Source organism: Pelophylax lessonae (assembly GCF_965119305.1).
Source record: "Pelophylax lessonae genome assembly, chromosome: 2".
Lineage (NCBI taxonomy): Eukaryota > Metazoa > Chordata > Amphibia > Anura > Ranidae > Pelophylax > Pelophylax lessonae.
Genome location: NC_138769.1, coordinates 557,338,299 through 557,410,387, shown reverse-complemented (window position 1 = coordinate 557,410,387; position 72,089 = coordinate 557,338,299).

Below are 72,089 nucleotides of genomic sequence, written 5' to 3'. Positions count from 1 at the left end.
ACCACTTTCAATGTAGAATAACCAGCGTGACCCCTTTAATGCAGAATGGCCAGCGTGACCCCTTTAATGCAGAATGACCAGCATAACCCCTTTAATGCAGAATAACCAGCGTGACGCCTTTAATGCAGAATGACCAGCGTGACCCCTTAATGCAGAATGACCAGCGTGCCGTGCCCCCCACCCGAGACCGGTGCACTTACCTGCAGCGGCTTCTCCTCAGTCCCCCGGCGTCTCCTCGAGTCCTTCTGCCTCCTCCTCGGCCAATGGCATGGTTTTGCCTTTTGGCCAATCAGGAAGACCCGCTTCCTGATTGGCCAGGAGGAGGATCTGTGTGACAATAGCGAATTTTCATTCGCTATTGTCATACAATGGGTGGACTCGGGGTGCACTGCTCTGCACCCCGGGTCCACCCTTCTGATCAGGAGCCGAAGACGGGAGCGGAGCTGGGAAGAGGAGGGGGCGGGCAGCAGAGATGGACGGGAGACATTATCTGACTGGACACCGGCGGCCAGATTTTCCGGGACTTCAGCACAGCTCCACGGGACCCCGAAACCCCCTTCAAATTGCGGGACAGTCCCGCGAATTCCGGGATGGTTGGGAGCTATGGGTGTAGGTCATTTACATACCTTAAGAAGCCTGACTGAAATACTCCCAGGGTGTTGCTAAGTAAGGGCCTAGTCATCGCTGCTCACTTCCACCATCACTGGAGTGAGCTCTCAAATGCTGAGCTCAGAGCTACAGCATCAGGGGACAGAAAGACTATGCGAGTGGGTTTTTAATCAGAGAAATAGCTCATTCCTGTGATGGTGGAGGTGAGCAGTAATTACTAGGCCTCATTTAGCAACGTCCTGGGGGTAATCCAGTCAGGCTTCATAAAGTATGTAAATGGCCTACACCTATAGCAAGGGTATAATTCATCTTTAGTCAGAGCTGCACAGTTTGTTTTAATCTGCAGACATCCCTTACCTGCATAGGCACTTTCTTTTTTTTTTTCTGTAAAGGTAAACTATCCTTTTAAGACTGGTACACGCTAATAATTTTTTTTTCATTCAACCCAGCAGTCTAAATAAAAAAAAAAACTGACAGCTCAGGTCAGAGTCGCTGTACTAACTATTCAATGCTAGAACAGCAATCTCCCCTGCTAAAATTATAAATATAAAAGGCGCCAACCCAAAATCCAATATACCACACTTAAAGCGGAGCTCCATCCAAATAGGGAAGCTCTGCTTGTTTGCTTCCTCCTCCCCCCCTTCTGCTGCCACATTTGGCACTTTTCGGGGGGTAATGGATACCTGTGAAAACCAGGTACCCACTCCCACTTCTGGGTAAGATCGGTGCAATTATTGTGCGGCGATCTACAAAATTCCTGGCTCCCCCCTGCTGCCTTCTGGGAGACAGGTCCCAGAAGATAGCGGGGCCATTCAGAAAGCACAGCGTGACTCGTGCATGCGCAGTAGGAAACAGACTGTGAAGGACAGATCGGCTTGGGGTGCTGACAGTGCAGGATCCCTAGACAGGTAAGTGTCCTTATAATAAAAGTCAGTAGCTACAGTATTTGTAGCTGCTGACTTTTTTACATTTTTTTTTCCCCCAGGCTGGAACTCCTCTTTAATAACTCCAGGCTGTTGCCCCTTTAAATGCAAAGAAAGCACTATACAAATAGATATATTAGAACAGTGTTTCTCAAACTTTTTTCAGTCGAGGCACCCTTTAAAATTTTGGACAGTCTCAAGGCACCCCATTCTAAAATGTAAAAAACTGTTCTAATTGCTTTACACAATGCAGCAACATCCACACATAGAACACCCAACAATATAGGTGATTTATTCTTCCAAAGCAAATACACTTTTCACACTGGCACTGACTACTATTCCAATGTTTCTCTTCTCCCTCATTTTCTCTCCATCAAGTCAGAAAATGTCACCCTAGTGCTGAGAGAGAGGGGCACAGGAGGGTCAAACAAGGATGCTGCGGAGGCAACAAACATCCTCCCTATTAACGGATGATGTCATTGGTTGTTAGAATGCCAGTGTCTAGGAAGTCGTAATAGTGCATAATGAAAACCCTTGGCTTTGTGTAACTAAAGGGCAGGCTTTATCCACCCGTTGGCTTGTATACAATTTTTGATCAATTGTAAGGTATTTTGCCAAGGCAATCCTGAAAAAAACTCAAGGCACCCCAGTGTGCCTTGGCACTCTGGTTGAAAAAAGGCTGGATTAGAAAGATAGACTCTGCCTTATACACCAAAAATGCATGAATGAATTAATTAAATAAAGTAATTATGAAAAACATAACATACATAGATATAAACAGTCTATATATGTGAAGATGTATTGCCAAACACCGTCCTTCTAAGAAACTGTACAATGTGCCCAAATCTTCAATCAAAGGGTCTCCACCAGGTGCTAAAAAAATACGCGCTCACTCAAACCAAGGCCAACAAGGTGACCATCTGGTGGGTTACAACTGAATCCACCTCTTGGGGGGTTAAAGTCAGATCTTCTCCTAAAACGCTCTTATTCTATTATAATAGGGACAGGCGATAATTGAGAAAGGGATTGGCATCGGTGTTTAAAGTTAAATACACGTTTTTGGTGCTAAAAACCTGTTGCCAAATATTCTGCACTGGCTTGCAAGTGCCAAAAACAAATGTACCCCTGATGGAACCATCATCGGGCTGCAGTTTCTCACTGATCTTTGGGCTAAAAAATGAATTTGGAGCATTCATAGATCATGACTATATCTGAATAGATGAGCCCCAGCTGCAGGTGAAATGTAATTTAGTGGGTGCCATGTTACTACACAGAAATGATTTATGTCACAATAGATTTATGCTTAATCTGGGGGTGACACAAGACCATTAAATTTTGACCTCAGATGTATGGCAGCACAAATTTTTAGCACTTCTGCCTAGCAGCACTAGGGTTGTCAGTTTGAATCTCAACAACAGCACTACCTGCCTGGAGTTTGCATGTTCTCCCTGTGCCTGTGTGGGTGTATCCTGGTTTCCTCCAAAAGGCCCCTTTCACATGGGATTTCCGATCAGATCCGTCTGCCAGCTTTTTCAGGCGGACCTGATCGAATGCTCCATGTACCTCTATGGAGCAGCGGATGTCAGCGGTGTGACATGTCTGCTGACACCCACTGCTCTCCGATCCGATCCTGTCTGTGAAATCCAGATGGAAACCCTATTTTGCATCCGTCTGGAGGATCGGATCGGATGAAAACGGACAGGTCCATTTTTATCCGATCTCCCATAGAGGGGAGAAGGGATCTGACAGCTTCGTCTCTGCAAAATAAGCAGAGATGGAGTTGTCATCCGCCTGCTCAGCGGGGATTGGTGGATCAAGCCACGCTGAGCAAAACGGATTCAGCCGGGCAGAAAGCCCGTGTGAAAGGATCCATACTCAAAAGACATGCTGGTAGGATAACTGGCTCTTGTCTAAAATGGCCCTGGTATGAGTGCGAACATGAAATAAGGACCTTAGATTGTAAGCTCCTTGTGGGCAGGTACTGATGTGAATGTATACTATAGGTAAAAGCGCTCTGTAAATTGATGTCGCTATAAAAGAACCTGTAATAAATAAATAAAATATGCAAAAAGTTTTCTTTCTGTATTTAGAGACTAAGCAGATGAAAAGATAGGCTGGCTACATACAGTAAAACAAGCAGATCTATTCATTAAATAGAGCTATGTAAGGCCGGCCATAGGCGGTTCAAATCTCGACCGGTTCAGCAGGAACCGGCTGAGATTAGAACCATATATGGGCAGGCTGAATGTACCCAAATTGATCAACTTGGGTACAACCAGCCTACCAGATTTTACATGCGATTATCTCTAGCAGCTTTTATAGCCCCTAGCAATAATCACTGTGTTCTCCCAGCTGGGACAGCTTTGTAGGATTCTTTACCTTTAAAAAAAAAAAACAGCAAATAAATTAGGAAATACTCGTTGTGCTGGCTTTTTTTTTTTGCATGCCTTTTTTTATCCTCCAGGTTCCTTTAGCATTGCCTTCTCCTTTGTTAGCACCAAGACAAATGGTACACGCAGTAACGAGCCTCATCCTCGATAATCTTTTCTTCCTTATCTCTTCTCATGCAGTATAGTCTACAATCACTATACCTTAATAATAATCCATGTAATGTACATAATAAATATGAAGACATTATAGACAACTCCTAAAATGTTCACCTTTTATGTCTTTAGTTCAGTTAGTATTATGGACATTCAGACATATGCATAAGTGTTGCATAGAAACATTTGTAAGGCAATGATTGATGGCCAAGCCCGCCACCCCCTACACTTACCTCCTGCATTTATTAAATCAGATGCCGTATATGAAAATGCTGTTGGATTTCAGCAAGATGTTTCCATCCATTGAAGGTCCACTGCATAGTGCAAATCATTGACCAGACATATTTTGTTGCTCTTATCCAAATGTGTCAGTTTACCCGATAATATCCCTGTATCTTTTTTTTTTTTTAACAAAAAGAGTTTTTTATTCAATAATAAAGATCAAGCAGAGCACATAAATGATCCTATAGCTTAATTAAAGCTATGTGCGTGCAAGTATTTTGTAATTTGCATGAAGTAGGGACTAGACAAAAAGGAATTATTTCCATGAAGTTGGCTAGCTTTAATATGTTTTGCAATATTTGTAAATCCTGCTTTATCAATCTAGAAGACAGTCAAAGTAAAGGCGATACATGAAAACAGATATGTTTATATTCATTTTCCTCCAATTTGATGTAATAGTTTGTCACACGAGCCCCGCTGAACCATGACATGCCGCAGACCAAGAACCGTCATCCTGCACGCGAACTCCCCATTATTACATTTTCTATAGAGCAGTACGTAATAGAAAAATATAAGCTTCTCCAGGTCTTAGAACTCCCCAAATATACCACCAGCATCGTAGTAACACAAGACATAGCACATCATCAGCTGCAGAAATAAACCAAAGCAAAGCACTTTCTTTGCTGTGCACAAAACCTCTGCTAGGAGATTATATGACTAAACACTTATATGTAAAACATACTAGAGGCTATCATGGTCTACTATGACTTGCAATAAAGTTTATTATCTGAGCAGTAGTGGATGCACCATACCCGAACGTATAGTAGGCCAATACCCAAATAGTTTAATTTCTGGTAAACCTTCTCTCCAGATGTACATCTGCAGGCAGCACAGACAGCAAGGGATGATGGAATTTTGAGTTAAAGGAGGCAATAAAAATGCTCTTGCAATTTGGACTTCAATAGGTTATTTGTGTTGAATACTTTAGCCATAATGCATTAAATACTGTGTTCTCATTGGAGATATTGTGTGACATCATTTCTGAGAAAAGACACATATTACCAGAGCAGACTGACAGCTAGGTCAGAAAAAAAGAGGGAGGGAGGGGAAAAGATGACAGCTATATTGCAGCCAACATAAATGCATTACATCCTCCTTGGGGAACATCCAAGCCAGACCACGGTAATTACCAGCTAATGGAGAGCTACAGACAGCTGCTGCCCACTGTACATGGAGCACACCCCTTTCCTTTTAGAAACTTTAATTTATTACACCCTCCCATTAATCTCTGCACCAATCACAGGGTATTCATTTTATTTTATACATCATAGAAAAGCTAACCTGCCAGCAACATGCAATCAGTATACAAAGACAAGGAAGACTCACTGCTCCAGTTGAATCAAGAAGCCTGATGATGTACAGGGGCACGCCTCGGCTCGCCTCCGCAGACAATCAATATAGAAGAAATGGCTGCACTCCAGGTATCATCAAAATTCTGTTTTTTTAACCGAACATCCCAATGTGGCAAACAACAGGTAGACGCGTTTCACACACTAGCAAGTGTGCTTAATCATTACTTAATGATTAAGCACACTTGCTAGTGTGTGAAACGCATCTACCTGTTGTTTGCGCAATTGGGATGTTCGGTTAATAAACCAGAATTTGAATAATACCTAAGTGCAGCCATTTCTTCTATATTAACATGCGATCAGTGCCTACCCCAACAATAAGCTAAAGTATGATGTACTGCAAACTAAATGTTAAAGATTATCAATGTACATAAATACTGCTTCAACACAAAACCATACATTTTTTAGTATTTGGTTCTGCTATAATGATTGCCTTTATCTTCCGGGTCCCGCTCAGATTCTGTGCTAGTGGCTTTCTCTTTGCATACGGACCACAGGGGATCATTCTCTCCTGATGCTGCCTCTATTCTCAGAACACCTTGTATTTTTTTCACTAAATACAAGGCATTCTCTGATTGCACAAGGTGGAGAGAGGGGGCTGTGACATCACAATCTCCACCTTGTCCAATCACAAATAGCCTTGTATTCTTCAACAAAAATACAGGGCATTCTTCGAATGGAGGCAGTGCCAAATGAGCGAACCCCCTGTGATTAGTGTTCAGAGGAGAAGCTGCTCACAGAGGACCCAGAAGATGGTGATAATCCCTGTAGTAGCACTGACTACTACGATTGTCAGCTTCCCCAGCACAACCTCAGGTATGAGATATGCATACTTACATTGGTCCAAGATTATACATTTTTTTTTCTCATTTATATAGCACTGACTGCTGCAATTCTTTACAGAGAGAATTAATTCACATCAGTGCCTTCTCCCGATAGTTTATAATGTGACACAGTTATGGCTCGTTTCCACTGAGCTTTCTGGTACGGTTCGGTACGGTATGCTATTTATGCCGTTTCCATTGTGAATGGTACCCTAATTCCGAACCGTACCGTACCACTTTTTGGTACCCTTTCGTTGGGGTACCAAGCACATTAGTACCGTACCAACAGGGTGGAGCTACACTCTGCAGAACTTTGATTGGTTGACAGAGAATCGTCTATCACAGCTTTCCTGCTACACCACGCCTATCATGAAAGGGTACTATTGGCAGTGGAAACGCAATGTGTACCGTTCCGAACCGTACCGTACTGAACCGAACTGTACCGTACTACTCAGTGGAAACGAGGCATTAGAAACATTGGGGCCGGTTTTGAGCCTAATGCACAACACTATTTTTTTTGCTGGGTTGAATGAAAAAAAAACTGACAGCTCCGGCCAGAACAATTCGATATTAGTACAGCAATCTCCCCTGCTGTTCTATTGTGTTCTGACAGGGGGGACAGACCCCCCCTGCCCGAACACTCCAGTCAGCGCTCTTAGCCATTGGCTGTGAGTGCTGATCAGGAGGCGGTCAAATGCTGGTTTTACAGCATGCTCGTCTGAGAGAACGGCCGGCTTCTGTAGACTGGCTGCCATACACACGGGCCTAATGTCGGGCGACATTGCCAGGTTCAATAAGAACTGGCCGATTTCGAATGACATTCGGCCTGTGTGTACTAGGTTTCAGAGTAAACCAACTAACCAGATTAACCAATGCGACAAAATAAAAAACGTGTTTTCTAATCGGGAGGTGATGTATGTGTAACATGCTATCATAATAAGTGTTAACTTGAGCATGAAGCAACATAAAGCTCAACCTTCAGGTAAGTCAAAGCACCATTAGCAAGCTAATGAGGTTTTCAAGCAGGATATGACAATCTTACCCAGTCTGGGTGTGCAAGAAGCAGAATATCTAGGATGCAATAGAAGAACTATATAGTTCATTGTCTTCCACTCTTAAGCCTCGTACACACGATTAGATTATCGGACAAATTTTCTTTAGTTTTTGTTGCATGCTAGTCTCATATGGAAAGTGAAGAGGTTACTTTCATATGAAAATTCTCGTACGACAGAATTCATCTTCCAAAGTGATGTCATGTGTTGAATTATTTTGTATGTATTCTTTAGTTTTCGAGCATGCCTAGTCTTGCTCTTAAGATTTTTTTTCGGACAAAAACTGTACTAATTAAACGAAAATCAGACATTGTGTTCACGTACGATAACGATAATAATAATAAATTATAGCCTGCAAATCCAGTTTTTGTCATCCAAAAATTAGTAATCGGCTGTCGAAAGCACTATACTAACGATCCGAAAATCAGCAGAAATTATACTTCCGATTTTCTTATCGTGTGTACAGGTCTTAAATTTTGAGCTAATTAGGTTGGATGTCGTCTGCTGCTGTTGCTAAAAAAAAGACCAAAATCACATGACAGATGTCCTAGTGGCTGAGAATGCAACAAGGCAGCTCCAATGGGGGCCTGGAGAACCTATTTGTGATTGTGTTGCAGAGACTTCATGTACCTCAGTGGAGTCTAGGCAATAGAGTGAATAAAAGGGACACTCCAACTGTGTGAGCTCTGTTCCTATTCTGAGATGTATAAAAGGGTTTGTGTCTAGATACGATTAGTCAGGAAGCTGGGAATCTAAGTTGTTGAGAGTTATGGTAAAAAGATTGTGTGCAAGGAGGAAGAGGCATTGGGGTTGATTTACTAAGCCTGGAGAGTGCAAAATCAGACTTACTTCTGCATAGAATCAGCTTCCAGGTCCTATTGTCAAAGCTTAATTGAACAAGCTAAGGTTAGAAGCTGATTGGCTACCATGCACAGCTGCACCAATTTAGTAAATCTACTCCATCATGTTGCTGTTCACTTACCTCTGTAAGGGAAGATACTTCAGTTAACCTGCTGGAAAGTGGACAATAATACTGAAATAAAATGACAATGGAGGGGATTTACTAAAACTGGTGCACACGGAATCTGGTGCAGCTCTGCATAGTAATTAATTAGCTTCAAGGTTTTAGCCCTGGTTCACATTGATGTTACTTTGAAATTGTGCTACTTGAATTAGCACGATTTCAAAGTTCATTCAGAGATGTTTATTGAAGTCACACCCAAAATTGAAAAAAGTAGTGCAGGAACTATTTTTGCAAATTGGTGCGGTACCACAAAGTCGACGTTGCATCAATTGGAATGGTGCCATTGCCGGCAATAGGCTGCGACTTGTCATGTGATTTGACCTGTGAACGAGGGCTCATTGTCAAAGCCTAATTGAAGAAGCTGAAGTTAGAAACTGATTTGGTAACTATACACAGTTGTACCAGATTGTGTGTGCACCAGTTTTAGCAAATCTCCCCCACTGTCACCTGCATCCATCACAAGGTATACTTACCAATCCACATTCCCTTCCACTACCCACCGCAGGTGTTCGCTCTGGGTACGCCCTGGTATATTATGGTGTCGGAGCTTACCCAGGTGACTTACAGGTGAATGACATCACTGCCAACCCCTCACATGACAGTGCACCGGCCTGGCAATTGGCCATTCCAGCTCAAGCACTATTACATGGGCAATATTCTGCCTGTACTTAGATACCTGCTCCATTAGATGAACAGAACAGGAGACAGTGCCTCTTTAAACAAACATTGTTGTTGGGATACACGTATCCTAATGACAGTTTTTCTTGAAAATACTTGTATTATACCTACGAATACCACCTCCATTGACTGGAACCTTCACTTTCTTTCAAAGAGCATAGCTAATGCCCAGTACACACTGAGTTTTTTTTTTTTTTTTTCGTTCAAGCCATTTAACCAAAACAAAAAACAAAAAAACTGAGGAGCTTAGTAGGAGCCGCTATACTAACAATCTGATGTTAGTGCAGCGATCTCGGTGCTGAGCTATTGTGTTCTGACAGGTGGATGCCTCCCCTGCCAGAACACACTGGGTTAGCATTCACAGCTATTGGTTCCAAGCGCTGCTCAGATGGCACGCTGGAAAACTAGCATCTGACTGGCGTCTGAGCAGCGCTTGGAACCAATGGCTGTCAACGCTGACCCAGTGTGTTCTGGCAGGGGGGTTGCTGCTCACATGGCATGCTGGAAAACTAGCATCCAATTGGCAATTCAACAGTTTCTGTCGGACAGGCTGGTTTACACACCAGCCGAATGTCAGCCGATTTCTGTTGAACCGGCCGATATTCGGTCCGAGAGTACCAGGCTTAAAACGTTTGTTACCCCAACACTTCATATTCCTGATATGTGCCTGCTGTACCATGTACTTATATGAGAAAGTATTCTGTTCTCTTTGTATCACTTCCTTTGTGTGAAATCCTTGGTGTTCCTGCCAGTCCCTCTGCTTTCCTATTAAAAACTGACCACACTAAGCAGGAAAGCACATCGTGGTCAATTCTCTAGCTGTGCTGGAAACCTAGTGTACTCTCCTCCAATGATCAGACTTGTCCTGACACACCCTTGCTGCACAGTCACTCACTGGGAAGCTCAGTGTGCTGTTGCTTCTCCTCCCCTCAGCTCTTTCATGCGTTTGTCTTTCCATGTGCTCCTTGCTGTGAAGGCCAATTATAGATGGGGGCAGGGGTCATCTCTTTCCTATGCAGCTGAGAACAGAGGGAATGGGATCACTTATATGTAACACCCTCCTAGGTAGGTGCTAGAGAGAGAGTATGGTTTTGGATCTTTTCTGCTTACTAGAGAGATTGCAAGGTAAATCTATATTGTTCTCTGCCTACCAGGAAGGATGATCTGCTAGTGAGGTCTGCTCATAGTGCTCAGGTGCAGTTTAGTTTGTCTGAAGTGTTTCACACTGGTCCAATAGGGAGGCTTATTAGACAGTCTGAGGAAACCTGAGGAATGAGTCTACTGGCATGTACACAGCCCTGGTGATTGCCAGATGAATGTGCCTCGGTGCATCCTGGGATACTGTATAAATGCCAAGGGCACATGTTCTCGGGGTCTTTCAGCTGGAGAGCGGGGTCCCGGAGGGAGGGGGCGGCTGCCTCCCACCTCTGTAGAAGTTGCCATGCGACCTCAGGTGATTGACCTGAGGGCCTGAGAGCTAGAGAGGAGCTGAACCCAGAGGTCCTGCAGAGCTGACTGAAAGGGGAGACACTGGAGAATCTGCTTCTGCATTCAGGTAGTACAGATCTGTGTCATGGGGCCTGTGCTGAAAGGGCCATCCCTTCAGCTAGAAGAGTCAAGGGATAGGTGTCAGTCAAGGGGATGCTACAGAGTATCCTGAAGATAATCTAGTGCATCAAGTCTATTGTTGGAGAGAGAGAGAGAGCAAGAAGACCTAACCCCTTCCACACAAGTGCCAGTATGGTTAAAGCAGTGTGTCCTTCCACAAGTAACCTGGTGAGGCCAAGTGAGAGTTGTCCTTATCTATTGTAAAAATGGTTCAAGTTGGAGTATCCCACTATTCCATTCTCCCATCCAAGTTCCACAATAAATACCAAAAACCAAAACCCCTGGACTGTTTATTGAGTAACGAGCCACTGGGAGTAAGGATGGATGACTGAACTGTCCCTAAGTGACTGTTTGCAGGTAATCAGAGGCCCGAGAAATCATCACACAGCAAGCCCTACGGGGACAGTGCTACACATATATAAAAGGGAAAAAATGTATTTTTTTTTTATTTTCTTTATATCTATACACAAAAGTTTTGCCTATCATTTTTATTTTAAACTGAATGGGTTGTTTTACAAGGTGATTTTTTACAATCACTTTAGGAATCTTAGGATAGATAGACAGACAGACAGACAGACAGACAGACAGACAGACAGACAGACAGACAGACAGACAGACAGACAGACAGATAGATAGATAGATAGATAGATAGATAGATAGATAGATAGATAGATAGATAGATAGATTTCTATACTGTGAATTGTGTAAATATTCTTTCCTTTGTTGTCATTATTGATCTCTATAATGCATCTGTGCCAGAATGTTCTTCCCTTTTTTTTTTTTTTTCAAAAGAGGGGCTAAAAAAAGGGCCAGACTGAGGTTTACATATAACATGAAAATGCTTTCTTAGAATTAATCCTATATGCGTTTATCAATGGCAGCTTGACAATCACTTAACTAATTTACATGTCCCTTCCTTCAATAATACCTCCAGGGAGTTCAGCAAATGCACAGAGCACATCTGTTACTCTGCTCCATGTACAGGATGTCATCGATCAGCAGATTGAAGCAGAATAAAATGGAAGTAGAGTGCTGCAGCTGTGGTTACAGGGTTCTTATGAAAGGGGTCACACTGTCATAAGTGCAAAGGTAAATTTTCACTGAGAATGCTATCTATTTATAAATGTTTTAGCTCTGTATTAATCCAGACATAATCTAAATGAAAACTTCCAATCCCAAAATTATTTGAATGGTGGTCGTGGCAGCACTGTTTTATTTGTAGCTGTAGTTGTGAAAATTTAGTAAATTGATTTCTATTATGTCATTTTTATTGTTACATGTCGTCTTTAAATGCTTGTTGTAGCTTTAATTTAATGTTGGTCTAAAGGCTAGACATTTTTTTACCTTAATACATTTCCTGCATTAAAGTGAAAAATATCCCAGTATTTGTATCCCCCCCCCCCTCATGTCCCCCACACCTAACCGTACACTTACCCGAGTCCTATCTTGATCCAACACTGTCTGCAGTAGCTCTCTCTAATTTCTCTGCTCAAAGTGCCAGCAGCGGGAGCCACTGGCTCCTGCTGCTGTCAATTAAATCCTGTAAGCAGAGCGTGGAAAGGTGGGGCCAAGCTGCACTGTGTGTGCCTATAAACACACACAGCCCGGCTCTGGGGCAAAAGTTGACAAAATACTAATCACCATTTAAATTGGGTTAAAGGATGACTAGTCACAAGGTGTGAATGTAAATGTATTCAGTCACATGTCTGAAAAAAAGTGATGAAAGATTTAGATAACAATATGCTAAATGTTGTCTTACTATGTTGTTGGTAAGAAAGTAATATACTCGCTAATGGAATTGCCAAAGTTATTTTTCAGAAAGCCACATACCAGGCTTCAGGTTATTGGGTTGGTAATGGCAGATACTGAAAAAGTGAGGACTTATCTAGACCTTCATGATAATGTCACTTCTTCAAGACCGGAAGCTTTTTTTGAATGATCTAAATCAAGCATGGCCATCCATAAAGCGATCTTGTCCTGGGAGGGTCGTTTTCTTACAGGACTTTGGAGGACCACTGGCAGTGCAAAGGTTAGTATTTGCCTTCTTCTTTTACAAGTATAGCTTTTTATGGATTGTTTTACCTAATGACAGGGTCCATTTAACCTCCTTAGCGGTAATCCCGAGCGTGACTCGGGGTTGGTTTTTCATATCAGGAGCGGTAACCCCGAGTCACGCTCGGGGTGGATTGCAGAGAGCGCAGCGGTGTTCTCTTACCTTATCCTGGCGATCCAGCGGTGATCTCTCATTGCTGTGACCGCCAGCCGAGAGTCCCGCCGCTCCTCCGTCGGTCTCCGTCGCTCTGATCACTTCCTAGTTCCGTTCCCTGCAGCAGCAATGCTGCATGGGAGCGGAACTAGGGAGGGAAATTAAAAAAAAAAAATAAAAAAAAATGTTGCACAAAACACATTTTATATTATATATATATATATATATGCATATATATATATATATATATATATGTATGCATATATATATATATATATATATATATGTATATATATATATATATATATATATATATGCACACACACATATATCTATATATAATATATAATGCATGAATTATAATCTAATCAATAATATAATTTTATTATATATATTATATATTAAATAATAAAATAATATTATTGATTCGATTATAATTCACGTGTTTGTGTTTCAAATTTATCACATCTGGGATGTCTACTAGACTCTTGTTTTGGTCAGGTTTAAGTCAGTAATTACTAAGAATTGTAGGCCTATAATACATAACGCCAAATTTCCATGAAAAGAATTGTACCGCTTTTGGTATGTAATTCCTGACATAATCATACCGCCAGGGAGGTTAAAAAGGGTTGGTTTTAAAGTACATGTAAACCCAATAACAAAAATCTAAATTTTCTTTAATTCGCTGAGGATTCAGCTGCAAAGCGTTTCTGTCTGAATTTTTCAAAAAATAATCCTGTGTTAGAATGCAACAGATAGAGGCTAGCCCGTAAATTGTTGCAATCTAGATAAATGCAAGCTATACATTTGCATCTATTAATTGAATATAGAAGTTTTGAACTAAGTCAACGTTTAAAGGAGATGTACAGCCAAATTCGTGACAAGTCGGGATCCGCCAGGTCCCTGGACTGACACCCGATTCAGCCTCTCAGCAAGCCACTGAGAGCCTGAGCTGGCCGCTCCTTCACAGCTCCAATGAATGATAAGGGGGCAGAGTGGAGAGCTGTGACTGACAGTCAGCAGCTCTCTGCTCGGGGAGCTGTCACAACCGAGCAAACGGCGGTATTCGATCACTCGGTTTTCAGTGCAAAGGCACTGGGGGACAGATGCAGCATCCACCTAGGTAAGTATAAATTTAAAAAAAAAAAAAAAAAAGAAACCCAAACTTCTCTTTTAAGGCAGCAAAACTATTTCCAGAAAGCTGGTCCTCTAAGTACTGGTAATTCAGCAAGCCTGTGCTTTATCTGGAAGCATTAAATATTTAGGAGCTATTATTGCCTTTGCTGAGAAGAGAGATATCTTTGGTTAATATATTCGTTGCTAAGCAGTGCAACAGAAAAATGTGAGATTATAAAGGTATAGAAACCATGATGGAGAAATAAGTTATTAGAGTATATAGTCATAACAAAGAAATGGTTAACATTTACAGCTCAAGCCCTCCTTAAGGGACTATCCACTATTCAAAAATAGTTGCTAAGCAGTGCAACAGAAAAATGTGAGATTATAAAGGTATAGAAACCATGATGGAGAAATAAGTTATTAGAGTATATAGTCATAACAAAGAAATGGTTAACATTTACAGCTCAAGCCCTCCTTAAGGGACTATCCACTATTCAAAAAAGAAAAATTTAAAACTCACTTAAAGTGTTTGTTACCCCAACATTTCATATTCCTGATTGGTGCTTGCCGTACGTACTATGTACTTGTATGAAAAAGTATCCTTGTCTCTAAAGCAGGAATCTCCAAACTACGGCCCTCAAGCTGTTGTGGAACTAAACGCCCCATGAGGCTTGGTAAAACTCTGACATTCCTAGACATGACTAAGCATGATGGGAATTGTAGTTCCTGAACAACTGGAGGGCCATAGTTCGGAGACCCTTGCTCTAAAGGATAGGAGGGTTCAGTTTCACTTTAAGCTGGCCATACACTAGTAGAATCTTGTTTGAAAGTGTTATTTTAAAGAACATTCATTTGACTTTCTAATCTTTAGTTGGATCAAAGCAACATTTAATTTTTAACCACGGTAATGAAAAAATTTCAATGAGCAGGATAGACATTTTTTTTTTTGAGTGAACAATATTCTCACAGTTAATGTGGTTTTCGGTCAGGAAAGTCCATTCACTCCAAAAATTGAATGTTAAAAGCAAATGATTTTTGAAGTACTTTCAAATAAGGTTTATCAGGTCATTGAGGGTACTGATGAGAAATTTCAAACGAGTATTCAAAAAAAATAACGGTCTTCAAAAATCTACTAGTTTACCAAAACAATCCCCATTAAAAACGACCCACCTCTTTTGGTGACAATTCACCAAGACAAATGGATTCATCTTAGCAGGGACACAGACAGGAAATAAAACTGACTGGGGTTCTAATCTCTCATCACTCCATACAAAACTGGAAAAAAAATTGGCTTTAATGGGCACAAATAGAAAATTGGTTTTAACTTCGAAGGAACAGTTTGGAAAATTCTGCTCTCATGGCCGATTTTTCATTTTTCGAAAATAAGTTTGAACAATTTTTTCGGCTAGTGTATGGCCAGCTTTTCTTTGGGTTACTCTGAATATCTTAATTTTTGTACTCATTTTAGACTCTCGACTTGCTATACAGTCAAAAAGTGTATTTACTTTATCCTTAGGAAACACTAAAACGGGCATCTGCCACTCTCACAGGCATCACCTGAGCCCAAGCAAAGCTCTCCTACAGAAAGAATTTACATTGTTAGTCTGTAGCTGAAATCCCAGAAACATGATAGGGGATATTCTATCTCCTCTGCTGTACACATTCATCTAGAGAACGCCTAAGCCAACATCTGCTTCCTTAGGTATCCCTGCCCACCACTACTCTCCTGGGATAGTTTGATGAAAGCCTGAAATTGGCCGCATACTCTTTACTATCATCAATCCCAGAAAAAAGATCTCACTTTCTTTCTAGAATCTCTGTTTTCCTAAAGAATCCCTCTCTGAATTACTCTGTACATCATTGTTTCTCTTTGCCCATTGTTATATTATTACGCATACATAGCAGACATGTTTGCATGTTGCTGCATTACATGAAAAGGTTTATGATGCCTCCACATGGGGCCTTGTTTATCAAGTGGTCAGTATTAGGAACTGTAGGTATATTTTCATGAAGCAAAAATTTAAAAAAAGCCTCCAAATGATAAAAAGCCAGTGAAAGGTCTGGAAGAGTTTATTGAACAAACAGTTACTGGTATAAGGTGAAAGTAAAATACGATACCAAGCCGGCATGGTCAGATGGAGCTGGGTCAATAGCTGCTAAGTCCGGTGGATGGGATGGAAATGGCTCTGTGGCATGCTGTGATACCACTGAGTAAAATCACAGGCGTTCGGGACCTGGGCAGGACCTGCTGGCGCCACTATGTGATGTCACCGCGACCAGAAACTCAAAAGCGGAAGTGGCAATAACCGGATGCAGGAACGCAAGGGGGAGCAATGCCGTGAGGACGCGTTTCGCGTGCATGTGCTCTGTCAAATCACGGAATAAGCGGCAATGATGTTATTAAAAGGCCATGAATAAGGTGGGCGGGGAGTGGACAGAGTAAATTAGCATCCCAAGCTTGACATTAACCCATCACCATCACATTAACATATGTCTTGCAAAACTTCATATACATTAAGAGAATAACACCGTATGCGTGCGTGTGTGTGTGTGTGTGTGCGTGTGCGTGTGTGTGTATATATATAGGTGTATATCTAGACGCCCAAAATACAGATGTCAATATTATCGTTGAAATAATACTAAATATAATGAAACTAAAAATAAAAATGAAATAAAAAAAAGAAATAAGAATAAAAATAAAAATAAAATGAAAATGAGAATACAAATATAAATACAAATCAATGAGAAATAAAAAAAATACAAATTAAAAAAATAAATATAAAAATAAGAATATATTTGGAATAAATGGAAATTTAAAAATTTAAACATAAGTAACAATTCAGAAATATAAAGATAAATATAAAAGATAATATAAAGATATGGGAAAGGGGAGAAGGTGGGGGGAGATTCTGTTTTGACACCTTTTCAGACAAAAATCATGATTACATGCCAAGGCACTATACCTCAAAAAGTAAAGTAGGAAAAAGGGGAGGAGATTTCAACCCCTTTCTCTGGCTTTGGGGAGAAAGAGGGATGGAAACACTAAGAGGGATTTAAGAGGTGCCGGGCATAAATACACATGTAGACAGTAGTTAAAAAACAATACAATTTATTAATATGTCATGATTAAAAGTCATTAACATATATAAGTGCAATAATAATACATGGTGTGCCTTGCTGGGCAAAAAAGTAGTAGTTGGAATGCATGTGGGTAATTCCGGATCTAGGCGTTTCGCCCAGAACTAGGGGCTTCCTCAGGATCCAAGATATGAATTAACCCCTAAAGATGTAAAAATGTAATCATGAGAAACATCATACAGATAAATATATGAATTCCAGTATCAATCTACACAGATCATAATAACATTCAATAATATAAAGATAAATAATGTAAGCACATATACAAGTGTGTACACATACATGTGTGCCAATTCGTAATGCATGGACGTGCCACCATCAGTGACAATAAAGGTAATATCTTTCACATTAAACAATTTATTACATGTTCAACAGAATATGTTATTTACTTTCTGAAGTGCTCATGCAACCTACTATATGGATTTAACATCTGAGGAAAGCAAGTTCGGTGAAGGGATAAGAAGATCACTCCCCGCTTGATTTCTCTGGCTTCATCTCACACGCTTTTAGCTGTCCTGATAAGACAGCATATGGGTCTGGTGAGCGTTCACTTTTTACTTTGTTGGAGAAACGCTAGCTAGTGTCGTTATTGAATTTACATTGACACAGAATATTGTCATCCACTTGGATTTATGAGTTGACTAGACGTATGTTTTATTGATGGGCTTGATTTTTAGACACTTTTCATAATATTGTTTAGCGCTGCAACCTTTTATTTATTCATTTCACTGGTGTTTGTATGTTCACACTGTTTTGCAAGCTGCTATTTCTTAGGCTCCATGCACACAGGGCGTCATAAAAACGTGCTCCAAAGCTGTTTACTTGACGCCGGGAAACAGCAGCTGTAAAAACGTGCTTTCAGTAGCTTTTTCAATTAGCGTTATTGCACGTTTGGCCACAGTAGCTGTTAGCAGCGTTTTTTCTGCCTCCATTCAAAATCAATGGTTCCCTATGGGAGCCTATTGATTTGAATGGAAGTCGCACCGCAGGTCGGAGCAGGGTGATCCGACTTGCGGCGCGACTTGCGCTGTGAGAATCTTGAGGGGGAACTCCACGCCAAAATGGGGAAAAAAACGGCGCGGGGTTCCCCCCCCAGGTTTCAAACCAGGCCCTTCGGGTCTGGTATGGAATTTGAGGGTAGCCCCACGCCGAAAAAACGGCGTGGGGTCCCCCCCAAAATCCATACCAGACCCTTATCCAAGCATGCAGCCCGGCATACCAGGAAAGGGGAGGGGACGAGCGAGCGGCCCCACCCCCCTGGATCATACCAGGCCACACGCCCTCAACATGGGGGGGTGTGGGTGCTTTGGGGCAGGGGGGGCTCTGCACCCCCCCACCTCAAAGCACCTTGCCCCCATGTTGATGAGGACAAGGGCCTCATCCCCACAACCCTGGCCGGTGGTTGTGGGGGTCTGCGGGCACGGGGCTCATCGGAATCTGGAAGCCCCCTTTAACAAGGGGGCCCCCCAGATCCCGGACCCCCTCCCTATGTGAATGGGTATGGGGTACACTGTACCCCTACTCATTCACCACATAAAAGGCAGTGTATGGAAATAACGACAGGAGACGTTTTGGAAAGTTTATTAAAAATCTTCATCCGGCTCTTCTTGTCTTCTCCTCTCCGGGGGTCTTCTGCTGTCCGCTCCTCTCCGGGGTCTTCTGCTCTTTTGCTGTCCGCCCTTCTGCTGTCCTCTCTTCTTGTCTGCTTCTCTCCGGGGGTCTTCTGCTGTCCGCTCCTCTCCAGGGTCTTCTGCTCTTTTGCTGTCCGCCCTTCTGCTGTCCTCTCTTCTTGTCTTCTCCTCTCCGGGGGTCTTCTGCTGTCCGCTCCTCTCCAGGGTCTTCTGCTCTTTTGCTGTCCGCCCTTCTGCTGTCCTCTCTTCTTGTCTTCTCCTCTCCGGTCTTCTGCTCTTTTGCTGTCGGCTCTTCTTCTTCCTCCGGTCCTCCTCCGACGACGTCTCCGGCGATTATGCCGGTCTCTGGTCTCTGCAGCTTATTATATAGCCATTAGGGGCATGGCCGCCAGATGACGTCATCGGGAGACCCCGCCCCCTTGTGTCACATGTGACGTCGCTATGATCTTAGCATTGTTAATTGAGATCTCATGTGCAGCAGAACCCCTCAGATTCCTCACACAGAACCAGTCTATTTTCTGTCCTTTTTTTGCTTTTACTGTTGATAAATATTTAAGAAAAAGTGTGCTCAAAGCAAAAATTTTTGGTAACTAAGCAATAGGGGCTACGCAATTACACAGATAGTGCTCTACCCTTGGAAATAAAACTGGTGAGCATATTTATCCAAATTGTGACTTTTTCGGAATTTTTGGCTTTGGGCCATGTCTCTTTTACAGGACTGCAATGCAGAGTCATTATTCCGGTAAAGATGAAGATGACTTGCAGGAGTCTCCAGAAGGCTTCTGGGTAGGTGTTCAGTTTGCTGAATCATCCTAAACTTTAATATCTGTCTGCATTGGCAACACTAAGACTGTCTGTGAAGAGCAGGCCTGGATGAGACTGCATTAGCCAGAGCCTAGAAACAAAATGAATGTTATATCTCAACCTAAATGTCACACACAGATTACGAGTGACAAGTATTTGAAAGCAGTCATATGAAATTAAATAATTTCCATAACTATACAGTACGCCTCTTTAAACCTCTATAAATATACAAATTAAGGTGACACTAAACTCTCGTTAAAAAATATATATATTTTTAATAATATAACCCTAAAGCAGGCCATAGATTATGCAATTTTCTTTCCTTCCAAGCAAATTGCTTAATTTCCCCATCAACACATTCAGTGTTAATGGGGGAATTCCTCCCGCAGTGTTATTGTGTTCTGACGGCAGGGAGCATTCTCTGCCAGCAGAACACAATGGTCACTGCTGGTGGCTATACCAACTGGCAGTGATCATATGGAAAAGCCTGACAGGCTGATTGATCGACTTCAGTACAACCAGCCTGCCCATAGATGGATCAAATCTCGGCTGGTCTCTGCTGAACTGACGAAGATTCGATTAATCTATGGCTGGCTTATCTCAAAAAATTATTTTCTATTGTTCTCAGCATTCTCCAAATTCCTTTTTTTTTTTTTTTTTTTTTTTTTTTTGCTGTGATCTGATTTTTTGTTAGACAGTGGCTACGTTCAGTCCCCATAGTATGTAGGAATGTAGCCACATTTTCTTGCTTATTCCCGAGATTGACTACGGATTATGGACTGTGTACTATGTAACTTGCATAGAGTAGTGCATATGACCAAAACTAATGTGTAGTGCTTGTTCCAAACAAATGAAAGTGAGAAGAAAGAGGAAAAGTTAAGGAGATCACAGAGGATGTAACAAGAAAGTAGAATAAAAATAACTGATTTGATAAAAAATATTACAGGGACAATAAGTAGTGGATATGTATGAAATATTTATGTAGAATAAGGATACCATTTAGTGTCTCTTTAAAGATAATATGAGATGAATGTAAGTAAATAATAGACAAACTGTTGAAGAATTGTTTAATAGTAAAAATGAAAGAGAGTGGACTCTGCAAAATTAATAAAGATAATGGAGTTGGTGTGATTAGGTGTGGAAGAAAAGTTGCCACTAGGTTTTGGTTACAGCAATAATGGGGTTGGCATGTTAGGGAGGATTGGGGATGTTAAATCTAGAGCAGTGGCTAGGAGATTGAAGCATAGAAGCCCTGGCTCATATCTTGCACCAAGGCCCAAATGTACCAAGCTGAGCCACTGACCATATTAAGAGTATATACTTTTTTATAGTTTTGTGCTGTTCATTAAAGCAGGGTTTAACCCAAAAGTGGAAGCTACGCTTATCTGCCTTCTCCCCCCCCCCCTTCGGTGCCACATTTGGCACCTTTCACAGGGGAGCGGGTACCTGTTTTTGACAGGTAACCACCCCTACTTTCGGGAGACCTCGCCACGGTGAGATCATTTAGAAGTTTGGCTCTCCTCCTCCTTCCACCATGGAAGAAGGCTCTCCTCCTCCTTCCTCCATGGCCGGGCCATTCAGAATGTGCAGCATGTTTCGCGTATGGGCAGTAGGGAACAGGCTGTGAAGCCACAAGTTTTCCCTTACAGGCAATGGTGGCGGCAGCACCCAAGAGCCAATGGAAACATCAGGTGGGGTGCCAACATCGCTGGATTCCAGGACAGGTACGTGTCCTAAAATTAAAAGTCAGCAGCTACAGTATGTGTAGCTGCGGGCCTAATTTTTTCATGGGGGGGGGGGGGGGGCTGGACCTCCTCTTTAAAGTTGAGTGAGTGTAAATATTGAAAAGAGGGCATGCGGAAAGCAGCATCAACAGCTGCAAAAAAGAGGTCACGTTTGTATAATATGGTGGCCCTCTGTGAACTCTGCTGCTTAGAAGTTAATTGGTAAAAAGGTCCTTTGGACACATTTTACTAGATTGTCAATACTACAGGATGAATACAATATTCACCTGGAAGAGCAAATAACTGTGCCTGCTGCAAAACAAAACTAGTGGAAGTTAACCATATTCACTCATCTCTAACAACTAAGCCAGTGACCTCACTTTTCTCCACTGTGATTAAGCAATACAACTTGGTCATCAGCCTGGGACAGGATTGTTGTAAAATTGTACATATAACATACAAACAATTAGATTGATATACAGTGTCTCACAAACATGAGTACACCCCTCACATTTTTGTTAATATTTTAGTATACGTGTTCATGTGACAACACTGAAGAAATGACACTTTGCTACAATGTAAAGTAGTGAGTGTACAGCTTGTATAACAGTGGAAATTTGCTGAGCCCCTTCAAAATAACTCAACACCCAGCCATTAATGTCTAAACCGCTGGCAACAAAAGTGAGTACACCCCTAAGTGAAAATGTCCAGATTGGGCCCAATTAGCCATTTTTCCTCCCCGGTGTCATGTGACTTGTTAGTACTACAAGGTCTCAGGTGTGAATGGGGAGCTGGTGTGGTAAATTTGGTGTTATCACTCTCACTCTATCATACTGGTCACTGGAAGTTCAACATGGCACCTCATGGCAAAGAACTCTGAGGATCTGAGAAAAAGAATTGTTGCTTTACATAAAGATGGCCTAGGCTATAAGAAGATTGCCAAGACCCTGAAACTGAGCTGCAGCACGGTGGCCAAGACCACACAGCGGTTTACCAGGACAGGTTCCACTCAGAACAGGCTTTGCCGTGGTCGACCAAAGAAGTTGAGTGCACATGCTCAGCGTCATATCCAGAGGTTGTCTTTGGGAAATAGATGTAGGAGGGCTGCCAGCATTGCTGAAGAGGTTGAAAAGGTGGGGGGTCAGCCTGTCAGTGCTCAGACCATAGGCCGCACACTGCATCAAATTGGTCTGCATAGCTGTCATCCCAGAAGGAAGCCTCTTCCAAAGAAGATGCGCAAGAAAGCCAGCAAACAGTTTGCTAAAGACAAGCAGACTAAGGACATGGATTACTGGAACCATGTCCTGTGGTCTGATGAGATCAAGATTAACTTATTTGGTTCAGATGGTGTCAAGCATGTGTGCCGGCAACCAGGTGAGGAGTACAAAGACAAGTGTGTCATCGCTACAGTCAAGCATGGTGGTGGGAGTTTCATGGTCTGGGGCTTCATGAGTGATTCAGGTACTGGGGAGCTACAGTTCATTGAGGGAACCATGAATGCCAACATGTATTGTGACATACTGAAGCAGAGCATGATCCTCTTCCTTCGGAGACTTGGCTGCAGGGCAGTATTCCAACATGAAAATGACTCAAAACACACCTCCAAGATGACCACTGCCTTTCTAAAGAAGTGGAGGGTAAAGGTGTTGGACTGGCCAAGAATGTTTCCAGACCTAAAACCTATTGGGCATCTGTCGGGCATCCTCAAACAAAAGGTGGAGGAGTGCAAGGTCTCTAACATCCCCCAGCTCTGTGATGTCATCATGGAGGAGTAGAAGAGGACTCCAATGGACTCCAATGGCAACCTATGAAGCTCTGGTGAACTCCATGCCCAAGAGGGTTAAGGCAGTGCTGGAAAATAATGGTGGCCACACAAAATATTGACACTTCAAGCCCAGTTTGGACATTTTCACTTAGGGGTGTACTCACTTTTGTTGCCAGCAGTTAGGCATTAAAGGCTGTGTGTTGAGTTATTTTGAGGGGACAGCAAATTTACACTGTTATACAAGCTGTACACTCACTGCTTTACATTGTAGCAAAGTGTCATTTCTTCAGAGTTGTCACATGAAAAGATATAACAAAATATTTACAAAAAATGTGAGGGGGTACTCACTTTTGTGAGATACTTTATACCACTCTGCTCTCTCGTCCTGTCAGGATGTTCAGGAAGGTAGGATGACAATATTGTTCAAAGTGGTAGAGCTTGACTGGCTCAAAATGCTACCTGTCATTTTCCGACCCTAAGTTCTACATACTCTTGGTAAGTAAACAAAAGCACACATAAAGCAAAACTTCACCTGAAAAGGTAAGTTCCACTTTTTTTTTTTAAATCCCCCCCCCCCCCCAACATTTCTTTTTAGGGAGCTATTTCTGACAGGTGCCTGTTCCCACTATCTCTTGGACCTCCTAGGTGATCCAGGCAGAAGTTTGGCCCCGCCCTCTGCCCACAAACTCTTGGGACATGTCACATATACCAGGAAGGTTGCTGGTCTATTAACACATTCAACTAGCACATGCGCAGTGAAGTAGTGATCAAACGATATAGTTTTTTCATTGCCGATACCGATATTTTGGTCATCGCGTATCGGTATTGGCCGATATGGGCCTATATTTTCGTACATTTAAAAATATATTTTTTTTTACTTGGCAGGTACACTTGTGGAGGGATCTGGGTGTCTAAAAGACCTCAAACCCCTCCTCTGCACTTAAAAGCATTCAAAACCCCAAGTTTGGCTGTTTTGAATGCTGTAATTTTTTTATTTGGCGCCAGATTTTTGCAATGCGGCTTTGATCGGGTTTTCGGCAGATGTGTAGGCTGGTTGCCCGGGTCTCCCGGTGGGACGTGACCCGGGCGAGCCGTGGAAGGCGGCGGGAGGGGGGGGGGGCGTCCCCTCCCGCTCCTTGAAATGACAGCCGAGCGGCTTCTCAGCCACATCTGTTGTCATTACAAGACAGCCCACTGTCGGCTATGGACGACGGTAACAGGGTGATGCCTCTAGCTGCAGGCATCACTCCGGTACAAGCACTTTCCTGAAATATCGGTAATATCAGCCACTTTGGTGGCTTATTCTGATATATCGGGGAAAGTGCATATCGGCCCTCAATATACTGTATATCGGCTTTGCCGATAATCGGTCGATCCCTACAGTGAAGCCTCAAGAAGTCACCGCCGGCTTCCCACATCCAAGTTGGACTGGTAAATATGGGTTTATTAAAAGTCAGCAGCTACAGCATTTATAGCTGCTATGACTTTTATTTCTTATTTTTTTGACTGAAGATACTCTTTAACCTCTTTGCCGAAAAGCCGCCGTACTTATACTGCGGCAAGTCGGCTCTGTCGTACAATGACGTACCTGTACGTCGCTTCATGAGATAGCTAGTGGGGGCATGTGCTCCGCCGAAGGTGTACACACATGCCGATTGGCCACAGGGGCAGCGGTGTCCCCCGGGCACCCACGATCGCTCCCCGTGGAGACAGAACGGCGGTCTGCTGATGTAACCCGGCAGACCGCTGTTCTGTCAGTGAGGAACACAGGGATCCTGTGTTCCTCCTATTTAGGAACACGGGTCTCTGTGTTCATCCAGCAAGTCCATCCCCCACACAGTTAGGAAGCACCCCCTAGGGACACATTTAACCCTTTGATCGCCCCTGCTGTTAACCCCTTCCCTGCCAGTGTCATTAGTACAGTAACAGTGCATATTTTTAGCACTGATTACTATAGTAATGTCACTGGTCCCCCCAAAAGTGTCAAAAATGTTAGTTAGGTGTTCGATCTGTCCACCGCAATGTTGCAGTCGCAGTCCCACTAAAAATCGCTGTCCCACTAGTAAAAAATATAAAAATGAAATAAATCTTTCCCCTTGTTTGTAGATGCGATACCTTTTGCGCAAGCCAATCAATATACACTTATTGGGTTTTTTGTTACAAAAATTATGTAGCAGAATACATATTGGCCTAAAATGATGAAAATATTATTTTTTTTAATTTTTTTTATTGGGAATGTTTTTAGCAGAAAGTAAAAAATATTGTTTATTTTTTTTTTTTTCAGAATTGTCGCTCTTTTTTTGTTTATAGCGAAAAAAAAAAAAAAAAACTGCACAGGTGATCAAATACCTCTAAAAAAAAAGCTCTTCTTGTAGGAAAAAAAGGACATTCATTTTATTTGGATACAGCGTCGCACGACCACGCAATTTTCAGTTAAAGTAACGTAGTGCCATATCACAAAAAATGGCCTGGTCTTTAGGGGGTAAAACCTTCCGGTCCAGAAGTGGTTAATGATCATCATCATTATTATTCATATTATTATAAAAGATTTATATAACACTAACAGTTTGCACAGTGCTTTATAAAATGGAGGGAGCTAGTACAGTTATAATACTATTCAATACAGGAGGAGTTGGAGGGCCCTGCTTTTTAGAGCTTACAATGTAAAATGAATACATATCAGGATTGAATGGAGTTTTATGTATGCCTGGAATTAGGTTTTAAATGCAATCTTGGTTATATTTCTGAACAAATAAAGTTTGCTTATCTGTACAAACCGGTTCTTCCATCCCATCCGTCTTGCCTGTTTTTTTTAACTAGGCCATTTCATGGCACTGGCAGGAGGGTGGTCAGATTGTCTTGGGAACTGTTTAACTCACTGGCTATGCCTCTGTGTGAATGACATGTAGTAGGAAGGTGGGGGCATGTTAGAATCAGGATGCAGCATTATTATGCAAATTGAATGTTCTTATATAATTCAGCCTTGAAATAAAAAAAAAAAGAAGCCGTGTAAAAGTTGTGTTTGAAGTTGTTCTTTATATGCAGAGTAGTAAGAGCTTTCTTTTACAAATTAACTTCTTTCAGAGAACACTGTGACTGTAGATTAGTAAACAAAATTCCTCTTGAAATGACAAATGTCTTCCTCAATGTGAACAGAGCATGAAGCGGATTATGAATGCTTCTTTACTGTATTAAAGGAAGGGTTTGCATTTTAAACCGTAACATTTTATAGGTTACACCAAACTATAGTAAGAATACAAGTAAACAAAATGCAAGCAACAATATCAGAAAAGCAAGAGATCAGTCTAAATGCATGGCATTGATAACATCCAAAGTTCCTTTCTACTGGTCATTTTAAGGTACCAGATGACCACTAGGGCAGGATATGGTGGTGGTACCGGTAAGCAGCAAATATTAACTGTAGACTTTTCAATTTGTAAAGATATATATCTTGCTTGTCCCTGTTGTGTGCATTTATATTATGACAGCCTCTTGTGCCTCAAGGGTCTCATTCCAGACTTGAGCAGCATTAAAATAGTGTTACTGTTGGCTAGAGATGTATAGTAACTAAGTAGAACTACTTCACTACTGTACTTAAGTCCCGAAAGGCGGTATCTGTACTTTCCTAGAGTAGAATTTTTTTCTCCTACTTCCACTTTTACTTCACTACATTTTTTCGATGATTTCAATACTTCTACTCTGATATTTTTTTATTTTTTTTTTGTGCTGCATAGTTACTCGTTATAATTATAAAAATTACCACTGCCAGAACAGTAGATGGCAGGTTTCATGAAGCTCAAAACATGTGTATTATCAGCGCATATGAAAATAAATGCTACTGTATGTATAAATAAAAGCTGCATTTGAAATAGTAAAAAACAATATGATGTTCAAACTTTTGACTTCTTTCTTTAATAACTACATAACACAGTACTTGTACTTTTACTTTCAGTACTTGAGTAGCAAAATTTAAAAAAAACTACTTGCAATACTTAAGTACAAAAAATGTTGAATACTTTAGTACTTCTACTCAAGTCACTTTTTGATTGAGCACTTCCACCTCTACTCAAGTATGGGTTTCGATTACTTTATACAACTCTGCTGTTGGAGGCCTTGCTGGCTTTGAGTTTTTATTGCTTTGACCTTAAAGCAGTCCTACCCACCATATTATCCTTGACACCATTTATGTTCAAGGCCAGCATAACTTCAGAGACCTTGAAAGATTTATAAGGCTATATAGCTACCCAAAGCATATCATTATATTAGTTCTAGTGCTAAGGTTAGTTAGAGGATACAGTCTTTAATAGGTTTAACCTCGACATTGGGGCAAGTAATGAGAATTGAACTAATATATGTTATGTCTATGTGTTTGACTATACAATTGGATGCGCTTGTGTGTTTAACCACTTTACCACCGGAGGATTTTGCTGTCTTCCGTCCAGGCCACTTTTTGCGATTCGGCGATGTGCGAATTTAACTGACAATTGCGCGGTCGTGCGACGCCGTACCCAAACTAAATTTACGTCCTTTTTTTCCCACAAACAGAGCTTTCTTTTGGTGGTATTTGATCACCTATGCGATTTTTACTTTTTGCGCTATAAACAAAAAAAGAGCGTTTATTTTGAAAAAATAACAATATTTTTCACATTTTTTTATATGAAATTCCCCCCCCAAAAAAAATGTAAAAATCAAATTTTTTTAAAATTTTTGGCCAATTTGTTTTCTGCTACCTATGTTTGGTAAAAAAAATCACAATAAGCGTATTTTGATTGGTTTGCGCAAAAGTTATTGCGTTTACTAACTACGGGAAAGATTTCTGTCATTTTTGGTGTTTTTTTTTTTAACGTGTAATGGCGGCGATCTGCGATTTTTTTTGCGGGACTGTGACATTGCGGCGGACAGATCGGACCCTTGACTGACATTTTTGACACTTTTGGGGGTACCAGTGACATTACTGCAGTAATCAGTGCTATATATATGCACTGTTACTGTAAAAATGACACTGGCAGTGAAGAGGTTAATTTTATTGGAGAGGGAGGGGTTAATGTATGCCTGGTGCTTACTGACGTGTGGGGGGGAGGTGACTTTGTGAGACAGGGACAGATCGGATGTCCAGCTATGCTGAACACTCCGATCTGTCACTCCCTGTCACTATGGAGATCCCCGACGATCGGGTAAGAGCAGCGGCGATCGCCGCTGCTCCTCCCCTGGCCCGACTCCCGCTGCGAATGAAAACAGCGGGAGCGCGCCTCCGGCTGCGCGCGAGCGCCGCCTACAGGGGGAGGAGTCCAGCGACGTAGGTCTACGTCGCTGGACGGGATCGTGGCAAAGTGCCGCAGTAGCCTCCATGTGAGCGGAGGTAAAGTGGTTAAATGTGAGATCTATCACTATTATCTGTATTACTGTTGTCTTTATTTCTATATGGAGCAGTTTCATGGGAAATTATGGCATTATATAAAATATTTTACTAGTATTTCAAATAATAATAAAAAAACTACTAATCTAGAAGCTTACTTTTTGAGAGATTAATTTTGCAAAACATGTTTTCATTATGCCTGCATGAAACTGTTAGACTGGAATTCTTGCATATGTCCATCATTGTAGAATATGAGTCTAGTGATCCTACTTTTTACCTATCCACTGCTTCTCCACTGCCCAATTGCACCAGAGCCCAGTAAAATACTCAGTGCTTTTTGCCTTCTCCAATAAAGTGCTTAAACTGTCATATGGGAGCGAGTAACTTATGGAACCTGCTACCACACTTTACCGTTACTTTTGTACTTGTGACCCAGAACAGTTGGTAACAACAGTTCTGGGTCACAACAGTAGTTTTAGATAGAGTAGGAAATGGTTAAAGCTGAACTCCAGCCTTAGATTCAGTCTTATACAGTTCTACAGGCTCCTCTTCCTATACTGAAATTGAAGTCAAATCCATTGAGTCCACCTAATTTTCTGGCTGGAAGACATCCAGCATTTTTGAGCCATTTCTTCCACTGTCCCTGGCCCAACTCTTTCATTTATTGAATGTCCATCTTTCAATCATTGAGACTCAGCATGACATGTGGGCATTACCTAAGGGCAGTCTGCATGCCTTTGATGGCCTCCTATAGAAAATGCTATTTGGATATGCTTCTTTATTTCTAAATCACTGTCCAGGACCAAGAAGGCAGCAAAAGTAAGTCGGGGAAAAATCAAAATTCCTTTTCCCTTTTACCTGTTCCAGGTCATTGTCTCAATAAGTATGGAGGACAAAGCATGAGAATGGAAAGGTCATTAATGGCTATATACTTCTTTTATGACAGGTTTTCTTTAACACTTTTCGTCCCATCTGGATTATAGTTTTAAGAATATGTGGGCATCTGCCTCCTACATTTTCCTTCTTGTGATATCAAGAGCCAAGTTTACACTGATTAGCCATACAATTATGATCACCCACTATAATATGACCACCCATCTAATATTGAGTAGGTGCCCCTTTTGCATCCAAAACAGCCCTGGCCTGTTCAGGCATGGACTCCAATAGACATGTGAAGGTATGTTGTGGTATCTGGCACCAGGACATCAGTAGCAGAACCTTTAAGACCTGTAAGTTGTGAGGTGGGGCCTCTATGGATCAGACTTGTTTTTCAGTCCATCCCACAGATGGCTGATTGGATTGAGAGCTGAAGATTTGGGAAGCCATCTCAACATTTTGAAGACACCTGCTGTTGTCCAGTTCTGATGCTTTCAGTACCCATTGTAGTCATTTTTGGCTGTGGACATGGGTCAGCATGGGCACCCTGAACGGTCTGTGGCTACGCAGCCCCATGTGCAAAAAAATGCGATGTACTGTGTGCTCTGACACCTTCCTATCATAACCAGCTTTTTCAGCAATTTGAGCTACAGTAGTGCTTGTATTGAATCGGACAACACAGGCCAGCCTTCAATCTTCACATACGCCGATGAGCCTTAGCCACCCATGACCCTGCCGCTGGTTCCACCATTTTCATTCTTTGGGCCACTTTTGGTAGGTCCTGACCACTGCAGACCGGGAACATCTCACAAGAGCTGCAGTTGAAAGGTTGTTCTTACCCAGTTGTCTAGCCATTATGATTTGACCCTTGTCAAAGTCACTCAATGCTTACGCTGGCCCATTTTTTCTGCTTTCAACACATCAACTGCAGGGCAATCTTGTTTACTTGCTGCGTAATATATCCCACCCAATTTCAAATGCCATTGTGATGAGATAATCAATGTTGTTCACTTTACTTGTCAGTGGTTATAAATTATGGCTGATCCGTGTAAGGTAACACTAAAAACATTTTTAGCTCTAGTAAGTCTAACAATTTTATATTTAACAAAATGACAATTAAAAAGGCAAATAACAAATCAAGGGTGACTAAAGAGATAAATTAAGTAAATGAAGCGTGTGGAAAACATGGATTACCATTAAAAAGTGATAGTAAGAAATATGGATACCGAGGGTGCCAAAGAAAAGAGACCGATGAGAGAGGGGATTGTGCTGGTTGCTGGGTAACTTTGTCACCTCTGAGCATTTAGTTACAGCATTGAGGCATTATGTAAATACGCACTTTGTGAAGATTTATTAGCAGTGATGCTGAGGAAAGAACAAGACAACAAAGACTGTGTGCTGGTTCAGGAAGGACGGAGCAGAAGAGTGGAGCCAGGAGTTCACGCCTGACCTTCGTAAACAGTGATGGGAACGCTCCATGGATGTGCCCAGAGACACTGAAAATCCTTTATTCTCCGAGAACTTGTCTCCCCACTGAACAAAATGCTCTGTGATGAGCGGGCTGTTTTGTGTGCACTCAGTGGCCTCAGTGAATTAATAAAATAGTGTGAAAAGCCTGTGAACTGAAGGGGTCTAAGGTGATTCGGTTGCTTTGTCGCATAAGAAGAGAGGTAAATAAGAATTTATTTCTTACTCAGTGACAATGATTTGTGTTGGCCAGCCAATGCTAGGAGTCTATTTTCTCAAATGCCTTTCTTGAGCTTTTAAAAAAGTCTGACTTGAAGTTGGTATCAGTAGAGATTTTGTTTTGTAGTCAAATTGAAGTCAAATTGAAGTCCAGTCACTGAACTGTTTTGTGTACTTTGGATAAGTTAAAAGACTCTATTAGGCACTACTTGTAGCATAAGAAATAAAGCTTTATGTATAATGGGCACATGTTGATTTCAGGGGGTCCCCGCACACTACCGCTGTACTGTATCTGCTTTCTGCATCTTGTTAACAAATATTACTGTCAATATACACTATATATTTAAAGCAGAACTGAACTCAAAAAGTGAAGATTTGCTATGTTATAGGGAACATATAAAATGTTAATTAATTTGACTTGGGCACATATATCTATAGTGTTAACTATGTAACTATTTCCTAGGTATACATAATAAAAATGGATACTAACATTTATAGGAACGTTGATCCAGGGAATATCTGATTGCCTCTCGGGGGATCAGGAAGGAATTTTTTTCCCTGCTGGAGCAAATTGGTCCATACTTTGCTGGGGCTTTTTCGCCTTCCTCTGGATCAACTGCAGGTATAGGATTGTGTATATGGGATTGTATGGTTGCGTTTTCTTTACTGTTTTTTGTTTTTTTTATTGGTTGATGGACTTGTGTCTTTTTTCAACCTGACTATGTAACTTATCTCTCTTCAAAGCCGTAATGTCAGGGAAACGGCCATGCTGCAACTGGCAACTCCGCCAGTACTTCCAATGGCCGCAATGGACTCAGGCCATAGACTCATTGTCAGTGAAATCGCTGTGCTGCAACTGGCAACTTTGCCAGTACTTCCCATGGCCGCAATGGACTCAGTCCATAGACTAATTCACTGGCCTATAAAAGGACTCTGCTCAGCCCATCAGATTGCTGGATTGTCTTCAGCTCTTCCTGTTTCCTGAGCATTGCTACTTCCTGGATTCCAGTTTGACCCGGCTTGTTCCTGACCTGTCTGCTCTCTCTCCTGGCTTTGACCCTCGGCTTCGTCTGACCATCCCTGCTCCAGTTGGCTCTCCCGTTATCGGATCTCGGCTTGGCTCACGGACTTGCTTCCTGTCTACCTGCCCTCCAGTACCTGATCTTGGCTTTCCCACAGACTTGTCTGCTCCTGGCCTTCCTCCTATACCTTTGGCTTGCACCTGTTGCAGCTTCCTGCCGAGCCCTGTGTTTGACCCCCGGCCGGTCTTACACCTACTGCCTGGTTGTTCCTGGTTCCTCCTTGGACCGTCCGGTGTATTCCTGCCCAGCACTCTGCTAGAGACCGCCTGTCTACCATCAGGACCCTGCCGGCAACCAGTGCTTCTGTGGGCGCTACACCCTCTGTCTCAACCCCAGGGGTGTGCCGCACTCAGCCACAAGGGGAGCCCTCTCTGCACCTCGGCCTCGGATCAGGTACGTGACACATAAGTTCTGTGCCTTTCTGCTGCTCTATTCCTCTGTTATCAGCATGATAACTTCTGACAAGTTCTCCAACCCAGGAGATAAAAGCAACTGGAAATTTGTGCCGAGGTGGGTGCATAGAGATAGATTAGTGGAGAGCTGGTCTATTCACAGCACAGCTCTGTGTGTTTCTTCCTTCCTCTGACTATGTGGAGGGGCTGTGTGTGCCTTCCCTCCAATCAGCTGTCACACATTGTATGCCAAGACTCCACACCCAGTACTGAAACAGGAAGAAAACAATACTTAGAGTATGTAAAGCCAATATTTCATATTCTTGATATGTGCCTGCTGCACCATGTACTGTACTTATATGAAAAAGCATCCGGTTCTCTTTGTATTGCTTCTTTCGTGTGAAATCCTTCATTACTTCTGCTTTCCTAATAAAAACTGACCACACTAGGTATTAGGGTACATCCATCCCAGCATGGTCAGTTCTCTAGCTGTGCTGAGAGAACAGCCTACTCTCCTCCAATTATCAGACTTGTGCCGACAACCCCCCCCACTATTTCCTAGGAGGGTCAGTGTACTGCAGTTAATCCTTCTCAGCTCCTTGCGCAACTGAGAACAGAGATTATATGATGATTTATAAAAAAGGGAAACCTGTTTATAATGTTTTCTATCTATCTATCTATCTATCTATCTATCTATCTATCTATCTATCTATCTATCTATCTATCTATCTATCTATCTATCTATCTATCTATCTATCTATCTATCTATCTATCTATCTATCTATCTATCTATCTATCTATCTATCTATCTATCTATCTATCTATCTATCTATCTATCTATATGGGTTGTTTTATAAGGATAGGATTCACATATACTTTTAGCAGTACCCTGAAACATTGTACTTTTTCTTATGAATTCCTTCGCAGAAATATCAGTGCTATTCCTGGCATGCGAGGGTGCATAGGCACTCCTGTCCAAAGTCTCAGTGGCATTTCTGCAATAGGAATCTAAAGGCTCTTACACACTACAGTATAAGAAAATCGGGCAAACATTTTCACCTGAGGAATGATCAAACGATTTTCTGATAGTGTGTATACACAACATTTCAACGGCCGATTCCGACCTTCCAAACAAAAATTTCTGAAGGAACAAACTCCAAAATATTTTTTTGTGTATGGGAACAGAACGAACAATTTTCCTTCAATATGTACTGTTTTCGTACGATTTTAGTATGAGCAAAATCAGAAACAAAAGACTGCACATGATCAGGAACAATAAACAAAAAAAAAAGCATTTGTCGTATGAGAATTTCCATACATTATTTCCTTCCTTGGTTCAAACAACGAGGAAAATCAGACGATCGTTTGCCAGATTTTCTTATAGTGTGTACCCCACTTAAGGATCTGCTGTCTCTTACTTCTAGTTGTAGGAAAATGTATAGAGATTTGGTGATGTTTCTACTGCGCTGCTTACAGTTTTCTTTGCTGGAGTAGGTAAAGCCCTAAAAAAGATGGCACCTCCAGACAGAGACACAGTGCAGACCAAGGCATGGTTGACAGTAATGGGGAAACGATCATATGCTGGGAGGCTACATGCAATACGTATGAGTGGTCCCTTTGTAAGCTATTTCCAAATAAAGACAAATGGAAGACAGAGTTCAGTAACACTTACTTATAATAATATTTGCCCTAGGGAAATCAAATTCACATGTAAGTATATCTTAAAAATGACTGGAAAACAACAGAGTATAATTCAAGCAATAATAAACGCAAAAGCAAACATTTATTATGTTGCAACCTATCAATTCTTAGATGTGATGACTTCATTTGTTTTCTTTTTTTAGGCTTTTATCTAGCGATTCAGCCAGTAAGTCTGTCATTTTTCAAATGAAACAAGCTCTCCAGCAGATGTATCAGTTACAGGAATGGGACAAACCATTTAACACTGGCAGGGGTGTTTACAATGATCAGCTTTTATTTATGTAAAACCTTTTATCCCAAAAGGAACAAAACTGGCTGCTGCAATGGCTTATAAAGAGTGGGCTGGAGTTTGGCTTCAATATGTTAGTGTATCTAAATCTGCTAGTACATCTAACACTCCCTACCCCCCCAGACTGACAGTGTGGGGCACTTCAATACAGGGGGTGTGTTGCTGATCAGTTCACTAGGTGAAAACAGAGTTAAAAAAAAAAACAAATGCAGCTACCGCATCTAAGGATTAGTAAGGTGCAATATATTACATTTTTGATTTTGGGTTTTGCTTTCACTTTAAACATGCCTTTTCCTACAAACAAAAGAGGTGCCGCTATTATATTGAAGTCGCATTATGGGGAACTCTCCAGTGTGATATATGATGTTTGATGATTGCCTAATTGTAATTAGTTCTAAGTGAAATTCAAGACAAATCCCAAGTCTTAAATAAAATAGTCTGACTTGAATCAATTAGCAGTGCTTTCCGAGAGATAAAAAAGATGTAATGTAGTTTTGATCTATTCAGTTATATTTTCAAGTTGGATATAGACTGTCTTGCTATATGATGGATTGACAGACCAATCTTTCATTAATTAAGCCTCGTACACACGCACAGATTTTTGGCCGACCAATCGGCCGTCTTTTGTCCAGTGTTGTTTGTTGGTTGAAATGTGCTCTAGACTTGCACTGGACTTTTGTTGGCCAACAAAAACCAACTTCAGAAGTGATGTCATGTGATGGTTGACTTTCCGTGTGTTTTTTCTTCTCTGAGCATGCCCAGTTTTGCTCATCTGATTTTTGTCTGACGAAATCTGTACTGACTGAGGAACAATCGGCCGTTCTGTTGTTGGCCAACAAAAATTTTATAGCATGCACACCAGATTTTTTTTGGCCGAAAAGTCGCAGTTGGTTGTCGGAAGCATCATACTAACAAGCCGACAATCGGCTGATCGGACGTTGGCCGACAATTTACGGCCAACAATCTGTGCGTGTGTACGGGGCTTTAGAATAAAAAATGTTGACCTGCACTTGAAACAACTGCCAAGCCACCAGACAAATATAAGTTATAATCCATATTAGATTAGGGTTTTAGATATGTTTCATGACATTTATACAAATGTCTACTTGAACTGACCTGTTACACTGCAAATACATTTACCCAAAATAAAGCATTGCATTAAAAACATTATTATTGTGAACACATGTTGCATATCCATGCATTGTTTGTTTTTATTGATGTCCCTGTACCCACTGGGGAGATTTCTCCCCACTTCCTGTTCTGTCCCTCATCAAATAGATGGAAAGTGGTATAAATTCTCACCATCAGTGATACAAACCGCATCAAAACTTGACTTGATATTCAAACCTTCTTCACCATATAGAAAAAACATTTTCTCTGGAGTTGCACCTAGACCCAGCCCTTTAGCAACCACTGATTACCCACTTCTTTAGCGTATGCTAAATTGCAATTGCAGATAAAACACATTAACCACTTGCCGACCGCCGCACGACTATCTACGTGGGCGGTCAGCCCCTCACAGGCAAAGTGACGTAGGTCTACGTCGCTCGCCTGTGAGGGTTTAGGGAGCGAGCGCGCGCCGCCGGAGGCGCGCTCCCACTCCCGCGTGGTCACGGACCCCCCCGCGCGCGTGACCGGCGGACCCGATCGCCGCCGGCCACTCTGCGATCGGCGGGGGAGAGGGAGATAGTCAGGCAGCTTGTGTAAACAAGCTGCCTGTCATTCTCCTCTCTGTATGAGAGCTGATCACATGGATCTACTATGTAGATCCATTGATCACTCTGCATACAGTTGAAGCCACAGCCAATCACAGTTAGAATCACGCCCCTAGGGACACACACAGCCCCTCCCTCTCAAATAAAGTTAACCCCTTCACTACCAGTGCATTTTTACAGTAACAGTGCATATGTATAGCACTGATTACTGTAGAAATGTCACTGGTAACCCCAAAAGTGTCAAAAATGTCAGTCAAGGGTCCGATCTGTCCGCCGCAATGTCGCAGTACCGCAAAAAAAATCGCAGATCGCCGCCATTACGCGTTAAAAAAAAAAACAACAAAAATGACAAAAATCTTTCCCTTTGTTAGTAAACGCAATAACTTTAGCGCAAACCAATCAAAATACGCTTTTTGCGATTTTTTTTACCAAACATAGGTAGCATAAAACAAATTGGCCGAAAATATTAAAAAATTTTGATTTTTACATTTTTTTTTGGGGGAATTTCATATAAAAAAAAGGGAAAAATATTGCTATTTTTGCAAAATTTACGCTCTTTTTTTGTTTATAGCGCGTGATCAAAAAATCGCACAGGTGATCAAATACCACCAAAAGAAAGCTCTGTTTGTGGGAAAAAAAGGACGCCAAATTCGTTTCGGTACAGCGTCGCACGACCGCGCAATTGTCCGTTAAAGTCACGCAGTGCCGAATCGCAAAATGCCCTCTGGTCGTTTAGCAGCCAAATCCTCCGGGGCTTAAGTGGTTAAAAATGATGCTATGTAAATATTTTTGTGTTTTGGCTTCCTATTTTTTTTAAAAGCAGAGGTAACATTTCATATTGTTATTTTGGACCAGTTCCAGTTGCACTGACTTTGTAAGGCAGGGGCAATGCGAAAGATTATTGAGGCTTGGGAATGGAAAATTAGATTTGGAGATGATCATGGTTATTGGACAGAGAAGTAGCTGATTGTCGTCAGGGATCAAGACGAGAAAGGAGGGCCCCCGGGTCATGAGACATTTAGCTTCAGTTCACACTAGATGCCGTTCAGATTCATTGTGGTTTCCGCGCTGCATCAAAATCACAACCAGTTCATGTGAATTGATTGTGGAGTGTATGTTAACACTCCAAGATAGGTTTGCAAAATGCAGTGCTATTTGTAGAATCAGATCGCACGGGTGGGTGTTCATAAACAATTCTGCTGTGGACAAAAAAAGGGTCCTGCATGAGTTTGGTGCGAATGCAGTGCAATTTGAGCCATACAAATCTATGGCCCAAATCATGTAAAGAGGTCAGGCTGGAACATAGTGCAGACAGTTTAGGCATGATTGGGCTTTAGTGATTGCAGTGCAGATAGAACTTCCATCATTCTCTACCATAGCGCAAATTGTGGATGGAACCTGCAAGGGAACAGAATGTGTGTGCGGGGTACCTGTTATAATACCAATACATAAAGGGTTGCATCTGAGACTTGACACATGCACTATTCTGCTACATTTACTTTTGGTTGCAAAATCATCCAGCACTAAAACAAAAGTTGTAGTCTTTCTTACATAGGAAGGTTTGACACTCTCATTAGCTAATCTTTCAGATCCAAGGACTGCTAGTCACTAAGCACTCACAAAAAACAGTGCTTGTAAAGAGAGACACGCAAGGAGCATGTGTCCAGGTCTGCCTGGCCCACAGACAGGCACTGTGACCAGGTTTACACCTTGCGGAAAACTTCTGTCTGCGCTAAAGCAGACTAAAGCCCCGTACACACGATCAGATTATCGAACGATCTGGCGTCCGTTTTTTGTGGCATGCTAGTCTGATGTGGAAAGTGAAGAGGTTATTTTTATACGAATTTTCCCGTACGACAGAATTCTACTTCAGAAGTGATGTCATGTGCTGGATTGTTTTGTATGTGTTCTTTCATCTCTGAGAATGCCTAGTCTTGCTCTTAAGATTTCTTTCCATCTAAATCTGTACTAATGAGACGAAAATCGGATGTTGTTTTGACGGACGACAAAAATTTTATAGCCTGCACATCAGGATTTTGTCACCCGAAAAGTCAGAGTCGGCTGTCAAAAGCACTATACCAGGGGTGGCGAACACGCGGCTCTCGAGCCGCATGCGGCTCCCGGCCAAACTGAATGCGGCTCTTTGGTTATCATTATTATTTGGTATACTGTGGCTCTAGTAGTCTTTGCCAAGTTTGGATGCTGCGGGACCTCTGAGGAGAGATCTCCAAGTGCGTAGTCCCGCCCCCAGGCTGCGACATCACGTCTCCCATCTCCCAACACTGCACGGGCCAGAGAGCGTGGGGACCCGTGTGTCTCCCTCCCGCCTCAGCTGCCTGTCACGTGTCTAAGTGACTGACATTTATGTGTGTGGGGGTCTCTGATGGGGGACATTTATGTGTGTGGGGGTCTCTGATAAGGACATTATTGTGCAGGGGTCTCTGATGGGGGACATTTATGTGTGTGGGGGTCTCTGATGGGGGACATTTATGTGTGTGGGGGTCTCTGATGGGGGACATTTATGTGTGTGGGGGTCTCTGATAAGGACATTATTGTGCAGGGGTCTCTGATGGGGGACATTTATGTGTGTGGGGGTCTCTGATGGGGGACATTTATGTGTGTGGGGGTCTCTGATGGGGGACATTTATGTGTGTGGGGGTCTCTGATAAGGACATTATTGTGCAGGGGTCTCTGATGGGGGACATTTATGTGTGTGTGGGGGTCTCTGATGGGGGACATTTATGTGTGTGGGGGTCTCTGATGGGGGACATTTATGTGTGTGGGGGTCTCTGATAAGGACATTATTGTGCAGGGGTCTCTGATGGGGGACATTTATGTGTGTGGGGGTCTCTGATGGGGGACATTTATGTGTGTGGGGGTCTCTGATGGGGGACATTTATGTGTGTGGGGGTCTCTGATAAGGACATTATTGTGCAGGGGTCTCTGATGGGGGACATTTATGTGTGTGGGGGTCTCTGATGGGGGACATTTATGTGTGTGGGGGTCTCTGATAAGGACATAATTGTGCAGGGGTCTCTGATGGGGGACATTTATGTGTGTGGGGGTCTCTGATGGGGGACATTTATTTGTGTGGGGGTCTCTGATGGGGGACATTTATGTGTGTGGGGGTCTCTGATAAGGACATTATTGTGCAGGGGTCTCTGATGGGGGACATTTATGTGTGTGGGGGTCTCTGATGGGGGACATTTATGTGTGTGGGGGTCTCTGATGGGGGACATTTATGTGTGTGGGGGTCTCTGATAAGGACATTATTGTGCAGGGGTCTCTGATGGGGGACATTTATGTGTGTGGGGGTCTCTGATGGGGGACATTTATGTGTGTGGGGGTCTCTCGTGGGGGACATTTATGTGTGTGGGGGTCTCTGATAAGGACATTATTGTGCAGGGGTCTCTGATGGGGGACATTTATGTGTGTGGGGGTCTCTGATGGGGGACATTTATGTGTGTGGGGGTCTCTGATGGGGGACATTTATGTGTGTGGGGGTCTCTGATAAGGACATTATTGTGCAGGGGTCTCTGATGGGGACATTTATGTGTGTGGGGGTCTCTGATGGGGGACATTTATGTGTGTGGGGGTCTCTGATAGGGACATTATTGTGCAGGGGTCTCTGATGGGGGACATTTATGTGTGTGGGGGTCTCTGATGGGGGACATTTATGTGTGTTTGTCTGTTTTGGCAGGTCACTGCGTGGTGTGGCTCTCTGACTCTCACAGTTTAAAATTTTGGCTCCTTTTGTCGAACTTGTTCGCCACCCCTGCACTATACTAACAATCCGAAAATCGGCAGATCGGTCATCGGACGAATTTTCCCATCAGATTTTCTTATCGTGTGTACGGACCTTAAGGTTCTAAGCAGACCAAAAAGCCAAGGGGCCGAATATTTGCTTTGTGTCTGTGTGATGCTGAGAACCCATGTGGGGCTAAACCTTGTGTAGAGGTACATCTGTTGAGCCCTAAAATGTACTTTTTTGAATGGACCGTTTCTGGAAAGCTCTCCATTTATAGCTAAATCTCAATACATACTGTTCATTTTTTTGACACAAATAAACATTTATTACATGACAAAGGATTCTCAGAGCACTATATGTTAGGCAAAGATACAGCACAGCAAAGGTAGCTCACAGCTACATCAGTCTCTTACCAAAACCTGAGACTGAACCCTTTGATATAGAATGGTGAGTTATTGCTTTGACTCCTCCAGTTCTGTGTACACTTCACCTTAAACTATTTACCTCTTTAAACAACAGGCATGATTCAACAGCAGTAGAAAGAGCAGGCAATAAAAGCAGCCTAGAGCTTAGTCTGGCCTGGATGAAGCACAAAAAAAATGTATGTTATATTTTCATTAACCACTTACCGACCGCCCCACGTGTATATATACTGCAGGTAGATGGCTCCTACAGGATTCATGTACCTCTACATGATTGCCTCTACCAGGTATGAGGTCAGCTCCTGCTGTGATTGGACACAGTAGGAGCCAATCAATGGGTCCAGCCAACCCGATGTCTGCCGGAACCTGCCGATTGTTCCCAACAGAGGCAGAACAATGGTCTGCCTATGTAACCAAGGCAGATCGCCATTCCGTGACAAGGGAAGACAGAGATCCTGTGTTTCTGCTAAACAGAAACTGCATTGGTGTCACTGATCCCCAAAAAAAGTCACTTAGCGTTCCGATTTTTCCGCTGCAATGTCACAGTCCCGCTATAAGTTGCTGATCGCCGCCATTACTAGTAAAAATAAAAAAAAAATAAAAAATTCCATAAAAATATCCTATAGTTTGAAGACACTATAACTTTTGTGCAAACCAATCAATGTAAACTTATTGGAATATTTTTACCAAAACCATGTAGCAGAATACATATTGGCCTAAAATGATGAAGACATTTTTTAATTTTTTGGGTATGTTTTATAGCAGAATGTAAAAAAATATTGTTTTTTTTTTTTCCAAATTGTCAGTTTTGTTTGTTTTATAGCGCAAAAAATAAAAACCACCAAAAGAAAGCTCTATCTATTTGTGGGGAAAAAAATATATCAATTTTATTTGGGTACAACGTTGCACGACCGTGCAATTGTCAGTTAAAATAATGCAGTGCCGTATCGCAAAAAATGGCCTGGTCGTGAAGGTGGATAAACCTTCCGGAGCTGAAGTGGTTAAATTTTTTTTTAGGATTTTTACTTTTTTTGTCTTGTTTATACAAATACAAAATATGTACAAATCCACTATAACACCCCTTTATGTGCCGGTTCACACTAGGGCGACCTGTGAGGCGACCTGGTCGCCTCACAGGTCGCCTCCCATAGGGAAGCTGCGGACCCGTTCTAATAGGAGCGACACAAAAAAGGGTCCGGAGCTTCTTTGGGGCGACCCGGAGGCGACCGCCATAGACTTCAATGTTATGAAGTCCGTGGTGGCCGCTCCGAGGTCGCGGCGCGCTGCAGTGTGAACCGGCGCTAATACTAAATCGAATGTCAAATTAGACTGATTGGGAACAAACTTGCTTTTTGTTAATTGCAGATTTTTTACACAGCTGCAGCCACTTTTTTTTTTAAACTAATTGTGTCTTGACTGCACTTTATAAATAAATATGAAGGATGCCAATATTTTAAAGAATGGATAAGAAAGCGTTGCTTGTTTTGCCATCACAATATGTAAATTCACAATAATAATTTTTATATATACAGTATGTATATTATTAGAGAATTGCATGCTATGAAAAGCTCAGCCTGAATTCTGCTGTTTGTACAATGCATGGTGGCGAATTCTCTGGCAGAGAGACGTTCTGCAGATCTGACCCTCAAGGGGAGAGTCTGGCGCCAGAAAACTGCGCATTACATTCTGCCAATCCATCAAGCTGCTGGTAATCAATGGAGGTCATTACAAACAAAATAATACAGAACGCTACCGTTCCATCTGAATGCCATTCTGTAATTTCGAGCTCTGGTTTATTTATTAAAAAAAAAAAAATGTCAACCTTTTCAAATTACTTATACATCTAACAACACTGCGTTATCACTGTAAATAATAGTTAATACTAATGATGTAAATTAAAATGTTACATTCTTGATTAAACTAATACCGTATTGCAAGGAAATCCTAAAACCAAACTCCAGGCACAGAATAAAAACGACCATATATTTTACAAATTTATAGAATAAAAAATGAAAAAAGTGCAAAAGTTATCTGTAAGGCCCCTTTCACACAGGCGATTCAATCCGATCCACCTGTAAGTTTTTTAGGCGGATCTGATCGGATGCTCCATACATCCCTATGGGGCAGCGGATGTCAGCGGAGACATGTCCGCTGACACCCGCTGCTATCCGATCCGATCCTGTCCGTGAAATCCGGACGATGGAAACCCTATTTTCCATCCGTCCAGCAGATCGGATCAGATGGGATCGGATGAGAACGACAGGCGGTCCGTTCTCATCCGATTCCCCCATAGAGGACAGCGAGGATCTGACAGCGAGGAGCTGTCATCCGCCTGCTCAGCGGGGATTAGCGGATCGATCCCCCGCTGAGCAGAACGGACTCCGTCGACAGAACGGACCTGTGTGAAAGGGGCCTTACTATGACAGGAAGAACTAACAGAATGATAGGAGTACTGACACTGTGACTAATAGATTTCTTTCTGCAGGTTTTCAGACCTGCATCTGAAACATTGTCATATTTCATGCACTAAAAATGGTGTGGGAGGTAGATCTGATGTTTATTTTTCACTGTCTGGCATTGTTAAATTGCTGCACTGTAATCATCTTTCTCACTCGCCTAATGTATTTTGGTTCTGTACGCTTCAACACGGCTATGTTTGAACGTATGTATATTACTTGTACTCTTTCTTACCTTTAATAAAAACGAATTAAAAAAAAAAAAAAAATGGTATTGGAGGAGATAGGGGTGCTTGAAGATGAAACAATGGATACCGCTACTAAGCTTTTTTTTTTTTTTTTTTTTTGAGGCTCTTGTTTTTTTATGGAAGAAAATGAATATCAATAAACTGGATACGTACTGATAATCTGGATCTGATGGCATGGATAAAAATGGTTAATTCTGATATCACACTCTATGAGATGACATATGAGGCTAGAGGGTGCCCAAAAAATGTAGAAAAATATGGTACAGGTGAGTAGATTCTTCTGAAACTGTGACTGCTAACCCATAGAAAATAGTGGGGATGGACAATAAGGTGTTGGTTGTATGGAAACAGATGGTTGGTGGGGTGCTCTACATGTTTCATAAAAGTATCTATCTATAAGACAGTGTTTTGAGTCTATGAGGTGCTGTGGATTTGAAGGTGGTGATGGAGGGAGGAATTCACTCCGGTAAGGTTGCTTTTTTTTGTTCATCTTACCCTGATATGTTTTTTGGGGTTGGATGGAGGTTTGGGTGCTTTTTGTTCTGTTTTTTCTCTCTTTTTTTTATATAAAGAATCATACTAAAATGTTATAAGTGAATCAGATGATTTGGTTACTCCATATGAGGTGGCAGTGTGGATAATGCTAGCTTTTTAGGAAGGTCAACTTTGGTGAAATTCACATACGGTGTAAAATGACTCATTGCGCAGTAATACACTGTGTTGTTTTTCAGTTTTTTTTTCTGTTGGAAGTATATTTGTCTTGTATTTTAACCACTTACCTACCAGGCCTATTTTTGACACCCATGTTTACAAGCTAAAATCATTTTTTTTTGCTAGAAATCTACTTAGAACCCCCAAACATTATATATTTTTTTAGCAGAGACCCTAGAGAATAAAATGAAGATTATTGCAACATTTTTTATCACACCGTATTTGCGCAGCGGTCTTCCAAACGCAATTTTTCTGGAAAAAAAACACTTTTTTAAATTAAAAAATAAGAAACCAGTAAAGTTAGCCCAATTTTTTCCATAATGTGAAAGATAATGTTACACTGAATAAATAGATACCCAACATGTCATGCTTCAAAATTGCGCACGCTCACGGAATGGCGACAAACTTTGGTATTTAAAAATCCCCATAGGCGACAGTTTAGAAGTTTCTACAGATTGCCATCTCAGAGTTACAGAAGAGGTCTAGGGCTCAAATTATTGCTCTTGCTCTAACTATCACGGCGATACCTCACATGTATGGTTTGAACACTGTTTACATATGTGGGCGGGGTTTCCGTATGCGTTCGCTTCTGCGCGCGAGCTAACGTGGACAGGGCGCTTTAATTTTTTTTTTTCTATTTATTTTATTTATTATTTTTTATTTTTACACAGTTTAAAAAAAAAAAATGATCATTTTTATTTCTATTACAAGGAATGTAAACATTCCTTGTAATAGAAATAGGCACGACAGGGCCTATTTTTTGTGAGATCTGGGGTCAAAAATTCCTCAGATCTCACAAGTACACTAAAAGATGAAGAAAAAAAAATAAATAAATAAATAAATAAATAAAATGGAAAAAAAAAAGGGACCTTTAAACTGGTTGCTAGGCAACGACGTTTGCCATCGCTCCAGTCCTCCCAGACCATAGAGTCGAGTGAGGGCAAGCTTGCCCTCACTCGACATCCTGTCTGTGAGGATCTGGGACCGGATTGTTTTCCCCGCTGCCGGCGGGTCCGGTAAGCAGGGAAAAGGACCAGGACGCAGCAGGAGGGGGGAGCACGTCTTCCGCCATCCCGGAAGGGTGATCCCGTGGCGAATCCGCCGCTGGGACCACCCTTATCGGAAAGCCAACCGCCCACCGTTTAAAAAAATACCAGGGTTATGGCAGCTATCTGCTGCCATAACACCGGTATTTAGGTTTAAACAGCAGACGTATATAGTGGTTGGGCGGTTGGCAAGTGGTTTTTAAAATATGCCATTTTTCCAAATGTCCTATTGTATGACTATTTGCATGTGGCAATAAAAAAACCATTAGAAGAAAAAAAAGAAGATGTGGGAGGAGTTAGAATAGCTCTTCGTGTCACATACAGGTTGGCATGTTTCAGCTGAATCTGCAAAAACCCAGATAGCAAGCAATAGCTATTGCTAGACTTGCCAGGCTTCACAAGTTGCACAATTGCAGCAAGTCTGCATTACATAACTCCAGATACATTTTATTTGCAAAAATTCTGCAAGTCTGCTCTGTTCTGGTTTAGTTATGTTGTGCAATAGTCATCCCACCACAGGGGTCACTGTGGCTGAATTTCCATCCTATAGACTTGCAGAGCTCTTGCTGAAGAATGTAGACTAAAGTGCTCTTGCACTTGCTACGCAAATTTACTACAATTTAGAAAAGTGTCAACTAGAACTTGTGCTTCAAGTGTTCTCCAAGCAGGGCCGCCATCAGGGGGGTACAGCCAGTACTCCTGTATGGGGCCCGGGCACATAGGGGGGCCCGGGCAGCAGGAGGATTGGTGGGGAGAGGGATCAGTGACAGAGCGATGCACTGTCTGCCTCTTTCTCCACCGGCTGAAAGCCGGTTTCTCTTCCTCTCGCTAGCTTTCAGCTGTTTGTCCCCGCCCACACTCGGAGCTTAGACATGGGGACGGCAGTCTGGAGAAGTGTTGGAGTCGTGGAGAGGTAAGACCTGGGAGGAGGTGCGTTGTGTGCTGCTCTGTGGGCTCTCCCCTCCTGTCTGAACAACACTCATCCATGCAGCATAAGAGACAGGATCGCTCTTACATTGCATCGCACTGTACACACACACAGTTTGATTACCACCCAGTACCTCCTCCATGGGCTGCTCATCTTCCGACAGCAGGACATGTGGGTAGGGGGTGGTAATCAAACTGTGTGTGTGAGTGTACAGTCCGATTCAATGTAAGAGCGATCCTGTCTCTTATGCTGTGTGTTGTTCAGGCAGGAGGGGAAAGCACAACACAGTGCACACCCTCCTGGCTTAGTAGTGGTTTCTCTCTGTCGGTTTGGGGGGCTTACAGAAATAATAATGGGAAAATAATTTATGCTTGGGATGTTTGAGGGATTGGCAGCTCTCTTTGCTAGAAAGTGTAATGGTGATTTGGGTGGGGGGGGGGGGTTTGGTAGAAGGAGGAATGGGGGGGGGGGTTTGGGGAATTTGAGCCAGAAGGGGGGATTGGGGGGAAAGTTTGTGCTAGGAGTGGGGCTGGGGGATTTGTGCTAGGAGGGGGGAATTTGTGCTGGGGGGATGGGCTTGTGAATTTGTGGAGGGATTTGGGGGGTTTTGCTGGGAGGGGTGATTGGGAGGGATTTGTGCTAGGAAGAGAGATTGGGGGGGGGGTGATAATGTCATTTTGATATTTTCACTGGAAGTGGGGGGGGGGGGGGCTGTCAGGTAGGCTGTATGGGGCCCTGGGATTTCTAGCGGCAGCCCTGTCTCCAAGTGTACAACTTGCCAGTGAAAAAGTGCAGCAAGTTAACAGACTTACAATTAAACACTGCCACAAATTGTGGCAAGTTATCCTTGCTATCTGGGAATAAAAGGAAAAACAATAGATTTTTCATGAAGGTTTACCCCCCTTCATGACCAAGCCCTTTTTTGCGATATGGCACTGCCTTATTTTAACTGACAATTGCGCGGTCGTGCGACGCTGTACCCAAATAAAATTGGTGTCCTTTTTCCCACAAATAGAGCTTTCCTTTGGTGGTATTTGATCACCTCTGTGGTTTTTATATTTTGCGCTATAAACACAAAAAGAGAGACAATTTTGAAATAAAAAATAAAACTGCTATAAAAAAATATCCAATAAAAAAATGTAATATCTATTCTGCTACATATTTTGGTAAAAAAAATCCCAATAAGTGTATATTGATTGGTTTATGCAAAAGTTATAGTATCTACAAATGATGGAATTTTTATTTATTTATTCTTTTGACTAGTGATGGCGGCGATTGGCTATTTATAGAGGGACTGCGATATTGCGGTGGACAAATCGTACACGAAGTGACACTTTTTTTCGGGACCATTGGCACCAAATACCAAATAGTCAGTGCTAAAAAAAATATGCGCTGTCACTGTACTAATAACACTGGCAGAGAAGTGGTAAATGTCTGCCTAGGGAGTGTTTACTAACTGTAGGGGAGGTGCTTGTACTCTCACTCCTTATTGCCTGAGACAGCAGCAGGTACCATTGGCTCCTGCTGCTGTCAATCAAAGTCAGTGACCCAATGAGGAGAGAGAGAGGGGATGGGGCCGAGCCACAGCTTTGTGTCTGAATAGACACACATAACAGCGGCTCGGGAGCAAGCCTGCTCAGGTGCACCCATAGCAAGCTGCTTGCTGTGGGGGGCACTCAGCAGGAGGGAGGGGCCAGGAGCACCGACGAGGGACCCAATAAGAGGAGAATTTGGGCTGCTCTGTGCAAACCCACTGCACAGAGCAGGTAAGTATAACATGTTTATTATTTTTAAACAAATAAACCCAAGAATTTAACATAACTTTAAAAAAGATTGCTAGAGATCACTGTCATTACAGCCTCTTTACAGGTCAACGCTCCCTATCGCCTCCTTAAAAAATGTATTTTCTTCTCAGGAAGATCCATTACAAAAGTGTTTTGCTAAAAAGTATGAATGAAATAAATCAAGTAAACTAACTAGAAGAAACTGGATTATAACATATTTTCCTTCACTGTCCCTGTGTAAGCACCTTGACAAGGAAAGCCCTGCTTCACAAGGAAAGCTGCTGGTGCCCAAGGGCTGCACACTAAGTACAAAGGGGGTGCAGTTTGGGCAACAAGGCAGGGCTGGAGTTAGACTCATTTTCAGCCCTGGAGTTTCATGCCTTAGACTGGCCCACTTTAGTTCAAGACTGACTGTATTAAAATAATGTAATTAAAACCTCAGAATATAAGTTTGCAATGGCTGCGGACATGGTACAGGAGAATGCAGGGCTGCGGGCATTGTACAGGAGAATGCAGGGCTGCGGGCATTGTACAGGAGAATGCAGGGCTGTGGGCATGGTACAGGAGAATGCAGGGCTGCGGGCATGGTACAGGAGAATGCAGGGCTGCAGACATGGTACAGGAGAATGCAGGGCTGCAGACATGGTACAGGAGAATGCAGGGCTGCGGCCATGGTACAGGAGAATGCAGGGCTGTGGACATGGTACAGGAGAATGCAGGGCTGTGGACATGGTACAGGAGAATGCAGGGCTGCGGGCATTGTACAGGAGAAAGCAGGGCTGCGGGCATTGTACAGGAGAATGCAGTGCTGCGGGCATGGTACAGGAGAATGCAGTGCTGCAGACATGGTACAGGAGAATGCGGGGTTGCGGACATGGTACAGGAGAATGCGGTGCTGCGGACATGGTACAGGAGAATGCAGTGCTGCGGACATGGTACAGGAGAATGCGGGGCTGCGGGCATTCTACAGGAAAATGCAGGGCTGCAGGCATGGTACGGGAGAATGCAGTGCTGCGGACATTCTACAGGAGAATGCGGGGCTGCGGGCATTCTACAGGAAAATGCAGGGCTGCAGGCATGGTACAGGAGAATGCAGGGCTGCGGGCACGGTACAGGAGAATGCGGGCTGCAGGCATACTACAGAAGATACAGTGCTGCGGGCATGGTACAGGTGTACTGTGCCCGCAGCACTGCATCTCTTGTAGTATATGCCTGCAGTCCGGCATAATGGCAGGTAGTGCGGCTGTGGATGAGTCTCAACTGTTCCTGAGGCGCCATAGATTTAAAAATCGCGGCGCCCGGCGCAAACACAACATTGCGCATGCGCTGCCGCCGCGCGGTAAAGCTTGTATACGTTCGGCTATTCCCGGGATTAGCCGAACGTGTACAGCCTTTCCCGAGCGCCGGCGGCGGCACATGCGCGGTGACATGTTGGCGCTGGGCGGTGCCATTTTTAAATCTAAGGCAACCCAGTGGAACGGCCCTCGCACCGACTGGCCCACCGGGAGAAGTCCCAGTTCTCCCGATTAGCCAATCCGGGCCTGCACCAAGGGCATATGCTATAACATTATAACTAGTAAAAATGGCCATTCCATTGAAGAGCTGAGCTTCATTGTGCTGCTAATGGGATATTTACCCTCTTCCTGTTTCTCAGAAGAAAAAACTAATTAATTTCTCAAAGGAGTGCACTTCTCTCTTCTTGTGGTTCTGTTATAGTGATGTAAGGTCAGTTATGTCTATTCCCATGCAGATAAGGGCAGAGGCAGTTTTAATTTCACAGTGCTTCCTGTACTCATATGGCTACTATAACTAGAAATCAGTTGACCCCACTGGGGAGAAAATGGAGCTCACTAAAGAACGAAGTTCCCAATATATTATATAGACTCGTTCATTTGCAATCCTCCTATAATAACATGCATCATAACATGCATTACAGTAACGTGTGATAAGGCACTGTAGTTTGCATTCCGCTTAATTTTTTTTTTTAGAAAGGTAACTTTTATTTTTTTTACGAGTATAGAACAAATGTACAGCATGTACATATGATAAACAAAGAACATTGAACACTTGTCCACCTAATTCAGGAGTGCAATATAGTAAAGTGTAAGTCAAACACATACTGTATTTCATCCAGGCCCGGACATTTAAGACCGAGCAGCCCAAACCTGGGGCAGTCTGACAACTTATGGGGCCCCCTGCATCCCCGCCCAAACTCAAGCTGCACCCACACAAAGCCCCGTCTACATATTTCAGCTAAGCTGTATATAGGGGTAGCATTTAAATATTAACTGCAGCGTAACCTGCTGGAAGTTCCTGACTTCTTTCTGTAAAAGCTGTTGGGCACTTCCAGGTTCAAAGATAGCCACTGCGCGGCAGCCATATTTATGGTGCAATCAGGGGAGTTTTATGAAAACAGTGGGCATGTGTGCACGATTTTAAGTTTGGCCCTAAAGTGTGGCATGTGCAGCACGCCACAGCAAATATTGGGTGTTGTTTTTGGGGACTGTAGGTAGCACCTGCTGGTTACATAGTACAGTAAAGATGCCCACTGATTGGGGGGTTGCCTTGTGTGGCCATTCAGCTCCAACTATGCTCCTTCCTGACAGGGTTGCTAACCCCCCACAGCTTTAATTTTTACACTGGGAAAACATGACAAATCTATTGGTGGAATTCATTGTTTACTAAAATATAACAGAAACTCCTATTAGAAACTAAGAGGGGAAGAGGGTGTGGAGGGATAGAGGCAGAAAGGTAAGGGGGGGTGGGTGGAAACAGTAAACAGTGATCCCCCCACATGTTTGTAAACAGTGAACACATATTTATAAACAATGACTGGCCCCCGCCCCATGTTTGTAAACAGTGAGCACATGTTTGTAAACAGTGACTCCACCCCTCCCCACATGTTTGTAAACAGTAAGCACATGTTTGTAAACAGGGGGAGCTCTGGTGGGCACATCTGATGTAAGGGGGAGCTCTGGTGGGCACACCTGATGTAAGGGGGAGCTCTGGTGGGCACCCCTGATGTAAGGGGGAGCTCTGCTGGGCACACCTGATGTAAGGGGGAGCTCTGGTGGGCACAACTGATATAACAGGGAGGTCTGGTGGGAACACCTGATGTAAGGGGGAGCTTTGGTGTGCACATCTGTTGTAAGGGGGAGCTTTGGTGTGCACATCTGTTGTAAGGGGGAGCTTTGGTGGGCACATCTGATGTAAGAAGGAGCTCTGGTGGGCACATCTGATGTAAGGGGGAGCTTTGGTGGGCACATCTGATGTAAGGGGGAGCTCTGGTGGACACATCTGATGTAAGAGACAGCTCTGTGGAGCACATTGGATGTAAGAAGGAGCTTTGGTGGGCACATCTGATGTAAGAGGGAGCTCTGGTGGACACATCTGATGTAAGAGGGAGCTCTGTTGGACGCATCTTATCGCCTTATCAATAATTTGCATTTTTATTCTCATGGGTGATTGTGTAGGCAGGGCCCCAGTGTACTGCATTGCCCGGGGGCCTATAATGCTCTTAAGATGGCACTGCATCAGAGATCCTGGGCACATTTGATATAAGGGGGAGCTTTTGTGGGCACAGCTGATGTAAGAGGGAGCTCTGGTGGGCACAGCTAATGTAAAAGGGAGCTCTGGTGGACATACCTAATGTAGGAGGAGGCACTGGTGGGCATACCTAATGTAAGCGGAAGCACTGGCAGGGGCGGACTGGGCCGGGGGGAAGGGAGGCATTTTCCCCCTGGGCTGCTCTGATGTTTTGTAAAAAAGGCCGCTGTGTCGCCAGCTCAGAACTGCGCATGCGCAGTTCCGGAGTTGGCAGAGTGCGGCTGTACATGAAGGAACTTCATCCAGTACTGCGAGGCAGCCAGCCAGCGATGTGTTCTGTCACAGGGCTGACAGTCTGTGTTACAGAACGAGCTACCCAGCCCCTGCCTCCTCCACATGAACGACTGCTAGAGGCTGGATCTGCTCTCCCTTTGCCTGCCCACATTCCGGGCAGCCCGTGTGCTGTCTGTGAAGAGAATGTGCGGGCGGGAGAGTTCAAACTGAGCAGTCGGCTTGACAGACAGAGCCTGAAATGAATCCAGTGAATGCCCAAGTAAGTGACCTCTCCTCCTTCCTTCTCTCTCTCCCAAATCCCCCCCCCCCACCCCCTTCACTGCAGAGAAAGATTTTTTTTTTTTCTAGCAGCCTGTGCAGTACCTTGCCCTGTGTGCTGAGTGGGCTCACACTGGTATGCTGCGGGTTGGCTGCAGTGCTGGCAGTCTTCTTGCAAGTTGCCCCTAGTCCCATAGACCTCTATTAGGTTGCACATTTTTACTGCATGCTCTGAAAGTGCACAAAAAATCCTGCATGTTGCATGTTTGGTGCACTTTCAGAAAATGCAGCAAAAACGCACAACCTAAAAGAAGTCTAAAGGACTGCAGCTAAGGAAAAGTGCCAGTACACCTGCACTGTAGCCAAAGCGCAGCACACCGTGTGAGCCCAAAGGCTTGTATGCACTTACAGCAGGCACTGTCACTCCACTGAAAAGTGATCCATGCTCAGGTCACTTTTCAGAGGCATTTGTCAGGCAGTGAGGAGGTGATATCACATTTCCTCCCTGCGTGTATTAACTTCCTAAATGCCAGTTCCTCCAATGGCACTTCTAAAAGGGGGGGCTCCACCTAGGTGTAGAAATTTACTATGAACTTAACCTTATTTACATTCCATCCACCTCATTGTATTACCTAAAGAGAGAAATGGAAATAAGGTGAAGTTCAAAGTGAAATTCTTCACCTAAGTGGAGCATCCCTTTTAGAAGATTTGAGGATATTATTAAACCCAGAGACTAGTGGACTTAGGCCACAATAGACAGATTGAAATTTCTGCTGAACCGGCAGAATTTTCATCTATGTGCAGACTGGTTGTACAGAATCCAATCTATCAATTGACTTCAGTACAACCAGCGTGTCTTTTTTTTTTTGTTGATCACTGCTGGCTGTTATAGCTGCCGGCAGTGTTCACTGTATTCTGATGGCTGGGAAACTTTCACCGCAGAGCACACAGTTCTTATGGAAGTTTGGTAAATCAAATGCCAGGCTTCCCGAGCATTACACCTGTGCGGCTGTGACCAAGTCTGGGCACAAGCCAGCACAGGCTCCTAGAAATACAGGGGACCAGAGAGCTGGGATATGGTGTTACTTACATCATATCCCTGCCACTCCAGCACCAGGCCCACAATGCCCTTAATCTGGTCCTGGGGGCCAGTGCACCAGCATGTGCCTGCATGTGCTTTTCTCACTACCCGCAATTGGCACAGGAGGAGCCTGCAGCCTGGGGAATTTGGTGGTCATGCCCAGGGAGACAGCAGGACTTGCGTTTTTAGCCTGCTGCACTTACTGTGACTCTCGGCTACTCTGCTTGCTTGGCTTGCCCAGTGGTGCGGTGCTCACTCATCAGAGAAGGTCCAGACTCCACAAGTAGCACTTAGTGTAGCAGCAGTGACAGTCAAGACTTTAGTCTTCATCTTCCTGCAGTCTCTTTGGTCTGTGTACTGGGTGTGGGGAAGGGATTCTAGGACAATATCCCCCCTGGACAACATCCCCCCTGGACAATATCCTCCCTGGACAATATCCCCTAGACAATATCCCCCCCTCTAACCCTCTAGCCCTAACCCTATGTCCGGGGGGGTGTTTTCTGGGGGGATATTGTCCCAGGGGATATTGCCCGGGGGATGTTGTCCCGGGGGGATGTTGTCCCGGGGGGATTATGTCCAGGGGGATGTTTTCCGGGGGGATATTGTCCCAGGGGATATTGTCCGGGGGGATATTGTCCTGATACCGGGGAAGGGGCAGGCTCTCTGTCTCATTCTCTCTGGAACGAGACTGCTCCACATGATTGCCCAAACAGAGAGTATCCCCCGCAGAGAGTGACCGCTTCACGCTGGCCCCACAGAGAGTGACCGCTTCACGCTGCCCCCACAGAGAGTGACCGCTTCAAGCTGCCCCCAGAGAGAGTGACGACTTCACACTGCCCCCACAGAGAGTGACCGCTTCATGCTGCCCCCACAGAGAGTGACCTCTTCACGCTGCCCCCACAGAGAGTGATGGCTTCCACACTGCCCGCACAGAGAGTGACCGCTTTCACGCTGCCCGCACAGAGAGTGACCACTTCCACGCTGCCTGCACAGAGAATGACCGCTGCCCGCACAGAGAGGGAGAGACCGCTCCACATTGCCTGCATAATGTTGAGAGATCTCTCTCTCTGTGCAGGCAATGTGGAGCAGTCTCTCTCTCTCTCTCTGCTGGCAATGTGGAGCAGTCTCTCTCTCTCTCTCTCTCTCTCTCTGCGGGCAATGTGGAGCAGTATCCCCCTCTCTCTCTCTCTGTGCGGGCAATGTGGAGCAGTCACCCTCTCTCCTTCTGTGAGGGCAATGTGGAGCAGTCACCCTCTCCCTTTCTGTGTGGGCAATGTGGAGCAGTCACCCTCTCTCTCTCTGTGCGGGCAACGTGGTGCAGATGGATGGTGAGCTGATTCGGTGGTTCAGTGGGCCACTTTACTGGACTTGCCCCCCAGGCCTAAGGCTGCCAGCCCTCCCCTGAGCACTGGTGGGCACACCTGATGTAGGAGAATAGCTCTGGTGGGCACAACTGATGCAAGAGGGACCTCTGGAATGCACACCTTATGTAGGGAGGATTTCTGGTGGGCATATCTAATGTAAGGGGAAGCTCTGGTAGGCACATCTGATGCAAGAGGGACCTCTGGTGGGCACACCTGATGTAAATGGGAGCTCTGGTGGGCACATCTGATGTAAGGGTGAGCTCTGCTGTGCACAGCTGATGTAAGAGGGAGCTCTGGTGGGCATACCTAATGTAGGAGGAAGCACTGGTGGGCACACCTGATTTATGAGAAAGCTCTCGTGGGCACAACTGATGTAATTGGGAGCTCTGGTGGGCACACCTGATGTAAGAGGGAGCTCTTGTGGGCACATCTGATGTAAGAGGGAGCTCTAGTGGGCACATCTGATGTAAGGGGGAGCTGTGGTGGGCACAGCTGATGTTAGGGGGAGCTCTGGTGGGCACTCCTGATGTAAGAGGGAGCTCTGGTGGGCACACCTGATCTAAGAGGGGGCTCTGTTGGGCACATCTGATGTAAGGAGGGTGCTCTGGTGGTGACGACTTATGTAAGAGGGAGCTCTGGTGGGCACACCTGATGTAAGTGGGAGCTTTGTTGGGCCCACGTGATGTAAGGGGGAACTCTGGTGGGCACACCTGATGTAAAGGGGAGCTCTGGTGGGCACAACTGATGTAAGGGGCAGCTCTGGTGGGCACATCTGATGTAAGAGGAAGCTCTAGTTGGCACACTTGATGTAAGGGGGGGCTCTGGTAGGCACATTTGATGTAAGAGGGAACTCTGGTGGGCACACCTGATATAAGAGGGAGCTTTGTTGGGCCCACGTGATGTAAGGGGGAACTCTGGTGGGCACACCTGATGTAAAGGGGAGCTCTGGTGGGCACAACTGATGTAAGGGGCAGCTCTGGTGGGCACATCTGATGTAAGAGGAAGCTCTAGTTGGCACACTTGATGTAAGGGGGGGCTCTGGTGGGCACATTTGATATAAACGGGAACTCTGGTAGGCACATCTGATGTAGTGGGACTCTGGTGGGCAAACCTTATGTAAGGGGTGGTTTTGGTGAGCACACCTGATGTAAGAGGGGCTCCAGTGGGCACACTTTATGTAAGGGGGGGGGGGGCTCTGGTGGGCATACCTGATGTCAGAGAGCAATTCAGACCTCAGCTGAAAGAAAATTTTAGCAATTGGACCTCCTTGAATTTTAGTTTATTACCCCTTTTCTAGGTGGACATTTTTGCATTGCAGGAAAGTGCACAGAATTGCATGCATACCTGCAGTGAACAAAAACACACAGCCCTTTTGCTGGTGTGCAGTGGTGCCTTTTAATCTTAATGGCACTACTACATTCCTTGCTTTTGAGATCATTTACCTGCGGCAAAACATATGGTAACAATATTCCATGCATTTTGGTGCAGCATCTTTTTTAAAAATATTTTACAGGTTTTACATTTATTTGTACAACATTTTGTTTTTTATACTACAAAAAAAATCCCGCACACCGATAAAATGTTTGGGTTTGACTTGATTAAAAGGTGGCAATGCTCATGTAAAGGTATGGTCTATTGTAGTCTGCAGAAGATCAACAGCAGTGAGATACAACAAAGACACTGAGGAGAAAAATTGTAAAAACTGTGATTTTAGAAATGCAAGTATCATAAAGTTGGGTTTTTTTTAACCTCTTCAATACCGGACACTTTTACCACCTTCCTACCCAGGCCAATTTTTAGCTTTTAGTGCTCTCACACTTTGAATGGCAAATACTCAGCCATGCACAGGAGTTCCCCTCTTAACCCGTGTATTGCCAGATAAACGGGTTAAGAGGGAAAATCCTGGGACAAACCTTATCATGAAGAGTGATTCATCAATGGTGAAAAGTCTGTGGAATCGGTAAAGGCCCTGGTGAGGTATATAGCCACAGGCACTAGTGACCTTCTGTAGTGGTGAGGTCCATGTGAGCTGGTAAGCAAGCTTTTCAGCCTTTGGTGGTGGTATTGATTGACAGATCACTTGTCAAGGTGATGACTGGTGGAGACATACACCAGGATTAATTATCACATTGCTTGTGGACATTTTTTCCTTCTTTTTATTAGCGCAACTCCTTAAAGCTATATTGCTTATTTTATGTATGGCACTGACAGAATAATAGAAAACCAGTTACCTAGCATAAATATTTTAAGCTGATCTCTGGGGGAGAAACCCTTATTGCTTTGTAAATGTAAACTATTAATGCCTGTCCCATGTGTGGCCGCTGCTGTGTTCAAGAAAATGTACTTTTATTTAGCCTGTACAGTATTATAAGTGCTGAACATCCGGCGATGAAGCCCAAAGTTCCGGCTGTAGTATAATTCCGATAGCGGGTCTCTGAGAATTTAGGATAAGTATTCATGTAGAACAGAAGTTTGGAAGTAGGATGCTGTAAATTCGAGCCAGTTGGTTCTATAGACAAAAGGAGCTCTGAGCATATCCCATTTTCATAAGTAATTTAGAAGATATACAGGCTTTCCTCAAACTGGCTAAAGATTGTCTTAATTCCATACACACAGGTTCTTTTTAAACATACCGTACATGGGGGTAGCCAGGCCTGGCATATAAAAATGAGCAGCCCATACCAGGGGTGGACTGACAAATCATGGGGCCCCCTGTGTCCCCCCCCCCCCCACACACACTCAAGCCACACCCACACAAAGTCCCACCTACAGCTAAGCTGCATACAGGGAGCATGTAAATATTAACTGCAGCATAGCCTGCTGGAAGTTTCGGTCTTCTTTCCATAAAAGCTGTTGGGCACAGGTTTAAAGATGGCCACTGCGCAGCAGCCATCTTTATAATGCAACCAGGGGAGTTTTATGAAAGCAGTGGGCCTGTGTGCAGGAATATAAGTTGGGCTCTAAAGTGCGACACGCGCAGCACACCACAGAAAATATTGGGTGTGGTTTTTGGGGGCTGTAGGTAGTGCCCACTGGTTACATAGTACAGCAAAGATGCCCAATGATTGGGGGGTTGCTATGTGCGGCCGTTCAGCTCCAACTGAGCTTCTTCCTGACAGGGTTGCCAACCTCCCACATGTTTTTTTTTTTTTCCAGTGAGCAAACATGAAAAATCTATTAAGGGAATGTATTTTTTACTGAGAGCCTAAAATATGACAGAAAGTCCTATTAGAAACTAAGAGGGGAAGAGGAGGTGGAGAGATAGAGGCAGAAGGGGGGAGGGGGAGCGGAGATAAAAAAAAAAAAGGAGGGAGGGGGAGATGGGAAAATAGGGGAACTAGGAGAGAGATGGAGGAAGGGGAGAGATGGAGAAAGGGGAGAGAAGGAGGGGGGAAAGAGGAGGTGTGTGTGTGAGAGAGAGAGAAAGAGGGGGGGGAGAAGGGGGAGGGAGGAGAGAGTAAGTGTCGGTTCACACTAGGGCGACACGACTTCGGGCGACTAATGCCGTCGCCCGTGCACCGCGACTTCGGCGCGGCTTGCAAGGACAAAACATAAGAAAAGAAAACGCCTGTCAGCAAATTTCCTTTGGTATTCTAGGATCACTTCATATAGGGTACAAATCAGAAAGGAAAAAACTGCGCTAAATATCTAAATCAAGGTAGCATCAACTTGTATGCGACAAAACATCTAAAAGACAATATACAAGGAAAGCTGCGCTAAATGACATTGACCATAGGTGATATGATCAGAAATGATAAATGTCCCAAGAAAAAGTCCCAAAATAATGAGTGATGGGTGAACAAATACAGTCCAAATTCAGTATATCACAAATGCAATCAATGTGTGTAGATACTGCTTACCAGATGAAGCAGTAAGATGAGCATTAATGTGTATGAAGCCAAGCCAGATGGAAATCTGCAGGGGAATCCTCCCGGATGATATGCAAATCAGAAGTGTAGATTGATGAATATTGCAATAAAGAATATAATAAAAAACATAGCGTGATACTGTATAAAAATAATACTAATAATACTAATATCTCCCGTGTGCATCCAGGGAAAAGTGATAATGAGCACCACCACCAGCACAGGCTGCTTACCAGAGATAAGAATATAAGAGCAAATATCAGATCATATATAAACGAATGGAATGAGAAGAACCACCACCGTACTCCCAATCAGATTACCAGATTCATGTAGGTAAATCGTGTGATATAAAGTCGCTTGAGTTAACAGGACCATCACCAAACATCCCCGCTTACCAGATAACGATAATAGAATTGCATGTATCAAATCAGGATGGCACTGATGAATGGCAATCTCCTGGTGAATGGAATAAACGCTCCCTTATCAATGAGGCTGACCCGCACAGAAACTCCGATGATCACATGGAATTAATGATAAGAGAAATGCCCATAGCGTAAAACCATTTATTGTAAAATCATAAAACAAAGGGTTGCACTTACAAAAAGTAGGTGAAATAGTGCTGAATTGAAGCCGCCGGCCGGTCAGCTTTAAACACCCGCCTGAGCGTCTCGTAGAGGTGGCGTCAGCACGCCGCGACTGACGTACGTTTCGTCAAAAACTGACGTTCTCAAGGTACCAGACCTTCTCTCCAACATTAGTGCCTGACCTCACAAATGCTCTTCTGCAAGAAAGGGGAAACATTCCCATAGACACATTCCTAAACCTTGTGGACAGCCTTCCCAGAAGAGTTGAAGTTGTTATAGCTGCAAATGGTGGGCAAACTCAATATTGAATCCTGTGGACTAAGACTGTATAGTTTTTGACTCTGTCTGCCTATCAGAGAAGCAGCAGGTAAATTCGATATTGCTCTCTGCTTAACAGGGAGCAGGATCTGTGAGTTAGGTCTGCTCAATGTGCTCAGTGTGTGATTCATGTGGTCTAGGGGAGTGTCCTCACTGGTCCAATGGAAGGCACATTGGACAGTGGAGGAAACCCGGCCAATGAGTACACAGGATTTGATACAGCTCCAGTGATTGGCACAGACTGGTTGTCTCGGTGCATTGTGGGGTGTGGTATAAAACTCAGGAGCACATGTATTCGGGGTCTTTGGCTGATGAGCAGAGTCCCGGAAGGAGGGTGGCGGCTGCCTCCTCTTCTGCAGCAGTTGGTGTATGGTCACAGGCAGTCGGCCTGGTGAGCCTGAAGTGAGGAGCTGAACCCAGAGGTCCAGAAGAGCTGACTAGGAGGAGTTGAGACACTGGAGAACCTGAAAAGCAGTATCGTGAGTACAGGGGATCGTGTCTAAGGGCCTGACCAGGAAGGGGGACACTCCGGAGTGTAGTAGTCAGAGGACGGGGGTCAGCTGGTGGAGTGAAAGGGGGTGCTAGGCGAGTACCCTGAAGATAAGAAATAAGCAAGTGTCTATTCAGGAACTTTACCTCAGATTCATCTAGTGGCAAGGTAAAACTGCGGCCTAGCCGCATCCTCAGATAGAAGTCCTTTAGCATTGTGAATAGTTCAAGTTCTGGAGTATCCCTCTCTATCCCTCTCTATCCCTTCTCCCATCCCAATTTCCCTTCTATCCTTGCAAAAGGGATTGGGAAATCTGTAAAACTTACACCGATGGGTGGTTTCATCAAAGAGGGCCGACCCTCTAACTTTACAAAGAGACTCTTGTTCTGAAGGACTCTAGTGATCATATGATTTTGCTAAAATGGAGATCCTTTGGGCCATCGGGCCAGGATCATTCACTACCTTAGAGTTAAAGGAAGACACCAGAGAAATTTGGGCCATAGAGGAGGATTTTTTTTACAGAGATACTTTTTCTAAAAAGACACTCTGTAGATTCTGTCGGGCCAGTGGGCCAGTTGAAGGAACTTTGTGGAAGTTGCTACCTCGGGAGTGCAGGTAGTGGCTTGAAGTCTCTTTGGAGAAAGAGGGTGCCAGAATGTGAGGGGCCCCTGAAGAGACTGATAACCCTCACAAGCAGGACAAGTTTGCTCAGGCTCCAGCAAACAACTTGCCCCAAAGAAGACATGTTGCCTCGGCGCTGCAAGTGGGAAAGACACTGTGAGCATCACTCGGATGGACTCCGCATGTCTTCATGAACTTGTGGGCTTGACTGAAATAGGAGGAGAGTCAGTGCCAAGGTGCTAAAAAGGGACTGAGTCAAGTGTGCCAGAAGTGACATCTACCAGAATGTGTAGCTAGGGACTTTGTGTGAGAAGGTCGCCTCTGAGGAGAGGGCAGTCTCACCCGTTTAGGTAGAAATGTTTTGTAATGTGTTTAACTACAGTTTCTTTCCATTGCAGGCTTGCACTGGATATCCAGGTCTGGCTAGGTCCTCCATCATTTGCAATGTAAATATTGTGTCTAGTTAGTCAGTCAGGATGACATTTTTCACCTGCTCAAACCGATTTTTGTTTGGCGGGGGGTGCATTAAGTTTCATGTGCCTTTTGTATGTAAATGCCTTTTGTGAATATTTGTACAGAGATATATATATTTTTCCACATAATTTATTATGTCTATTAAATGTGTACATTTGTTATTCCCCCTTTCCAGGTTTGTCGGATACTCCTTAAAATTTTTGAGAAAATAATTTTTGTAGGGGGCGGCTGCCCCAGAGCCAGTGAGGACATGGCTCATTTGGCAGGGGTGAGTGTAGCACCCTCCTAGGTAGGTGCTAGAGAGTGAGTATAGTTTTTGACTCTGTCTGCCTACCAGAGGAGCAGCAGGTAAATTCTATATTGCTCTCTGCTTAACAGGGAGCAGGATCTGTGAGTTAGGTCTGCTCAATGTGCTCAGTGTGTGTTCATGTGGTCTGGGAGAGTGTCCCCACTGGTCCAATGGGGAGGCACATTGGACAGTGGAGGAAACCTGGCCAATAAGTACACAGGATTTGATACAGCCCCAGTGATTGGCACAGACTGGTTGTCTCAGTGCATTTTGGGGTGTGGCATAAAAGCCAGGAGCACATGTGCTCGGGGTCTTTGGCTGGTGAGCAGAGTCCCGGAAGGAGGGCAGCGGCTGCCTCCTCTTCTGCAGCAGTTGGTGTATGGTCACAGGCAGTCGGCCTGGTGAGCCAGAAGTGAGGAGCTGAACCCAGAGGCCCAGAAGAGCTGACTAGGAGGAGTTGAGACACTGGAGAACCTGAAAAGCAGTATCGTGAGAACAGGGGATCGTGTCTAAGGGTGTGACCAGGAAGGGGGCCATTCCGGAGTGGAGTAGTCAGAGGACAGGTGTCAGCTGGTGGAGTGAAAGGTAGATAAGTAATAAGCAAGTGTCTATTCAGAAACTTTAGCTCAGATTTATGTAGTGGTAAGGTGAAACTGCGGCCTAACCGCATCCTCAGATAGAAGTCCTCAGCATTGTAAATAGTTCAAGTTCTGGAGTATCCCACTCTATCCCTTCTCCCATCCCAAAATAAAATAAAAAAACAACCCCTAGACTGTTCATTGACTGAGCCAGAAAGTAAAGTGTTACGTTTCTGCATGTAGTTGCTACCGGTAACCCAGAGGGACCCGAAAAGGTGAGAAATCCAGGAGCCCTCAAGGGGGCAGTGTTACATTAAAAAGTCTGTAGACTTTCATTTTTGATTGCAACCAAACATGCATATACAGTGCCCTGAATCTGTATTAATCTGTATTCTAGCACTCTACAACAGACAGGTGAAAATGTTTTTTGCGTTGTTTTGAAAAACACTTTGCGCTGCATTTTGAAAAACAGAGCAGGGCATATTTTTTATTTTTGAGTTAAATCCACATTCCATTCAAAATGAATAGACTGCCTATCGCAATGCCCCTCAATACAGGAAAAAGGCCATTGTGTTGTGGTGTGAATGGGCCCTTATTCAGCTGAATAGAAACACATAATTCCCCAGAATAAAGACAAGAAGATCATACATCATTCACACGAAACTGCGAGCAAGCTCAAAGCTGAACAGAAGAATTTTTCCTCTCTGTAAACCAGAACTAGTCAGATACCCAGGGAGCTTTGTTGTGGCTATACCTTAAAGTGGAACTGCACTGCATCTGGGCACCACAAACCAAAAAGCTAATTTTTACTGTTTAAAGCAAACTCCCCCACCCATCAATGTCTCCATGCTTTACTTTGCTGAGGAATCATTTTGAAAAACACTACCTGCTCAGAGGCGGCTCTAGGCTTTGTGAGGCCTAAGGCAAAAGTTGGACATGAGGCCCCACTCACGCTCTTAATGGGAAAAATATTTAAAGCAATAAAAATTAACTGTATAAATTGCATATATTAAGAGCCTTAACCTTTGTACTATGAATTAACAGTTTCTAGAATTTTCTCTAACCAATTCTTCTTTAATCAAAGATCATTAAACATCGGGTATGTATGTATATATGTCTGCTCTTACATCACAGTCCCCAGCATTTCCCTGTAGGTCATGAGTCCCTCCTTACATCAGAGTTCAGTGTCCCCCCTTACATAAGAGTTCTCCTTTAAATCAGATTCCCCCCAGCATCTCCTCCTTACATCAGAGTCCACAGAATTCCTCTTTACATTAGAGTCCCCCTCTTAAATCAAATTTCACAGAGCCCCCTTTACATCAGAGTCTCCAGAGTTTCCCCCTTACACTGTAAGAGGGAACTCTGAAGACTCTGATGTAAGAGGAGTTCTGGGAACACTGATTTAGGAGGAATGTTGGGGACTCTGAAGTAAGGGGAGTTCGGGGAACCCCGATTTAAGGGGGATTGCTGGAGACTCTGATGTAAGGAGAGTTCTGGAAACCCTGATTTGAGGGTGAAAGCTGGGGACTCTGGTGTAAATGGGAACTCTGTGGTCACCAAAGCTTCCTCAGTCCGCCACAGTCTAGGGCAGGACAAGTCCCACTGCAGAAGGCTGCCATACCTGAGTCCCCACAGAGGGCACTGTAAATTCCAGTATAGTGCACTGCCATTCCTCCCTGAGGAATGGAAGCCTGCTATGCTTGGACTTGTACTGCTCTCTGTAGGGGACTGAGGAACTACTGCCTGCTATGCTAAGACTTGTAGTGCCCTCTGTGGGGACTAAGGCATGGCAGCCTGCTATTCTGGAACTTTTAGTGCCCTCTGTGAGGGACTGAGGATTCCTCAGCGCTCCACATTCTAGGGCACTATAAGTCCCAGCATAGTGGGCTGTCATTCCTCAGTCCCTCACAGCTGGGGGGAAAAACAACATAGAGTTAAACATCTAAAGGACAACTCCAACCAAAACTACCAATAATGTACAGAGTCCATATGCTATATAATGTCACAGCCCCGCTACCCCTCACCTTCCACCTCGGGTGCTGTCATTGTGTAGGGCAAAGGGCTCCAGCTCCACCATGTTTTGCTTTGATGTCAGATATGCAGGACTGGCTCAGCTCCACTCTCCTCCTCTCATTCTCTCCCAGCCACCCAGGGGCCCTCTCCTTCTCCCTCAGCCACCCAGGGGCATTCTCATTTTCCTCTAGCCACCAAGGGGCCCTATCCTTCTCCCCCAGCCACCCAGGGGCCCTCTCCTTTTCCCTTAGCCACCAATGGACCCTCTCCTTTTCCCCTAGCCAACCAGGGGCCCTCTCCTTTTCCCCTAGCCACCCAGGGGCCCTCTCCTTTTCCTCAAGCTACCCAGGGTCCCTCTCTTCCTTCTCCTCCAGCCACCCAGGGTCCCTCTCCTCCTTCTCCTCCAGCCACCCAGGCGCCCTCTCCTTCGCCTCCAGCCACCCAGGGGCCCTCTCTTTCTTCCCCAGCCACCCAGGGGCCCTCTCCTTCTTCCCCAGCCACCCAGGGGCCCTCTCCTCCTCCAGCCACCCAGGGGCCATCTCCTTCTCCCCCAGCCACCCAGGGACCCTCTCCTTCTCCCCCAGCCACCCAGGGGCCCTCTCCTCCTCCCCCAGCCACCCAGGGGCCCTATCCTTCTCCCCCAGCCACCCAGGGGCCTTCTCGTTCTCCCCCAGCCACCCAGGGGCCGTCTCTTTCTCCCCCAGCCACCCAGGGGCCCTCTCCTTCTCCCAAAGCCACCCAGGGGCCCTCTCCTCCTCCAGCCACCCAGGGGCCCTCTCCTCCCCAGCCACCCAGGGGCCCACTCCTTCTCCCCCAGCCACCCAGGGGCCCTCTCCTATTCACCCAGCCACCCAGGGGCCCTCTCTTTCTCCCCCAGCCTCCCAGGGGCCATCTCCTTCTCCCCCAGGGACCCTCTCCTTCTCCCCCAGCCACCCAGGGACCCTCTCCTTCTCCCCTAGCCACCCAGGGGCCATCTCCTTCTCCCCCAGCCACCCAGGGGCCATCTCTTCCTCCCCTAGCCACCCAGGGACCCTCTCCTTCTCTTCCAGCCACCCTCTCCTCCCCCAGTCACCCAGGGCCTTCTTCTTCTCCTCCTCCTCCTCCACCAACCAACTCTTCCAACTTCCCTGGGGCTACTCACCCCCATTGCATAGTAGAGACCACAAATCTATGACCAGCCTGCAGAGTGACAAGTCGGGCCTGGTTACCTGTATGTTCCTGGGCCAGGGCAGAGCTCTCCTCCCAGAGCAACAACCGATGATAGCAGAGTGAGCTGACCAGGCAGTCACTTCCCACTGATGCAGGTTCACGCCCACCCAGGGACCCTCTCCTTCTCCCTCAGCCACCCAGGGGCCCTCTCCTTCTCCTTCAGCCACCTTGGGGACCTCTCCTCCCTTAGCCACCCAGATGCCCTCTCCTTCTCCTTCAGCCACCCAGGGGCCCTCTCCTCTTCCCCTAGCCACCCAGGGGCCCTCTCCTTTTACCCTAGTCACCCAGGGACCCTCTCCTTTTCCACTAGCCACCCAGGGACACTCTCCTTTTCCCCTAGCCACCCAGGGACCCTCTCCTTCTCTTCCAGCCACCCTCTCCTCCCCCAGCCACCCAGGGCCTTCTTCTTCTCCTCCTCCTCCACCAACCAACTCTTCCAACTTCCCTGGGGCTACTCACCCCCTTTGTGTAGTAGACACCACAAATCTATGACCAGTCTGCAGAGTGACAAGTCGGGGCCTGGTTACCTGTATGTTCCTGGGCAAGGGCAGAGCTCTCCTCCCAGAGCAACAACCGATGATAGCAGAGTGAGCTGACTGGGCAGTCACTTCCTACTGATGCAGGTACACGCCCACCGATTCCTCTACATCTTAGGATTACAGGATCAGACGGCCAATCCCCAGGCAGAGAAGGCGGGGTAAGTGTCAGCGGACAACAGACACCTGGCAGCCGCAGTGAAGGGACTGCAGCACACTGCTGCAACTTTTATATCCGAGGATTTAAAATAATCTTTTACTTCGGAGATTTCCCTGACTGCGCCCTTCTAAATGTTGTCCATCCGCCACTGGCCGCGAGGCCCCTGTAGGTGCGAGGCCTTAGGCGACCGCCTAATTTGCCTAATTAGAGAGCCGCCTATGCCTGGCATTTCTGGCCGTGGCCATCTTGAGTAAGGGCAGATGATTCATGTAGCATTTACTTCCTGGAATCCATCTCAGGAATGGGCTGAGCTGAGAACCCTCCCTCCCCAAATGAAGACTTTTGGAATGTATGACATCATTTGCCTAGGCCTGGAAACCAGAAAGTAACTGAAGAAATCCAAAAAAATAAATTTAAAACAAGCAAATATGAAATACTTTCCTATCTATTTAGTAATACTAGCAGCTTGAGGATTAGAAAGAGTCCATGTGGATTGAGAGAGTAAAGTTCCACTTTAATCACAACTGCTCGAGTTTGTGGGAGGTTAGCTATGCAATGGGCTATAATAGATGTTTCCATAAATCTGGTGGATCCCAATAAGGTACATTGATCAGATTGTTTCCTTCAGTTTTCTGACATTTTGTTTTGTTTTTTCGAAGAGAGTAAAATGTAAGAGGAGATTTTTTTTTTTCTAAGCAATGTGAAAGTGTAAGATTTAGGTATTCATTACTACCTCATAGAGCTCATAATATTCTCACTGAGAATATTTTAATCTTTTTCCCATTTAGGACATAGCCATTATTCTGGGGCACCATCCATTTCCTGGACTGAGATGCCAGCACAGTGTTGCCAACCGTCCGTAGATTTACGGACAGCCCGTTAAAACAGGGCACTTTTCTCCTGCCTGTAAATGCCCGTAGCAGGAGAAAAGTGCCAATAAATCTACGGCGGCGGCGGCACTGTCAGAACTGCGCATGTGCAACGCGCAGTTCCGGAGATCCCCCGTCGGACGAGTGTGCCACGGCCCGCCTCTGCCTCCACCCCCGACGCCGCCTCCGCCCCTGACCCCGAGTTATTTACATGAAATTACATCGGACGAGTGCCACCCACGGCCCGCCTCTGCCTCCGCCTCTCCTCATTTAAGTTTTCCCGCCTGTGTCCCTGCGTGATGAAGCCGGCCCGGGCTGGAACTGGAGGAGGAGTACGAGACTATGGGGGGCGTGAGCTATGGAGGGGGGTCACCGTCACCTACCTATCCGTGCTGGCTGAGCCGTGCTGCTGGGCACCATGCTGGCCACTGACCGACCGTCCGATCCGCCGCAGGTAAGTCAGACTCAGACTGAGCCGGCTCCTCTCATCTGGATGGAAGGGTGAGGGGGGGGCACACACTGGCCCTGGCATCACGAGGAGTTGGAGAAGATGTTTCATGTGTAACTTGTACTGCCTTTCAATGATATGAGGGGAGCTACTTACCTACCCGTGTAATATGAGGGGAGCTACCTACCGGGTAGGTAAGTAGCTCCCCTGATATCATGTAGGTAGGTAGATGGATGGGTAGGTCCTACCTCCCCCTTTACCATGCCCACAGTGTCTGCCCACCCCCTTTACCAGGCCTGCAGTGTCTGCCCACCCCCTTCACCATGTCTGCAGTGTCTGCCCACCCCCTTCACCATGCCCGCAGTGTCTGCCCACCCCCTTCACCATGCCCGCAGTGTCTGCCCACCCCCTTCACCATGCCCGCAGTGTCTGCCCACCCCCTTCACCATGCCCGCAGTGTCTGTCCACCCCCTTCACCATGTCCGCAGTGTCTGTCCACCCCCTTTACCATGCCCGCAGTGTCTGCCCACCCCCTTTACCATGTCTGCAGTGTCTGCCCACCTCCTGTACCATGTCCACAGTGTCTGACCACCTCCTGTACCATGTCCGCAGTGTCTGACCACCTCCTGTACCATGTCTGACCAGAGTCTGCAGACTCTGATGTAAGGGGGAACTCTGTGCTGGCTGGGTTATGGTAACCCAACCTTCATGTAAATTTGTGAAATATGTTTTTTGACTTTTGTTTAACTTTAACACATTGCTAATAGCACTAGCTATATGTTTATAGTTAAAATATTGATATTTGCACGGTTTAGCACTGAAAATTGTTATTTTAGGTACTTTTTTCAGTGTCCGTAAAAAATTGGTGCTGTCCGTAAATTTTGGACGTTCTGCCAGTAAATTTCCCTCCGGGGGGTTGGCAACACTGCAGCACAGAGAAGACGTAACGATGGAAAAATCCTAATGTCTGTGCAAGTCTTAACTGTGTTCATAAATGTCTGATCAGTCCCTGTTGCAACCTGTTGTGGTCTGACAAAAGGGGGGAGAGGAGACTAAGGAAATGCTTCCTCCTGCCTGCAGTAGACTGCTAACATCATTTCATCCTATGTAAAGTTACTGAACTTTAGTTTAAGTACAGCCAAAGCTTTTTTGACTACACAACTCCTGTGGATCACAGGAGTGCAGTTAGTTCTGCACTCCTGTGAGCCCTCTGTCAGCTGAGGTCACAGAGCCGGTCATGGCTCTTGATAAATCCCAATTATATGGTCGGGATCCACCCAGGAGCCTGGATCTGCACCTGGCTCAGCCTCTCAGGGATCCACTGAGGGCCTACCCCTCCCACCCCCTCCAGAGCCCAGGGTTACAGTGAGTGCTGGAGGGGCAGAGCAGAGAGTCGATGACTGACAGTCACTTCTCTCTGCTCTAAGCAGAGAGGGAGAAGTGGGTGATAGGAAATGTTCGATCACTCAGTTCTCACTACAGAGCCAACAGGGGACAGATGCAGCATCGGATTGATGCTGCATCCACCTAGGTGAGTATGAATGTTTGTTTTTTCTTTAACACTATACTTCTCTTTTAATGATAAAATTGACATGGCAGGGATTCATTCATGCTGGTTTTTAAAGTTACCGAAAAAGACCCACTTTAAAACTGTTATTAGTTTTAATTAATAAATCTGTGTTGTCTGTTTTGTTTTTTTGCTGTTTTTTGTGCTGTCTGTTTTGCCTGATTTTTAGGATTTTTCTTGTTGAGGGTAATGTACATGATCAGGGCCGCTGATAGGGGGGGACCACCGGTCCTTCTGTAGGGGGCCCTGGCCCTGTCACTTATCAGGGGGGCCCGGCCGGCAGCTTCAGACTTCATGTAGAATGTGACTGTGTACAGTCAGTTAGTGTACATAATATACTGTTCCCTGCCAGAGTCCTGGGTATTCATATTCCCTGCTGGGCTGAGGGGGGGCCTCATCTGTTCCCCTCTAGAGCAGAGAGATCGCTGCAGCCTCTGGGGACTATTTTTTTCATTTCGGGCGTCCCCACGGACTTGCACACACTTTCTTGTAATGTGGAAGTCCCGGCTCTGTAAGTCCCCGCTGCTGGCCTGCACACTGCCTGACTTCTTTAGCCAGTAAGTGCTGAGGGAATCAGGCAGAAGAGTGCTGGCAGGCTAGGGGCAGCTAGCTGGAGCCTGGAACTGGAAACGATCCGTGCAGGGCAGGCACACAGATGAGTCCTTGTGTGATCTCCACTCAGCAGCTTGTCCAGCAGTGCAGACACAGAGGGATCTGGCATAAGTCACACAGGAAAGGTACAGTCTCATGACATGACACAGCACACACCTTTCCCCATACCCTGGTATATTGCCTATTTTAATATATATATTATATAGCAGGGAGCAGCCAAATATGGTCATCATTATCATCATGATGACAGTCACACTCACACAGTACAGGTGCTTTGAGCCACAGAGCCTGTACTGTGTGATTATCATGATGATAATGAAGATCATCATTGAAGAAAGAACAGTGAAATGCATAGATTTTTTTTTTTTTTTAAAGGGTATGTTTGTTAAACTTTTGTAGACATTGCAGCAACAACAAACACTCAGGCTCGGTTCACACTTGTGCGATGCGGGAAGGCTGCAAATATGCAGCCTGTTCCCGCATCGCATCCGCACAAGAGGCAGTTCACACTGCCATATGCGATACGCAGGGGGTGTCAATTAAATGTTAACGACACCCCCAGTTTGATCGCATATCGCAGTGCGATCTGACAGTACGCACAGAATCGGATCGCACAAGTGTGAACCACTGTGTGACCCAATCCTGATGCGGCTGAAAAAAAGGGTCCTGTGCGAGTTTGGTGTGGATACAGTGCGAATTCAGCCATACAAAGTGTATGGCTGAACTCGCATCCGCACAGGAGATCGCATGTAATGAAGGAGCAGTGCGCTCCAAATTACATGCGATCTCCGCAGCCGCAATAATGTGAACCGGGACTTAGTAAGTGGTAAAACAAAGCTTGCAAAACAGGGCAGTGCACCGAGGCGCAGCTCAGACAAATACAAACAAAAGAAAGAAAGAAGAGAGATCCATTTATCCATGACAACAATGCTTAATGAAAGACCAAAATGGTCCAGCCGGCCATATATGTTTCGAATCCCAGCAGGTTCAGCAGGAACCAGCCGAGATTCAAACCATCTATGGACAGGCAGATTGTACCCAAGTTGATCCACTTGATAGACTTGCATACAACCAGCCTGTCAGATTTCACATGCAATTATTGCTAGCAGCTAGCAAGTAATCATTGTGTTCTCCTAAAGGGGACCAGGTGGCAGAATCATTGTTTTCTCCTGACTATGGTTGCAGGAAATAAAATCGCATTATCTATGGCCTGCGTTAGGCCCCTATCACATTGGATGGACTCCGCTTTGTTCAGCGGAGGATCTCTCTACTGATCAGAGCAGAGTGGGCAGATGACAGGTCCATGTCCACTCAGTTTATGCAGCGCAGACATGGACAGAGCCCACTCTACTCTATGGGCAGTGGGGTGTAAATGGACTCCATTGTCTATTTACACCCGACCACCTAGATGGAGCAGGACAGACCCCCTTAGGGTTTTTTTATCGGACCAGATCAGAGGTAGGCAAGTTTAAACAGACACAAGTAGGTTTACATCCGCTGCTCCATAGAGGTAAATTGAGGGTCTGATTGGGTCCACCCAGGGCTGCCAATAAAGGGGGTACCATTGGGCCTCCTGTAGAGTTACTTATCAGGGGGGCCTGATCGTCAGCTTCCGACTTTGTTTCGAAGATAACTATCCCTGGAAGACAAAGCTGCATTTTTTAAGGCAGGTGGGCGGGGTCATGGGTGGGGTAAGGGGCGGGCTTTTGGGGGCCCCATCAGATAGACTGTACGGGGCCCCGTGATTTCTAACAGCTGCCCTGTACATGATGAATTTCATGCACTGCGCTCAATTTCGTATATTAGGCACAGAAATTATAGGACAAGCTATATAACAAATACTATTTATACATTTTTAAAACTTCATAAAACTTATATTTTCCCAGCCTAATATTATAATAAAAAATATACTGAATTATGATTCTGCTATGTCAAATAGTCTTTGACAGTGCTGTTTGTTCACTATACCCACACATTATGTAAATATACTGCAATACATACAGAAAATAGTATAAAATGCATCATAAAAAATAAAATGTTTTAAAAAAATATTATAGTGGAGTATCAGGGCGAAACACCCCACCATGCTAATGTAATATGAATGTTGTACTATTCACCTACCATCATTGATACTGTTAGAAAATGCTAACCATTGGTCCAGTACGCCTGGTTCACACCATTAAATGTACGACGACATGATTTGCACTTGTTGCTATGCATTTTATTATGCATTATGGTGCGATTTTCAGGTGACTTGAATGGAACTTGGCAGGGTAACATACTAAAAATGCAACATGTAGGATGTTTTAATCCAACACTCTGCAATACAGTGCAGTAATGGAAATAAGTTAATGGGAAACAATTAATTATCATTTGTCTATGTATTTTGTAATACAGTCAATGTGCCTGTTTTATCCTATGTCCTACGTGTTTGTGTATGTCCTCATTGCACTATTAATGCCCATTTATATGAAGTCTGAGTCAAACATGCTGTGTATCAAAAAGAGTGGATCACCTTGTACTTCCTTTTATTAGTATGATAATATCATAATTATTAAAAGCAGTCTCTGAGGGCAGATATGGATGTCCAGTATATTACAATTATGACATTCTGCAGCAGGAATGCATTCATTATACACTGATACCCGTCTCTTGTGGGCGGGTGAGTTTTGCTGTATGTGATAGAGAGGCATTCTTTGCAACATGAGTACACAAGAGCCTTCCCCGATCCCCTGTCATGTTATCTCCCACAACACCCAGGGTATCAACTCCCCCGTCCAACGTTGTAAAGTATTTCAATATTATCACTACTACCGAGCAGACATTACTACTCCTAGAAACCTGTTTTCACCCATTTGCATCAACAACCCTTTCTGCGTTATCTAAGGGTGTCGCGATTTGTTTAACCTAACGTATCCTTTTCACACTCATACAGGAAATCCGGGATCCAGCTGGCAGATTTATCCTGGTGAAGGGTCTTGTGGATGCACAGCTCTGTACATTTATTTCTTGTTATGCACCTAAGACAGGTCAGGCTGCATTCTTTACTGCCTTGGTACATGTGTGGGCGAGGCCTATTTGCCCTGCACAAGAGTCAAGCCGAGAGCTGGAACAGGAGCCCTAAACGTACGCCTTCATCCTTTTTATACCACAGGAGGCTGGCTGGGACCAAAAAGTCCAGGTACTGAGCATA